This window comes from Schistocerca cancellata, chromosome 6 (assembly GCF_023864275.1).
Source record: "Schistocerca cancellata isolate TAMUIC-IGC-003103 chromosome 6, iqSchCanc2.1, whole genome shotgun sequence".
Classification (NCBI taxonomy): domain Eukaryota; kingdom Metazoa; phylum Arthropoda; class Insecta; order Orthoptera; family Acrididae; genus Schistocerca; species Schistocerca cancellata.
Genome location: NC_064631.1, coordinates 198,997,536 through 199,069,624, shown reverse-complemented (window position 1 = coordinate 199,069,624; position 72,089 = coordinate 198,997,536). Strand labels below are relative to the sequence as shown.

At 42.5% G+C, this 72,089-nt stretch overlaps 1 pseudogene; it reads right to left on the bottom strand.

The window, feature by feature from the left end:
* Window positions 1-47,432: 47,432 nt before the first annotated feature.
* LOC126089674 (5S ribosomal RNA) lies at window positions 47,433-47,550 on the bottom strand (annotated as a pseudogene).
* Between the last annotated feature and the right edge of the window lie 24,539 nt (window positions 47,551-72,089).

Here is a 72,089-nt window from a genome sequence, read left to right as displayed (position 1 = left end):
TAGAGCTTTATTTTTCCCTACGAGACAATGCCAAAGTCGTCGTATAACACACACATGCCATGTTAATCCCTGATAATGGAGGTTAAAGCGTTCGAAACGCATTGTGATAACAAATAGTGACCGGTGACAGTATACCTGTTGTTCCATTCGATATTAACAACAGTCTGGGCAAGGCCTAACCAAAAATGTTGGCTTTTATGGTAGTCTACCTTATGGCACCCATCCATAGCAATCTTTACTTCTACCTGTCCAATAGCATCTGAGAATGTGACACTGGCAATCACTTGATGCTCGAAAAGAACGGCACAAAGGATGATTCCGTGATGATGTTACAAACTTTCAGGGGTGATAGAGGACATAAAATGTATTAGCTTGAGGTAAGGAACCTTCGTCCTGAAACGACCGAATCGAAAGTTAGAGGTGACAATCGTCCTGATACTTCTGACAGTGGACCTCTTCTGCTGCAAGCTCTTTGATTTTCACATTTTGCGAGAATATTTTCAGTAGAAGAGGTGTGTTTCCAGTAGCAGATATGAGCAAGCGCTCATAGATCTTAAGGTATACACTTTAAGGCCCATTTTTACCTGACTTTTTTTCTTGTTTTGCTCCATACTACCTCCTATGAGAGTTGCCTACCTTACAGTCTTAACAACAGCAGTGCTGTCAGAGGTATCAGAACGATTTCGACTCGGTCTTTTCTGGACCAGCGGCGATACATTTACCCTCCTCCATCATCCCCGAAAGTTTTTTCACATCATCACGGAGTCATACTGTATAGAAACGGCGATCAACAGAATACAGCAGTTATTCGCTCTCAAGAGGATGGTTCCAAAGATGGTCGAAACGTCGCTGGTATAATCGTTTTAGTGTTTCATAGCGACCTGGCCTAACCACGAAACTGATTTTAATCAAACTGACAATGCCTGTGGAATTCTTCAAACTTAAAAAAGGAAAGCTCCACTGGAACTTTCAAGATGATACGTTGTGATTCCATTAAGCTCCTCAAAGTATGTCCTGTTATTAAATTGGAGATAAATGACACCATTAAAGTAAGAAAGTACCGGGTGATCAAAAAGTCAGTATAAATTTGAAAACTGAATAAATCACTGAATAATGTAGATAGAGAGGTACAAATTGACGCACATGCTAGGAATGACATGGGGTTTTATTAGCACCAAAAAAATACAAAAGTTCACAAAATGTTCGACAGATGGCGCCTCATCTGATCAGAATAGCAATAATTAGCATAACAAAGTAAGACAAAGCAAAGATGATGTTCTTTACAGGAAATGCTCAATATGTCCACCATCATTCCTCAACAATAGCTGTAGTCGAGGAATAATGTTGTGAACAGCACTGTATAGCACGTCCGGAGTTATGGTGAGGCATTGGCGTCGTATGTTGTCTTTTAGCATCCCTAGTGATGTCGGTCGATCACGATACACTTGCGACTTCAGGTAACTCCAAAGCCAGGTCTGGGGACCTGGGAGGCCAAGCATGACGAAAGTGGCGGCTGAGCACACGATCATCACCAAACGACGCGCGCAAGAGATCTTTCACGCATCTAGCAATTTTTTTTGTTCTAATAAAACCCCATGTCATTCCAAGCATGTGTGTCAATTTTTACCTCTCTATCTACATTATTCCGTGGCTTATTAAGTTTTCAAATTTATACTAACTTTTTGGTCAACCAGTACAAGAAAAACGGAAGAAATCTTGATAGTTTATGCTTAGAATATGTTCGAAACTAGCTAAAATACCATGGTATTTTATAGGAAAGAGGGAGGCCCACAGATGGCGAAAAGAATCTGAAATATGTCAGTCACCAAAAAAAACAGATAAACAATTTTGCGTTTCGCGGAAGGCAGGACTACAAAACAAGATTTATTTCTCAAACATGGATTAACAGAAAATGATTCGTCACTCTGTTTAATAAGCTTCATTACGCTGCTATTTGGGGAGCAAAATAACTGATGATGGTCGAAGTAAGAGAGGATATAGAATGTAGACTGGCAATGGCAAGGAAAGCGTTTCTGAAGAAGAGAAATTTACATCGAGTATAGATTTAAGCGGCAGGAAGTCGTTTCTGAAAGTATTTGTATGGAGTGTAGCCATGTATGGAAGTGAAACATGGACGATAAATACTTTAGACAAGAAGAGAACAGAAGTTTTCGAAATGTGGTGCTACAGAAGAATGCTGAAGATTAGATGGGTGGATCACGTAACTAATGAGGAGGTACTGAATAGAATAGAGGAGGAGTTTGTGGCTCAACTTGACAAGAAGAAGGGACCGGTTTGTAGGACATGTTCTGAGGCAACAAGGGATCAAAAATTTAGCATTGGAGGGCAGAGTGGGGGTTAAAAATAGTAGAGGGAGACCAAGAGATGAATAGGTTAAGCTGATTCAGAAGGATGTAGGTTGCAGTAAGTACTGGGAGATGAAGAAGCTTGCACAGGATAGAGTAGCATGGAGAGCTGCATCAAACCAGTCTCAGGACTGAAGACCACAACAATAACAACAACGCTGTCTGAAATTCTCGCAGTGTTCGTTTGAAAGCTGCCACGGTAGAATAAACGCCAGCGATCCGGGAAAGCGTCCGTTAGCTCTAGCTGGTACACAGTTTATTGTGCTGCTCGGCCCCTCGCAGCTGCGAGAAACAGTGTCCCGTGAACGTTCGTTTCTCCAGCGACCGCGGTCTACCAGGGCACCCAGCTGCAGGCACCACAATGCTGCGGGAGGGGACTGTGCCTTTTGAAGACGGTTTGCCACGTACAGCACAGGCCAAATTTTGCGAGCCACAGAGGTGACACAGTGAGACGTCATTGACAAAAGCCAGTAGTTTAACCGTACACCGGGTGTCCCAGGAGGCATGATCAGTTCTCAGGGATGTGGCAGGAACGATTCGGAGTAAAAGTGTCTGGTAAAAGTGGGCTCTAGAATGCCTACCTTAAGAGCTACAATCACTTTTTCAGCTTCGATACTGCGAAACAAATCTCTTCTCCTGCAAGCTCTTTGCTTTCCATATTTCTGGACGAGGTAATATGGACCAAAACAAGAAAAAAGACCAGTACACGTGAGATTCATGTTGCATACATTAAGAACTACGAACACCTGTTCATCTTCGCTACCGTCAGACTCATCTCTTCAACTGAACAAGTGCTCATATTTCTTAAATGATGCGTTTTAGAGACCATGTCTGACAGACAAGTTTTTCTTGTTCTGGTCCATACTGCTTACTCCCAAAATACGGAAAGCAAAGATCTTGCAACAGAAGAGATTTGTTTCATGGTAAGGAAAATGGAGAAGTGTTCATAGGTCTTAAGGTACGCGTTTTGGAGCCCTTCTTTACTAGAATTTTCGCTTCGAACGATGGTTCCTGTCATATTCCTGAATACTGACCCTTCCTTTTGAGACACTCTGTATACAACAATTTAACAACATCCGGTAGTAAGAGCCTACGGAATATCACAGCAGCTGTGTGGCTGGATTGGAGAGTTTTTAGCAAACAGAACACAGCACGTTGTTCTCAATGGAGACGCGTCTACAGACGTTAAAGTAACCTCTGGCGTGCCACAGAGGAGTGTTATGGGACCATTGCTTTTCACAATATATATAAATGACCTAGTAGATAGTGTCGGAAGTTCCATGCGGCTTTTCGCAGATGATGCTGTAGTATACAGAGAAGCTGCAGCATTAGAAAATTGCAGCGAAATACAGGAAGATCTGGAGCGGGTAGGCGCTTGGTGCAGGGAGTGGCAACTGATTCTTAACTTAGTCAAATGTAATGTATTACGAATACATAGAAAGAAGGATCCTTTATTGTATCATTATATGATAGCGGAACAAACACTGGTAGCAGTTACTTCTGTAAAATATCTGGGAGTATGCGTCCGGAACGATTTGAAGTGGAATGATCATATAATATTAATTATTGGTAAGTTGGGTGCCAGGTTGAGGTTCATTGGAAGAGTCCTTAGAAAATGTAGTCCATCGACAAAGGAGGTGGCTTACAAAACACTCGTTCGACCTATACTTGAGTATTGCTCATCAGTGTGGGATCCGTACCAGATCGGGTTGACGGAGGACATAGAGAAGATCCAAAGAAGAGCGGCGCGTTTCGTCACAGGGTTATTTGGTAAGCGTGATAGCGTTACGGAGATGCTTAGCAAACTCAAGTGGCAGACTGCAAGAGTGGCGCTCTGAATCGCGGTGTAGCTTGCTCGCCAGGTTTCGAGAGGGTGCGTTTCTGGATGAGGTATCGAATATATTGCTTCCCCCTACTTATACCTCCCGAGGAGATCACGAATGTAAAATTAGAGATATTCGAGCGCGCACGGAGGCTTTCCGGCAGTCGTTCTTCCCGCGAATCATACGCGACTGGAACAGGAAAGGGAGGTAATGACAATGGCACGTAAAGTGCCCACCGCCACACACCGTTGGGCGGATTGCGGAGTATAAATGTACATACTGCGTACATACTGCGTACAGAAACACAACATATCGAAATCAGTAGCGATAACGTCCTCCGAAAGGTTCTCATGAGTGAGCTGTGTATGAGCATACCATACATTCCCGAAAAATCAATCTACATCTAGGTTTTATTCTGCAGTACACGCATAAGTGCCTAGAAGACATTTCATTGACACACTTTCACCCTGTTTCTCTACCGTTCCAATCTCGAACAGCGCGAGGGAGAAACGAACACTTAAATCTTTCCCTGGAAGCTCTGATTTCTCTTGTGTTATTACGCTGATCGTCTCTCCTATGTAGAATGGCGTCAACAAAATATTTCTTCATTCGGAGGAGAAACCTGGTGATTGAAATTTTGTGAAAAGCTCTCGCCGCATCGAAAAACGCCTTTGTTTTAATAATTACCACCCCGACTCGCTTGTCCTATCCGTACTCTCGCCCCTGTTTCGCAATAACACAAAACGGTCTGCCCTTCTTTGAACTTTCTAGTGTACTCCGTCAGACCTATCTGGTACGGATCTCATACAGCCCACCAGTTCTCCAAAAAGAGCGGAGAAACGTAGTGTAGACAGTCTCTTTAGTAGGCCTGCTGCATCTTCTAAGTGTTGTGCCAATAAAGCGCAGTCTTCCGTTCGCCTTCACCACAAAATTATCTATGTTATAGATCCAATTTAAGTTGTTCGTAACCGCAATCCGTAAGTATTTATTTGAACTGAAATGCTTTAGATTTGTGTGATTTACCGTGTAACCGAAATTCCTTTTAGCGCTCATGTGGATTACTTCGCACTTTTCATTGTTTATAGCCAATTGGCAATTGTTGCACCACATAGGTGTCTTCTCTAAATCATTTGACAATTGGTCTTTATCTACTGATCAGCTTATCAGAGGGTAAATGACAGATAATCTGCAAAAAACCTACGAGAACAGCTGAGATTGTCCCCTAAATCGTTTATGTGGATCAGGTACAGCAGAGGGCCTACTACACTTCCTTGGGGAACGCCAGATATCACTTCTGTTTTACTCGAGGACTCTTCGTCAGTAACTACGAACTGTGATCTTTGTGACAGATCACAAATCAAGTCGCACAACTGAGATGACACTCCATAGGCACGCAATTTGATTAGAAGCTACGAAAGTAACTTGTAACATATATCGTACGAAATATCACGAAGCTCATTTATGCCTCTTGTTGTACAGAGTTTACATAACGACATAAAGTAATGATAAACGCGAAATATGAATCCTTGCCAGTAATGGCACGACGCTTTGGTCACTAAAGAATATTATAAAAACAATTTCGGCCATTATAAAACCTTACTCATTTCTAGTTTTTCAAGGACAGTCGACTTGGAAAGAGATTTAGTTCGCAATAATAAAATTGATAATGTGTTACAATATAAAGCAACGTGCAGCGCGTTCTTATTAGGTTCCCTTCAGTTCAGAGAATATAAATTGCTAAAAGAAATCCACGTTCATTAAGAAAAATTACAACAATAATATTATACAGGGTGGTCCATTGATCGTGACCGGCCCAAATATCTCACGAAATAAGCGTCAAACGAAAAAGCAACAAAGAACGAAACTTGTCTAACTTGAAGGGGGAAACCAGATGGCGCTATGGTTGGCCCGCTAGATGGCGCTGCCATAGGTCAAACGGATATCAACTGCGTTTTTTTAAAATAGGAACCCCCGTTTTTTATAGCTTATTCGTGTAGTACGTAAAGAAATTTGAATGTTTTAGTTAGACCACTTTTTTCACTTTATGGTAGATGGCGCTGTAATAGTCACAAACATATGGCTCACAATTTTAGACGAACAGTTGGTGACAGGTAGGTTTTTTAAATTAAAATACAGAACGTAGGTAGGTTTGAATACTAAAGTGTTTCGGTTGTTCCAAGGAGATACATGTACCTTTGTGAACTTATCATTTCTGAGAACGCATGCTGTTACAGCGTGATTACTGTAAATACCACATTAATGCAATAAATGCTCAAAATTACGTCCGTCAACCTCAATGCATTTGGCAATACGTGTAATGACATTCCTCTCAACAGCGAGTAATTCGCCTTCCGTAATGTTCGCACATGCAACGACAATGCACTGACGCATGTTGTCAGGCGTTGTGGATGGATCACGATAGAAAATATCCTTCAACTTTCCCCACAGAAAGAAATCCGGGGACGTCAGATCCGGTGAACGTGCGGGCCATGGTATGGTGCATCGACGACCAATCCACCTGTCATAAAATACCGCTTCAACCGCACGCGAGCTATGTGCCGGACATCCATCATGTGGGAAGTACATCGCCATTCTGTCATGCTGTGAAACATCTTGTAGTAACATCGGTAGAACATTACGTACGAAATCAGCATATATTGAACCATTTAGATTGCTATCGAAAAAATGGGGGCCAATTATCCTTCCTCCCATAATCCCGCACCATACATTAAACTCCCAAGGTCGCTGATGTTCCACTTGTCGCAGCCATCGTGGATTTTCGGTTGCCCAATAGTGCATATTATGCCGATTTACGTTACCGCTGTTGGTGAATGACGCTTCGTCGCTAAATAGAACGCGTGCAAAAAATCTGTCATCGTCCCGTAATTTCTCTTGTGCCCAGTGGCAAAACTGTACACGACGTTCAAAGTCGTTGGCATGCAATTCCTGGTGCACAGAAATATGGCAGGGTACAATCGATGTTGATGTAGCATTCTCAACACCGACGTTTTTGAGATTCCCGATTCTCGCGCAATTTGTCTGCTACTGATGTGCGGATTAGCTGCGACAGCAGCTAAAACACCTACTTGGACATCATCATTTGTTGCAGGTCGTGGTTGACGTTTCACATGTGGCTGAACACTTCCTGTTTCCTTAAATAACGTAACTATCCAGCGAACGATCCGGACACTTGGATGATGTCCAGGATACCGAGCTGCATGCATAGCACACGCCCGTTGGGCATTTTGATCACAATAGCCATACATCAACACGATATCGACCTTTTCCGCAATTGGTAAACGATCTATTTTAACTCGGGTAATGTATCACGTAGCAGATACCGACCGGACTGGCGGAATGTTACATGATACCACGTACTTATAAGTTTGTGTGTGACTATTACAGCACCATCTATGAGAAAGTGAAAAAAGTGGTCCAACTAAAACATTCATATTTATTTACGTACTACACGAATATGTAATAAAAATGGGGGTTTCTATTTAAAAAAACGCAGTTGATATCCGTTTCACCTATGGCAGCGCCATCTAGCAGGCCAGCCATAACGCCATCTGGTTTCCCCCTTCAAGCTAGACGAGTTTTGCTCTTCGTAGTTTTTTCGTTTGACGCTTATTTCGCGAGATATTTGGCCCGGACACTATCAGTGGACCACCCTGTATAATCAAATAGGATCTTTTTTGGGACCGCAGTTATATAAACTTCGCATTAAATGTTCATATTAATCAAGACTAACTACGAACCTGTGGCCTTATCCATTTTCTTTTCAAAGGTTTAACTTCATTGTCATAATACCGTAATTTTTGTTTTGTTCTGTATTTTGCGTTAAAGCTGGTTTTCTTTCGCGGTTTTATATGTGCAGCCGTAGAGAACTTAATGTAGAAAGTTATTTACGTTGCACCCTGTCACTGTGTAGAACATCTGAAAACAAACATTCAACTGTCCGTCATTTTGTTTTGTATCTTAGAAACAGTGACACAGTCCAAGTTAAAAAGTACAACTTTCACGGTGAAGCTAATGGGGAAATTAGAAACAGTAAGTGGAAACATACTGCATACGCGCGCGCACACACACACACACACACACACACACACACACACACACACACACAGAATCTTCTACATTGAATAAAATAATGTTAACCACATCGAGGGACATGAAAGGGAAGCAGTGGTTGGGAAGGGAGTAAGACAGGGTTGTAGCCTCTCCCCGATGTTATTCAATCTGTATATCGAGCAAGCAGTAAAGGAAACAAAAGAAAAATTCGGAGTAGGTATTAAAATCCATGGAGAAGAAATAAAAACCTTGAGGTTTGCCGATGACATTGTAATTCTGTCAGAGACAGCAAAGGACCTGGAAGTGCAGTTGAACGGAATGGACAGTGTCTTGAAAGGAGGATATAAGATGAACATCAACAAAAGCAAAACGAGGATAACGGAATGTAGTCGAATTAAGTCGGGTGATGCTGAGGGAATTAGATTAGGAAATGAGACACTTAAAGTAGTAAAGGAGTTTTGCTATTTGGGGAGCAAAATAACTGATGATGGTCGAAGTAGAGAGGATATAAAATGTAGACTGGCAATGACAAGGAAAGCGTTTCTGAAGAAGAGAAATTTGTTAACATCGAGTATAGATTTAAGTGTCAGGAAGTCATTTCTGAAAGTATTTGTATGGATTGTAGCCATGTATGGAAATGAAACATGGACGGTAAATAGTTTGGACAAGAAGAGAATAGAAGCTTTCGAAATGTGATGCTACAGAAGAATGCTGAAGATTAGATGGGTAGATCACATAACTAATGAGGAGGTATTGAATAGGATTGGGGAGAAGAGAAGTTTGTGGCACAACTTGACCAGAAGAAGGGATCGGTTAGTAGGACATGTTCTGAGGCATCAAGGGATCACCAATTTAGTATTGGAGGGCAGCGTGGAGGGTAAAAATCGTAGGGGGAGACCAAGAGGTGAATACACTAAGCAGATTCAGAAGGATGTAGGTTGCAGTAGGTACTGGGAGATGAAGAAGCTTGCACAGGATAGAGTAGCATGGAGAGCTGCATCAAACCAGTCTCAGGACTGAAGACCACAACAACAACAACCACACTATCCCCAGTCGTAAATTTTAGATGTAAATAACTTTCTACATTAAATTCTCTAAGGTTGTAGATAGCAATCTCTGAAAGAAACTCAGCTATAACGAAAAATATAAGAAAATCAGGCAACTCATAGCTTGTGTTGATTAAGTTTTGTTTCCCAGTTTGCGAATAGTTTCTTAGAAACTGAAATTTCTGTACGTACAGATAGGAAATTCTTCCTTTTCCTAATGCTGCCATTACTGTTGATAACGTCACAATTATTGTCATTATTATTATTATTATTGTTATTATTATTATTATTATTATTAATTTATTAATACTGTTAGTGGCGGCAGCTGCATTAGTACATGTAATGGCAGCATTAACTTTGTTAGTTCATAGTCAGTATTATTTACCCACACCGCCATTGCAAGACACTCGAATCTTGTTAGTACTAGTTGTGATACTAAATTCGTTATTTTCTTAGGTAACTGTGATGCAATATGTAGTGTATGTGTGAAACCCTGGTCTGCTTTATGAGAGGGCCTGGTGGTACTAATCAGATCAGAGTAGTAAATAAATAAAAATTGACTAAAGAACAATTTTCGTGTTATTGACGTAAAAAATAAAAACAAAACCACTGATCCAGAATGAGATTTTCCCTCTGCAGCGGAGTGTGCGCTGATATGAAACTTCCTGGCAGGTTAAAACTGTGTGCCGGACAGAGACTCGAATTCGGGAACTTTGCCTTTCGCGGGCAAGTACTCTACCCTCCGAGCTACCGAAGCACGACTCACGTCCCATCCTCACAGCTTTACTTCTGCCAGTACCTCGTCTCCTACTTTCCAAACTTCACAGAAGCTCTTCTGCGAAACTTGCAGAACTAGCATTCCTGAAAGAAAGGATTTTGCGGAAACATGGCTCAGCCACAGCCTGGGGGATGTTTCCAGAATGAGATTTTCACTCTGCAGCGGAGTGTGCGCTGATATGAAACTTCCTGGCAGATTAAAACTGTGTGCTGGACCGAGACTCGAACTCGGGACCTTTGCCTTTCGCGGACAAGTGCTCTACCAACGGAGCTACCCAAGCACGACTCACGTTCCGTCCTCACAGCTTTACTTCTGCCAGTATCTCGTCTCCTACTGTCCAGACTTTACAGAAGCTCTCCTGCGAACCTTGCAGAACTAGCACTCCTGAAAGAAAGGATATTGCCGAGACATGGCTCAGCCACAGCCTGGGGGATGTTTCCAGAATGAGATTTTCACTCTGCAGCGGAGTGTGCGCTGATATGAAACTTCCTGGCAGATTAAAACTGTGTTCCGGACAGAGACACGAACTCGGGACCTTTGCAAGGTTCGCAGGAGATCTTCTGTAAAGTTTGGAAAGTAGGAGACGGGGTACTGGCAGAAGTAAAGCTGTGAGGACGGGACGTGAGTCGTGCTTGGGTAGCTCCGTTGGTAGAGTACTTGCCCGCGAAAGGCAACGGTCCCGAGTTCGAGTCTCGGTCCGGCACACAGTTTTAATCTGCCAGGAAGTTTCAAAACCACTGATGATACTGTATCTTCAGCGAAACATGTCTGGATAAAAAGAAGAAAAAACTGCTCGAAAAGTCCACTGGTGCACTTTTTTCTTCTTTGATTCTTCAGTTTCTCCGGGCGGATTTCTTGCTCGAACAGTCCACGGGTGTACTGCCGGTCCATAGTGTTCAACGGGCACTATGGGCCGGCAATACACCCGTGGATGGTTCGAGCAAGAAATACGCCGGAAGAAACTGAAGAATCACAGAAGAAAAAACTGTTTGCTCAAGACGCAATGTATCGAAAAACGTATATTTGGGGGCGGGGAAGAGAGGCTAGAATAGAATCAATAACAAAACATTAGCCCCTCCCGGAGTCAAAACTTGAATCCGCGCCTGTGTCTGTAGCGCCACGTCCTTGGAACATGCGACAGACGCCTACCGCAGCGAGAGGAACGCTCTACAAGTGAGTCACACACGGGAGCCGACCGACCTTGTATCCCAACGGCTCTCGAACAGCTGACGGCGAGATACACGGTACAGCTGCCAAGTGGGCAGCACGACGCCCACGGGATCTGAGCGCGTGTTATCCGAACGTACGTCTTCTCCTTTCGTGCCAGATAACACAGCTTCTCACACAAATTAGCGCGATTCCTGGCTGCCAGTAATAAATTCTGAACCTTTTTCTCGGCAAGAAAATAATTATACCCATATTTCTCAAGTGCTTTTAATATCGTCAATCGCCTTTCGGCCCCACCGGAACACGCGATCTGCAACGGAGGACATTTTCAGGGTTTTGTTTTAGCTTTTTTTTGTGACCATATTACTTTCATCCTCTCAGAATAGGCTCTTTTCCGATGGCCAGAACAACTTGTTCCTGTCTTCTTGTGTTTCCCTGCCAGGCGAACTGTTCAGCCGTGGATTTTCTGCCTAAAATCTGTTCTACCTGCTACATCAAGAAGAGCTATTCCTGCTGCCATCGGGGCTCCTTTTGATGCATCGATCCACTTTGTCGTTTCAGTTTTCGCTTTACTGCGAGTTTCGTAGAATTCCGAAACCCGCCTAGTTAACCTGATTAGTTCCATTCTTAGAAAGGGTAACTGCCCATCGCACTCCGGTGGATAGCCCATCAAAAACTGAACAAGAGATTAACATGAAAACGGGAAAAAGATGTACTGAACTGCGAAACAACATGCAAAATAGTAACTGTGAATGCACCAAGCTCAAGAAATGCAACATCGAGCGACATACAAGTATCACGGCGTAGTGGTTGTATGTCACAGCAAATCGGAGGTTCCGTGTTCAAACCTTCCCGCCGCCGCCCTCCCCCCCCCCCCCCCTTTTTTTCCCCCACGACATTATGAAGTTCCGGTCAGGTCACTGACGCATCTGTTCTCCTCCCCTGTCATACTATACATTGGTAACAGAATGTGTGACTCATGTGGTGAGAACATATTACCGTCGCTAGTAAATGTGCTGAATAGTGAGAGCAGGCGAGGTGCCACATAGACCTCTCACAGAAATGAAAACAACAAATAAACGACCGTGAACTATGTTACAATAAAGGACTTCAGGAGTCAAAACTTTCAAAACAGAACGCACGAGTCTTAGCAGGTGGTGCTTACGCGGAACATATAGACTGTATGTACGTTTGGAGGCCCCTTCCTTACACCTTGTAAGAGGTCCGAGCAGATGTAATTTCGATGTATTGCTCACGCGCTGCCTGCGATATGCAAGGTATAAGAGAATCACTGACCAGAGAGCAGTGTTGACTGAGTAGGAACTGTGTAGCTATAGCAGTTAAGTTGTTGCTAGTGGCTAGTCTGCAGTCTGCTCTGGTCTGGTATAGTGTATCGTGTTGGCTGGGCCGGTCGCGGTGCAGCGATGCCGGAGCCTGAGTATTATTGTATAAGGTAAAAAGCAGCCTCGCGCATATCTAGTAATGTTATCTGGACTCCCATGTAAATGTTTTAAAAATGTCCTAATAATAATCTTTCTCATATAAAGTAATTTTTAACAAGCATTCATTTCAATTTAAAGAACTTACTAATTTCTCCAATCCATGATCATTCCGATTGTTGCAAAAAGAAAAATCAGTTGCTTCCTTTCATAAATGACAAATCTATCGGCCAGCATTGCACAGGTCTGTGCTAAATAAATAAATAAATAAATAAATAAATATAAATATATATATATATATATATATATATATATATAGTAAGAGCAGATATATATATGCGTTATCCGGCGACTTCATTGAGGTAAGAATTTTTCTCTTTTTATTCAGAATGATCTTTCAGGGCCATAACGCAGCACTGCTGACGTCCAAAATTTACCAGGTTAAATTCACAGTCAATTATTGAAAAGTTATAAGTGAGCGACAATTTAATTGAGAGGTTTAGAAATTTTTCTGTTTTGAGTTTACACTAAAATGGTAACGAAATTTTGTGGGGAGCTAAAAATGGGAAAGAATTTTGTAGGGAGGTTACAAACGTAAAAAAATAAAAAAATAAAAACAAAAACAAAAAAAAGAATTTTGTGGGGAGGTTACACTTGGCGACAACCGCCCAGGATCGTATTTTCTTTGTGAATTTCTGTCAAGTAGTCATATATCTGCTCTTATTTACTTAAATGTAGTTTGCATCTGGCGCAACGCATTTACCAATTTGTCACTCTTTCTTTCACATATCATCGGCAATTTACTGCTCTTTGTTGTAATTGTTTGTTCTATTTTTGCTTCGTCTTTGTTTCATTTTTGTGCTTAATTTTGTTTTTTTGAAAAATGCCGCGAAAAACTGTTAACAGTACATCGCGATGTGCAATGAATGAAATAGCCGACTCAAATACTTTGACCGATAATACTTGCGACACTCAGTGTAATAGCGATAATCCTCTAATTACAGATAATCAGTGCGTGCCGATCACTAGTAATGATTTTAATGCTAATGATGAGCAAACAAATTCAATAGTGTCCTCTGTTAATTCAACGACAATTGATGACGCGGCACGTTCCGTTACAATGAACGCTGTCCAGTTTGACACGCCTAATTTGCAAAATTTACGTAGCGAACAGATAATTGTTTCTAACGAAGGTGAACATTGTACTCAAAGTACGTCAGATTTTGATTCCGAGCTAGTGACTAACAGTGCACATCCAACTGGCGAACCTTTTCAAGAATCAGAAAATGACCAAATGGTTACCGGTACACAAAACGTGACATATGCAGATACACCATCGCACAGCACAGGAATACAGCAGCTAATTTTTGCATGGATCGATTTATGGCATTATTGCTACAACTGAATGACAATCTCAAACAACAAATTAATGAAAAATACGACAACCTTAACGAATCGACCAAACAACTTAATGAAAAACTAGACAACAATTATAAACAGTTGAATGAAAAACAAGACAACAATTTCAAACAGCTTAGCGAACAGATTACAGCCGTTGCCGTGCAATGTCATGATACTAAAGAACAATTACGTGAGGAAATTAAAGCTTGTGCTAGGAACAGTAGTGAAGAAATTACATCTGTGGCACAAGAATTAAGTAATACATATGCAGCCACAACGAAATTACTTCGAGATGAAATTAGTGCAGTCGCCAAACAATGTTCTGAAAACGAAACACAGTTACGCGACGAGTTTAAATGATTGTCAGCAGAACTTTCACGCACACTGGATGCGAAAGTAGACGCGAAATTTGACCAACAGAACAGCCAAATTGACGAACATTTTAATCACCACCTACAAAATAGTGAAACGCGTTACAGCAAATTTATACAGGAACAGAATAAAGTAAAGCAACAAGTCATGGCAACAATTACTGCACAGAGACAGGAAGATAGGCGTAAATTGTTTACGAAAGCAAAAACATACGTAGGCAACAATATTGCTACAGTATCAGACGAAATCAAACAGTTGAACACCGAATTGCATGATGAGCTCTCCGATCTTAAAACCAAAACAGACACACACACACATTAGACTTTCAGACAATGACCAACAGACTTGAAAAGTTGGAACTAATACAGGATCCCGATGCCATCAAAGCAGACGTTAAAAAATTGAGCAAAACCACACGTAAAATACAAAAACAAAGTAATGCTTGTGATACTAAAAACGATGATCAGGTAAAAGCACTGACTGAAAAATATGATGAATTCACCAGTCGTATTGACGTTATCGAAAATAATAATGACACCAAATCAGACGATACGTCACCAGTTTCGCTTAATCAAACACCCGAATTCCAAAATTTACAGCAGACGATCAGTGAGATAGGTTCGTCCAATAATACTTTACGTAGAAAATTGTCAACTTTACAGCAAGAAGTGACGGAGATGAAAAATATTTCAGCCTCTAACACGGCACAGCATACGCCACATTCCGAACATTTTTCACACTCACACAGCCAGTATAATTTAGGTAATTTACAGAGACTACGTGACTTAGAATCGGAACACACAGAGATAAATAGATTCTCATGCAGTCCTGAAACTGTTCACACATTCAGAGACGACAACGTTGATTATAAGCAATTTTTATCTGTGAAAAAATTTAAGGTATTTAAAAGTGACAGAACACACATACATCATTTGGACTGGATACGACAATTTGCTTTTGTATTTTTATCAGTTTGGCCTGTAATGCAGAAACTAGAATTGGACTGGATACAACAATTTGCTTTTGAATTTTCACCGGCGTTGCCTGTAACGCAGAAACTAAAATTTATTTGCAGCGCGTAAGTGACCTCAGGGGATTCATTACACTTCGATGAATATGTGCCGTAGCGTGCACAGGGCCTTGAGCCGTAGTAGTGCTATTTCATCTTTAGTTTTCTGCACTGCTGCCTTCTCTTTTACTATCCTTTATATCTATCAAAACAACTCTTCAACTATCGATCTATCTAGGATTAGAAACGTGTAAAGAAAATCCGATATGACAAGTTTTGCCGAAAGTGACAATTTTCATTAGACACTCCAGAACTAACAGCGTAATTTTAATGAAAGAAGTGTAATCATCAGTATGTACAAAATTTTCAGCTATCGCAGACGCATTTTGGCAACAATAGAGGGTTTTTCCCCACAACAACAACAAAGCCAGCCGGTTAGCATACCTAACCAACAATGTAATGAGCAAGGTCAACCAAGCTTTAATGTTTCGCCGCCTACACATGTAGCGTCGGCTCCGCCAAATAGTAACGCACAGCAACAAGGAAATCACTACGTACAGAAAATACATCATTTCAACTCGTATCGCAACGCGCCGTATAGGAATGACTATCATGACAGATGTAAAAGTAATGAGCACAATTTTCAGCGCAACAGTCGGTCTTACCAGCAACAGAATCATTCGCAACAACAGATTATCATGAATGAACCAGACAGTCGGCATCATTCCGAACTTAATACGTCAGGACGAAATAACAGAACAATACAAGTAGTCGAGATGCCACAGCATCCTTCTGCAAATAATAGCACGTCAGAAAGAATTTGACTAGATACAGTACAGGTTGCATCTTCCAGCAACTCAAGCAATACTTTTGACACAGAGAATCTTGTTCACGAAAATGTTATTAGTTTTGACGACATCCTATACACACTTTTGCATTAAAGACAGAATCACAACGTATGTAGACGACATTCTTATTGCAGAAGCTAACTGGTCTGAACACAATCTGATTCTTGAACAACTGTTGCAAACTTTTCGTGCACAAGGACTCACAGTTAATCTTAGCAAATCGCACTTTGGCAAAACTTCTATAAAATTTCTTGAACATGTAATTTCAGCAGAAGGCATTGCGCCTGACCCGGAAAAACTCCAAGCTTTACGTGACATTACTGTACCTACGACGAAGAAACAATTACGCAGCTTTCTGGGATGAATTAACTTTTTTCGTAAATTTATTCGTTACTCTGCTTTAGACACCCCTAGATTATGTCAGTTGACGGGCAAAAACACTATTTGGTCGTGGGATAGCCAAGCACAGTCTGAGTTTGTTAATTTGAAACATGCCTTGTTGAATGCACCTCTTTTATCACACCCAGATCTTACTAGAAATTTTTCCATTGCCACCGACAGTTCTAACACCGCTTTAGGCGTACACATTTTTCAGGAAATTGAAGAAGATGGTACTACAGTAATTAAAAACATCGCCTTTGCGAGTCGCATTCTGTTACCTGCTGAACGCAATTATTCTGTCACAGAACTTGAAACATTATGTGTTGTATGGGCATTTACGAGATTTCGGCATTTTCTTTATGGAAGACATACGACCGTTTACACAGATCATAGAGCTATCCAGTTTTTACTTTCCGCTAAATTTACACACGACAGATTAAGCAGATGGAAACTTTATTTACAGGAATTTAATTTTACAGTTGTTCATATTCCCGGTACGCAGACGCACTGTCCCGTTCTCTCAGCAACAATCAGCAAGACATCGCAACCAACTTCTGCCAAGTAAATTTTAGCGTCATGTTTATTCAACAAGTTGCATTTGAAAATTTCATTTCGGCGTCATTACGAGACATAGCACAAGAGCAGAGTAAAGACAACGTATGGAAAGAAATTAAACACCTTTGGCAAGATAGGAATAATGTTACCATTAGAAACCATTACACTGTACGCAATAACATTCTGTTTCGCCGCTCTCACCCTGACAGCAACAACTGGTTACTATGCGTTCCTGACGAACTTGTTAACAAATTAATTTGGTATACTCATTTAAGTTACGCACATTACGGAGCCAGAAAATGTTTTCTTATACTGAGACAGAACTGTTATTTTGCCAACATGGAGAAACGTATTCGACGAGTTTTAGCGCCATGCAAAATCTGCCAGAAAGCTAAGTCAGACACGACTTCACATATTCCTCCGTTACATCCCATTGTACTCGTCAAATTGAGACACATGGCCGCTGTAGACATTTTTGGTCCGATTCCCAGAACTAATAGAGGTTTTTGCTACATCTTTGTCGCTGTTGAACTCACTTCGAAATTTGTTACCTTCACTCCGTTACGCAAAGCTACTGCTAAATCTGTTTCGAAAGCATTTGTAAAACATTTTCTATTTCATGTAGGACATGTATTGAAAGTAATTTCCGACAATGGACCACAGTTTCGATCTGCTATATGCACACGTATGTTACGAGCAAGAAACATTTCTCCGATCTATATATCCAAGTATCACGCTTCTTCGAACGCTTGTGAACGTCTAATGAAAGAAAATGATAAATGGTGTCGAATATACTGCCATAAAAGACATATTGATTGGGACACACACATACTCTCATTCCAGGATGTAATTAATTCCATACCAAATGAATCTACTATGCTATCTCCGACTGTTATATTGAAAAATGTTGAACCACCTAACAAAATTAAAGAATTAGTATCCTTTCCTACATCGCGTCGACTACGCCACCATGAAATAATTGACATTGCACTCAACAACATCAAACGTGCCGCAGAGAGCCGAAGAAGACAGCAAAAACAGGTTTGTACACGCCGTGACTTTCACATTGGCAGAAGATACAGGGTGTTTAAAAAATGACCGGTATATTTGAAACGGCAATAAAAACTAAACGAGCAGCGATAGAAATACACCGTTTGTTGCAATATGCTTGGGACAACAGTACATTTTCAGGCAGACAAACTTTCGAAATTACAGTAGTTACAATTTTCAACAACAGATGGCGCTGCGGTCTGGGAAACTCTATAGTACGATATTTTCCACATATCCACCATGCGTAGCAATAATATGGCGTAGTCTCTGAATGAAATTACCCGAAACCTTTGACAACGTGTCTGGCGGAATGGCTTCACATGCAGATGAGATGTACTGCTTCAGCTGTTCAATTGTTTCTGGATTCTGGCGGTACACCTGGTCTTTCAAGTGTCCCCACAGAAAGAAGTCACAGGGGTTCATGTCTGGCGAATAGGGAGGCCAATCCACGCCGCCTCCTGTATGTTTCGGATAGCCCAAAGCAATCACACGATCATCGAAATATTCATTCAGGAAATTAAAGACGTCGGCCGTGCGATGTGGCCAGACACCATCTTGCATAAACCACGAGGTGTTCGCAGTGTCGTCTAAGGCAGTTTGTACCGCCACAAATTCACGAAGAATGTCCAGATAGCGTGATGCAGTAATCGTTTCGGACCTGAAAAATGGGCCAATGATTCCTTTGACAGAAATGGCGGCCCAGACCAGTACTTTTTGAGGATGCAGGGACGATGGGACTGCAATATGGGGCTTTTCGGTTCCCCATATGCACCAGTTCTGTTTATTGACGAAGCCGTCCAGGTAAAAATAAGCTTCGTCAGTAAACCAAATGCTGCCCATATGCATATCGCCGTCATCAATCCTGTGCACTATATCGTTAGCGAATGTCTCTCGTGCAGCAATAGTAGCGGCGCTGAGGGGTTGCCGCGTTTGAATTTAGTATGGATAGAGGTGTAAACTCTGGCGCATGAGACGATACGTGGACGTTGGCGTCATTTGGACCGCAGCTGCAACACGGCGAACGGAAACCCGAGGCCGCTGTTGGATCAACTGCTGCACTAGCTGCGCGTTGCCCTCTGTGGTTGCCGTACGCGGTCGCCCTACCTTTCCACCACGTTCATCCGTCACGTTCCCAGTCCATTGAAATTTTTCAAACAGATCCTTTATTGTATCGCTTTTCGGTCCTTTGGTTACATTAAACCTCCGTTGAAAACTTCGCCTTGTTGCAACAACACTGTGTTCTAGGCGGTGGAATTCCAACACCAGAAAAATTCTCTGTTCTAAGGAATAAACCATGTTGTCTACAGCACGCTTGCACGTTGTGAACAGCACACGCTTACAGCAGAAAGACGACGTACAGAATGGCGCACCCACAGACTGCGTTGTCTTCTATATCGTTCACATCACTTGCAGCGCCATCTGTTGTTGAAAATTGTAACTACTGTAATTTCGAAAGTTTGTCCGCCTGAAAATGTACTGATGTCCCAAGCATATTGCAACAAACGGTGTATGTCTATCGCTGCTCGTTTAGTTTTTATTGTCGTTTCAAATATACCAGTCATTTTTGAAACACCCTGTATTAGTACGTACACACTATTTATCCAACAGAGGAAAGAGTAGATGCAGTAAATTTGAGCTTCTATACGCAGGTCCATATCGAATTCGCAGCATTCCTCACCCCAATGTAGTACAAGTCGAAACTTTGAGAACCAGAAAAAGCAAGGGCAATCACCATGTCTCCAATATTTAACCCTTTATTGAATGAACGTACTTTATGATTTTTCACACTGTAATGCCATTTCCTGATTTTTTATGTGACCACTTACGCAATTATATTTATATGAACACTTACTGATGATTATCATATTTTTTCCTGGCAAGTGCACGGCAAGGTAAGGTTAGCAGGTCGCTTTTCTTGTCGTTACACATCAGACCATGCACATTTTTCCAGATAAACTTACATAATTTATGACCAATTATGCAATTCTATCTATGTGATTACTTACTGATGATTATAACATTTTTTCTTGGCAAGTGTCCGGCAAGGTAAGGTTAGCAGGTCGCTTTTCTTGTCGTTATATGTCAGATCGTGCACATTTTCCATTTTTCGTGTATGTATGATTGTTTTCCTGTTTTGTTTGTATGCACTACGAAATCTTTAAGATATAACAAACACCAGTTGACTTTGACATTTTTCCTTATGATATCTCAACATCGTGACTCTTTTACATTTTTTTGCTACTACATTATGATACTCTGTGTACTTTTTTTTTTGCACTTGAAAACTGTCTGTTTTTGACATAATACATTTTATATCACTAGAAACAAGTTTCTATTTAATGAGTATACGATTTAAATGCAAGATATTAATCCTTATTCATCATTTTCAGAAAGCAATAACTTGTAAAAGAAATAACTTAAACAAACCACAGTGGATTACTATGAAATGGGAATTTCACCTTCGGAATGAACGAAAGAAAATGCAATATCTTGTCACGAAGAGTAAATGGATCAGAATTAACAAACATTAACAAGAATATACTATACACATCGTATGACAGCAGTCTTAATTAATTATTTTTCTTTCAGAATACGAGGCGATTGATGCACGCTGTCAGACGGAACTACACATCTTAGTTTTAGTGATGAAATATGCTAGAAATAAGAAACTCTATACTATGAATAGTTGTATGAAGTAAATGGTAATATGAATAATAAATAATGAAGTGTCTTTTTTGCAGATGATAATGAATGGTGATGAATAGTTATATGAAGAATATGCTAATATGAATAATGAAGTTTTTCTTTGCAGGTGATGATAGTAATGAAGTTATGGTAATATGAATAATGAAGTTTTTCCTTGCAAATGAGAATAATGGTGTAGTTTATATATTTGCTATTAGTTAAGAGATGCTGTGTAGTTATTTAAGTATTTGTTGCAGTTCATTTTGACAGTATGTCTTATGTCGCATGGTATAATGACTGAGTGTTTTGGAAAGGACAGCTAGAGTACATACATATTGAGTACACGTTTCATTAGCTGTTAATTCGAAGTTCACTACTTTTCAGCATAATATTCGTTTCTTCGTTCAGCTGAATAATCCATTTTGTATTTTTTTCAGGAGAAGCTATTCATGAAATTAATGTGCTATAAGCAGTTAGCCATTAAACTTGTTCTAGTACTTGCATTTTATTTTACCCATTTGTGTTTATCATTCATGAATGTGATCACATATACTCTACTTCTTTCATAACCTTGCTACAGCTGACTCATGACGAATGACGTTATTAATCCTCATTTCCAGCAATAAGTCAAAAGCTAATATTTTCATGCCCCAACAATTAATTATCGATCTCAACGCAATGTATTGCTAGCAAAAAAAATGTATTACCAGTCCCAAATACTGCTACCAGTTTAAGAGATATTTCTAGTTCTAAATATAATGCAAATTTCTAAGATGTATTAATCCATTATATATATGTATTATTGGACCACAGACCTGGAGTAATAGTTACAGTGTGTTACATTTTAAATATGTCCTATGTCACTTGAATGATAAGTTCTGAGTAATACTGAATAATGTTTTGTAACAATGCATATATGCTGTGCCAATAATGTCTGTAAATAATACTTTTGTTGTTCTCTATAAATGCTGTGCCAATAATTAACTCTCATTTTGAATGATGACTTCTGAATAATACTGAATAATGTTTTATAAAACTATATGAATACTTTGTAACTGGCCAGTGAGTGCCAATAATTACCGCAGTTAGATGAGTTATGAAAAGTGTTTTGTAATATTCAATACTTGCTATATGTTTAGTAACTGGCCAATGAATGCCACTGTTTCTTATATTTTAAATTTGTCTTATGTCACTTACATGATACCACATATGAATACCAGTAGCTTAATGCTACACTCATTAGCTCCTGTTTTGAATGATGACTTCTGAATAATGCGTAAGAAATGGCCAATGAGTGCCAATAATTACCACAATCAGATGAGTTATGAAAAGTGTTTTGTAATATTCAATACTTGCTACATGTTTAGTAACTGGCCAATGAATGCCAATGATTACTATAATAGATGAATTATGTAAATGCTATGCCATTAATTAACTCTTGCTTTGAATGATCACTTATGAATAATGCATAAAAATGGTTTGTAACTGGCCAATGAGTGCCAATATTTACTGTAATCAGATGACTTATGAATAATGTTATGTAATACTCCATACATAGTACAGAAATGTTTAGTAACTAAGCAATGAGTACCACAAATAACTCAAATCGGTTGATAGACTAGTGTAATTCTCAATGATGACTAGCATAAGGCTTAATGTCCTTCACCTTCTGACCTAATTGCCAGAAATTACTGCAATATCCGTTTGTCCTGTCCATCCTCGTGATCATGGAGCACTACTGGATTTTGCACTAATTCTACGTTGGTGAAAGAGTATGGATTCTACAAGAGTGTGGTGTTGACACATCATGCTGTCCACCATCTTGAACGATGGAGATGTTATTATGGTCCCACTGTTTGGTGTACCTAATGTGCTACCAAATTAATACATTGAATATTAATATAACATTTCAGTGTCTTGGCTACACTGGTTAATACTTCAGGGAAGAGAACTTCAGATTGTCTCACTTGATGTTGTGCTTCTGTAGAAAGTTATAGACTTTCAGTGCAGCTACATGCAACCTACTGTGATACAACCATGATGCAATCCTTCCCTTTCCTTTCCTAGTTCTTGTAAAATGGTAAAAATATATACAGTGTGTGTGCACTTTATGTCATTTGTTAATATGTTTTGTACTCATTGCGTATCCTAGTTCTTGTAAAATAATAAAAATATATACAGTGCGTGTGCACTTTATGTCATTTGTTAATATGTTTTGTACTCATTGCGCATACATTTTGTAATTTCTTGATATGTTCTGTACTCAGTGCATGTGCACTCTATTTTATTTCATGTTCTGCACTTATATATATGTATATACTCTGTGACTGTAAACTTAGTTAATTAAGTAGATTATAGAAAAATTTGTTGCTCATGGCCAGTCCAATTGACTCACCATCGCTGCCAAATTTTTGCCCCCCCCCCCCCTCCCAGTGGAGGGTTCTGTAAGAGGTCCGAGCAGATGTAATTTTGATGTATTGCTCATGCGCTGCCTGCGATATGCAAGGTATAAGAGAATCGCTGACTAGAGAGCAGTGTTGACTGAGTAGGAACTGTGTAGCTGTAGCAGTAAGTTGTTGCTAGTGGCTAGTCTGCAGTCTGCTCTGGTTTGGTATAGTGTATCGTGTTGGCTGGGCCGGTCGCGGTGCAGCGATGCCGGAGCCTGAGTATAATTGTATAAGGTAAATGCAGCCTCGTGCATATCTACTAATGTTGTCTGAACTCCCATGTAAATGTTTTAAAAATGTCCTAATAATAATCTTTCTCATATAAAGTAATTTTTAACAAGCATTCATTTCAATTTAAAGAACTTACTAATTTCTCCAATCCATGATCATTCCGATTGTTGCAAAAAGAAAAATCAGTTGCTTCCTTTCATAAATGACAAATCTATCGGCCAGCATTGCACAGGTCTGTGCTAAAAAAAATATATATATATATAGTAAGAGCAGATATATATATATATGCGTTATCCGGCGACTTCATTGAGGTAAGAATTTTTCTCTTTTTATTCAGAATGACCTTTCAGGGCCATAACGCAGCACTGCTGACATCCAAAATTTACCAGGTTAAATTCACAGTCAATTGTTGAAAAGTTATAAGTGAGCGACAATTTAATTGAGAGGTTTAGGAATTTTTCTGTTTTGAGGTTACACTAAAATGGTAACGAAATTTTGTGGGGAGCTAAAATGGGAAAGAATTTTGTAGGGAGGTTACAAATGTAAAGAAAAAAAAAAAGAATTTTGTGGGGAGGTTCCAACCTCGCTGTTGCAAACGGACGTTACACCACGGCACACACACAAATCGGAACACAGCGAACAAACAAGTCGGTCACCGGACGTACAATTCGTAATTTGGTATATGACACGAGAGACATTTGAACATGGATCTCACCTTTTACAGCCCAACACTGTGGCCACATAACCACAACGCCGTGGCTATTCAAACTCCCTCAATATTGCACATCTTAAGCTTAAACCGTTCACTGTCTCTATTTTGCTTCGTTTTTCAGAGTTCAGCACAACTTCTTCTTGCTTTCATGCTAGATCTGTCTTCAGTTTCTGACGGACTATCCACTGGGACAACTTATCGTTAAATCTGAGGGGGTGCAATTGTTAGTTTCGCTTGTTAGGGTGTTAGCTCGCATTTTTCATTTCTTAACAAATGGCATACTTTATAATATCTATATTTGCTCTTGGTCTGCTTGTTCCTAGTTCAGTAGAATTTTGATCTAAAATTTTCCTGATTACTTTTCTTTCCGTCTTTTGGATTAACGTCTCTGTTCTGTTAAAAATGAATGTTTCGGCCCCATAAAGACACTCCAGTTTGAAGACTGTACTGTAGTATCTCAGTTTTGTGTATTTTCACGTGTATTTTTGGTATGGATGCTTTCTGCAAGCCTGAAAGCTGTTTCATTGTGTGACAACGAATTCCGTAATCAAACTTTCAAAGGCCATTTTCCTGAATGGTTTCGCCCAAACGTTCGAATTGAGAAGTTCTCTCCACCTTCCCATATTTACTTTCTAGAATTTTAGGTGCCAGGTTGTTGCTAAGCATGTATTTCCTTTTTTCATACGATATTTGGACACATAGTCTTTCTACTGTTTCTATAAGGATTTCTATTTGCGTGTTTTGTAACCGTCTTCTCTTGCTGCAGCTTAATTTATTTTCCCCTGGCATGTTTCTGCTTTTTCTTGCTCAAAGGGATCTTCAGTGGGATCTATGACGATACAGTTTTGTTATTTTTAGATTATCAAACGGTTCACTTTGCGATTTTTTTATGTGTATAAGAAATTACTTAGTTTGCTGTGGGCACCATCGGCACGAGCTGCAGAACGCGATTTTGCGCCCTCAGCGCTCTCTAGCGGTAGTTGACGGTTTGATTTGGCTCACAAACCATTGTGTTTGTTCACGAAAATGGACGCGCATAGAATTTCTACTTAAGCTCTGTTGCAGCAGACTTTCCTACCTTGTCAATGTGCAAGTCTTCTCGTTCTGTTTGTGGTATACGTACATCAAAAACCGAGTGAGGTGGCGCAGTGATCAGCACGCTTGACTCGCATTTGGGGGGAAGGCGGCTCAAACTAGCGTCCGGCCATACTGATTTAGGTTTTCCATGATTTTCCTAAATCACTCCTGGCAAATGCCCGGATGGTTCCGTTAAAAGGGCACGGCCGATGAGACGGATGACCTTGTTGTTTGGTACCCTCAACCAACCAATCCATAACGATTTCAATATCTGTGAACGTGTAATAAGAAAAAAATGGAAGATACAGGGGATAGGCAAAATAATATGAAGACCTGTACTTACTTGGGAATGGTTTATTAGTAAGGGGTTGGATCCCCATTTGCCCCTAATACAGCTGCGATTATTTTTGGAATACTGGCATATAATGATTGTATAGTCTCCAGTGGAATGATGTGCCACTCTTCGATCAGAAACTCCTCTAACTCTTGTAGGAGGCGTAAATCTGCTCCGGAGTCTGCGCTCCAACACCGCACACAAGGGCTCGATAATGTTAAAGTCCGGGGACTGTGCTGGCCAGGGAAGACGCTGCAGTTCAGTTGCATGCTCCTAATACCACGATTGTACTGTCCTGGATGTGTGGATGGTTGCATTATAATCCTGAAATATGGCATCATTGTTGGGGAACAATACCTGAATCATGGGGTGCACCTGACCTAAAATATTCACATATTCGTTGGTTGTAACACGACCTTTGAAAGTAGTGATGTGAGAAGCAGAATACCATGATATGGCTACCCACACCATCACAATTCCATCTCCATGCTTAACCGTTGGAATCAAGCAGTCAGGATTGTACGCTTCTTTTGGCGTACTCCAGACATAAACCCGGCCCGATGTTGGAAATAACAGCAAACGTTGACTCGTCGGATGAAATAACGTGTTTCCACTGACCAGCCGTCCAGGATTTATCCGCCCGACATCATGTTTTACGTTTCTTTGAGTTGGTTATCGCCACTAATGGTTTCGGTACAGCAGCTCGTCCACGAATATTCCCTTTATGGCGTTCTCGGCGGACAGTGTCGATAGATACGGGGTCTCGAAGATTACTGTTGAGCTCTGCAGTCACTTTAGCGGCCGTAATTTTGTGTTGTTTTGACACAATTCGTGTTAACGCACGACGATCTCTGTCATTTAGTTTTGATTTGTACCCACTGTTACGTTTACACGATGATGTCTTTCCATGTTTTGTGTAGGCTGTCATGACTGTTGAAACAGTTGCTCTTGAAACATTCAATAAATTGGCTGTCTTGGTTACTGATGCTGCAGCTAATCGGCCCTCCACACCTATCCTCTTTGGAGCTCTGTTAGGTCTTTCGCTGCACGTCGGCCTCCGCCTCTGAATGCAAATACGAAGTGTGCACTACTCGTAAACAACCTGTACTGATGCCTAGTCCGTACTGAACACGCACTCTCCAGCGCGACACGTGGCTCACCTGCGTTGTTGACCGTCAAACACAACCATCCCATTACTGCCGCTGTTCACATTATTTTGCCTTTCTCCTGTACATCGACACTCAGTAACGAGATCAGCCTTGTAAAAAACAAGCCAAATCGAACAAACTCACTCCTGACAGAGAGTATGCTTGTATTTACATAACATCAAATATTTCAGTTATTATGTCTACTAACGCAGCCTTTTAGCAAACGCGAAGATGAAAAAAGTGTACAGCGGGACGCGAATTCTCTACCTATCTAACCCCACTTCCATGCTGTGGCGGGCCAACCATAGCGCCATCTGGTTTCCCCCTTCAAGGTAGACAAGTTTCGTTCTTTGTAGTTTTTTCGTTTGACGCTTATTTCGTGAGATATTCGGCCCGGTCACTATCAGTGGACCACCCTGTAGAATATAAGTCATGTAGTAAGAATATGCACCGTAAACCGGGAAAGTCGTTGGCACGCGCCACGAGTTAGGTAACTCTGGCGCCGCACTGTACGAGTTCTGTGACGCCACTTCCTCCTATTTCACTTTGACGGTCCACTGAATGCTTTTACTTTAATTTATGTCTTACAAACAAGACTCCTTTCGTCGAGGTTGTTTCATGTGTTTGCAGGGTGTTCCACGTACGACGCAAATACTGCGTCCGGAGTAGAAACATAAAAAAAAGGCCCCGATCTTTGGTATCGATTTTGTCCAAACTAAACAAGTTAGGAGCGGATAGAAAAAGAAATCTAGCAAAATCATTATCCCACTTCAGACCGGTGAGTCAGCAGCATTTCGCCACACAAAATCATCTTGTATGAGAAGTATCAGTCCGGCTTTCGTGAACATCATAACGTAAATACTACACTGATTGAGGTAACTGATGGACTGAACACGAGCTTACCGATAAGGAAAACTCCCCATCGCACCCCTCTCATATTTAGTGGTTAGATGTCCAAAAGATAGCGCGTCAAAAACTGAACACATAGCGAGCATGAAAACAGGAAGAAGGTGTACTGAACTGTGAAAAAAAGAAGAAAATAGAAACAGTGAACGTCCAAGACCAAGCTGTTCAACATAGAGCGAATTTTAAGAACTGCGGCTTTGTGGTTATGTGACCACGGCGTTGGACTGCAAAGGGGGAGATCTGTGTTCAAATTTCCCACGTGGCTCTCTTTTTTCCCACAAAATTATGAACTGTCCGTCCAGTCACTGACGTGTCTGTTCGTCGTATTCAAATTTGTGTCCGTCGAGGTGTAACGTCCGTTTGCAACAGCGAGGTGTAAAGAAGGGACTTCCAGACGTACGTACCTGCTATTTGTTCTCAACACGTACCACTTATTATGACTTGCGTTCTGTTTTGGAAGTTCTGACTCTTGAATACCTTCAGGTAACGTGTATCACATCCGTTTATTTGTTATTTTCATTTCTGTGAGAGGTATGTGCGCCATCTCGCCTGTTCTCACTATTCATCACATTTCCTTCCGTCTGTAACATATTCTTACCACATGACTTACATTCTATAACCAACGTATAATATGATAATTGCCAAAACTACAGAAGGAGAACTGACACGTCAATCACCGGACGGAAAGTTCATAAATTTGTGAAAAAAGTGTGACGCAAGGGATATTTGAACTAGAGATGGGGGATCTGCTCTTGAACTAATTCATAGAGTTCAATCTTTCAAAGGAGTGAACAATCAGTGATTCAGAAAAAAAGAACGGTAGCTCCAAACGTTTCCCACGGCAGAGAGAGAGAGAGAGAGAGAGAGAGAGAGATGGAGCATATCAGCAGGGCCTCTGCTGGTCAGAGCACACTGCACGCCACACAACACAGCCAGCGCCAGCCTCTGCCCTGCTTCTACCTTGGCTGCCTGCATTGTGCAGTGCCCCATTGGATTTTGTATTTCACATATGCCGTGGCGTCTCTGTGCGTCGTCTGCCGCGCAGTGTCTGGCGCAGCGTAACTTCGCATCGCACTCTGTCGGCGATCGTTTCAGTCGCACGTCCTGCCCTCTGGGCAGTTGATGCGAGCAACAGGACAAAGAGCCACCTAGCGGATAACATAGGAACTACTTGCAAAAACCCGCTCGCAAGGGAACGAACTATTTGTCTCGGAGCGGATGAGTTCACCGCTACCCCCTCCCTCGGAACTCGCCCGCTCAACGCTCGCCCCACCGTCTCGACTCTAGCCAGAGCGTCGAGCAAAGCGACTCAGGTGTCACTGCGGTCTCTGCGGTCTCAGCTCACGCAGTAATACAGCTCGCGGCTCGACCTGCTCGACTCAGCGCCTCTGCATCGGAGTTCGTCCCCACTGGATATTGTTCTTCGTAGTAATGCCGCTATGTATATTACATTATTATGTTATGTATACATCAATTGTTTTTATTTTATTTTTATTTGTTTAAACTGATTAGATTAGGTTCCTGATGACTCCTCTTACTATAGGATTTTTATTATAGACACTCGAATTTACGCTTTAATTACGAGCGAACCGATAAACGTATCGCAAAATGTGATACACCAATATTTTCCTTGTTTTATTCTGCGTTAGGCTATATGCAGCACTTTCGTTTTACAGTCAAATTTATATTTTTTTTTCTTATTCTGGTACGGATTTTGCAATTTTGGGCGTCTTCGAAAGGAAACGTTCACTTTAAAAATATATGGCTTGCGATGTATTTGCATGAGGTTAATGCAATTTTAATACGTTATAGCCAAATATATTGTTAATGTAAATCTCAAGTTACAACATTTTCCGATCACCCAAAAGACCACGATAGTGCAAAATAAATCAATAATCAAAAACTTTGTCATATCGTGGAAATTTCAATAAACAATACAAAATTCTTACTCATTATCTGTGTTACTTCAAAATAGGATCAAATAAGATCAAAATACAGGTATAGTACTGGAGTAAACCAAGTTTAAAGGGCAATGTGCCTTCCATTTATTTTATATTGTAAATGAGTGGTGAGTCATGAAAAAGAGCTAATTCATTTCAGGGAGTGAACAGTTCTGATCCAATCTCTGAAAAGAACAGTTTTGCCCATCTTTAATTTGAACACGGATCGCGTGGTCTGTAGCCCAACACCGAGACCACACAACCACGACTCCATCGATCTTATAATTCGCTCGAGGTTGAACATTGTGAGCTTAGACTGTTCACTGTTTCTATTCTGCTTCTTTTTCACAGTTCAGCACACCTTCTTCCGGTTTTCATGCTTGATCTGTGTTCAGTTTTCGACGGCCTATCCACTGAGCCATTTTACGAATAAAATCTGAGGGGGGCGAGATGAGGAGTTTCCCTTGTGACTGGATTCAGGGTCTCCTAGAACGTAGAACTCAACACGTCGTTCTTAAAGGGACTAAATCGACTGGGGTAAAATTAACGTAGGGAGTACACAGAGAGAGTATTACAAGGCATTTACTGTGGACAATGCATACAGGGTGTTTCGCAATCCCTATTACAGGATTCTAAGGGCCGCACAGAGGGCTTGGTAGATAAAGTTTTGACAAGGAAGCCGTGTCCAACAACGTTTAGTTTGGACCTGGGGAAGTTTGAGGATGGGACCACTTCCAAATCTCCCGCTTCAAGGTTCACAGACCAGAGAAGATGAGCTCTGACCTGTTTGCCTCTACAGGATGCCATGGCATGGTCAGCGTGTCGAGTACTCTTCGTCGTCGTCTCTTCTACGTGACGAAGGTCGTCTACTTCAATGTCAGAATTACAACATGGACTGACTAGGACAGCCTCTCCTCAGTTTGTGTGAATACCGTAAGGCAGTAAATTTGGAAGTGATTCGATATTCAGACTTATTTTACATACTAATTGTACATTCTCGGAGATTGGTTCGCTATCAAAATTTTATGTACTAAGCCCCTTTTGCAACATTTAGAAGCCTGTAATAGAATTTGCGAAACATCCTGTATAAATGAGCTAGCAGATTACGTCGGAATTTCCGAGAGGGTCTTTGCGTACTATTCTTTTGTCTATAGGCTGTTTCAGGAGAAATGCTCAATACAGAGAGATACGACAGTATCGATCACCCGAAACAAAAAAGGTCCAGTAAAAATACGCTCTAAAATACATACCCTGAGAGCTGTGAGCCCTTGTTCAGTCGAAGAGATGTGTTCCACAGTAATGAGCTGAGCGAGGCGTCGCAGTGGTTATCACACTGACTCGAATTTGGGAGGACAACAGTTCAAACCCGTCTCTGGCCATCCTGATTTATGTTTTACGTGACTTCCCTAAATCTTTTCAGGCAAATGCTGGGATAGTTCCTTTGAAAGTACTCTGCCGACTTCTTTCCTCATCCTTCCGTAATCCGCTGGGACCGATGACCCCGCTGTTTGCTCCCGTCGCCCAAATCAACCGACCAACCGACGCCGTTAATGAATATGAAGGAGTGCTCATAGCTCTCAAGGTAGGCCCTTTAGAGACCACGTTTACTTGGCTTTTTTTCTTGTTTTGGTGCATAGTAGCACCTCCGAAAATATGGGAAGCAAACAGCTTTGAGTAGAAAACATTTATTTCACACTACCAAAGACGAAGGATTGTTGATGGATCTTGAAGCATGCATTTTAGAAGCCATGTTTACTATACCTATTTGCTTCCAATGATCGTTACGGTCATATTCTTGAATATTGACTGTTGCTCTGTAACGCCGGAAATGCATATCATCCTATTTTCGTCTATTGCTCTATAAATTTTTTTCCTTGTTTTGTTACCTGAAGATATGACATTTCTGTGTCTTTATATATTGTAATTGTTTTACAATTTGTGTATATATATATGCATTTATGTTGATGTATAATTAGTTTGTTTTGTAAATATTATTTGTATTTTTACGCTGGGTCTTGCCTAGGGAAAACTACGTTATCGAACGATTACATCGATAGATCGTGTGGAGAACCAAAGTGTTTAGGATCTTGAGTAGTTTTAACTCTGCCGCGTGGAGTGCGGGCAGAGCAGAGTCTGGCTGTAGTAGGGCGGTGGAGCAGGTGTGTTGTGTGACGCTCCCGCGAGTTGCCGCGTTTTCGGGCTTTGGCAGCATGTAATTGCGATCGACTTGCTATGATAGTTTCTGGCACGGTGTCGCGGACGGGAAACATTATCTGGCACACATCAAGAGCCCGTTTCGCCTGGTGACCGTGTCGAGTGGAAGGCGCGCCAACATCCAGCTTCTGCAACAGCGACGGCCGACAATAAGTGATTGTCGCCACCTCCTCGATCGACGACTTCAAACCTTCAATCAACCGACAAGGAAGACTGAAAGTACGTAAAGTTTTAGAACTGTATGGCAGACCTCAGCTTTTCAAACTGTTCCATTGCATCAATAAAATACAGCAACTTAGCATGAACCTTTGTTGCTCATTGACTCAATTGCATTACCAAGCAAGGTCCCTTTCTTTTCCGAAATGAACCTGAGTGTCGTTCAAATTCAGACGCCAGCATTAAAGTAATATCATTCCATTTCACTGCTTTAATTTCAAAGTTCAGTTAGAGTATTCATAGCTGGCTACAATAAACAAACAGAACTATATTTAGATTACACAAGCACAAATTAAGAGTGGGAGTGTTGTTACCACATTTTAGCTTACCTGTGACCGCAGCTCAGCTTGGTACGTGCTAAATTTTACTATTGTTAATTGTTCAAAATCATTTAATTCAAGTTCAAAGCTAAATCTCTTATTTCTAAATTGCGTAGATTCAAGTTGCTTTTGAGATGATTGTTGAGGTAGCCCAAGACTAACCTTATTTAATTTAATTTCGTAGTGCTTCAGAAACAAAGTTCACTATTAATTTCAGTCACTAAATTAACTTTCAATTTTCCTGTTTTATTAATTCTTTTGCTAAATTAAGTCAGAGTGTAGCGAAATTTATTACTTCTAACAAACATTCAGTTTTCACACAACACCTATCAACCTTCAGTTGCCACGCTTTTAGTGCTAATTATATGTGCATTAACCTTTCTTTTTCAGTTATTATAGTAGTTGTCCATAGTACTGGCGATCGTAATTTTCCATAAATCTCAAATGTCTAATTAACGCCCGTTAATTGTTAACGTAACGACCACACATTTACTTTCTTTATTAACTTTACCCTTTTTCAAATTTAATTTCCATCAATTTCATTTGCATTTTTCCTTTCATTTAGATGTAACCCTTCCTCCCTCTTTACCGACAACTTAACTTCGGTGACGATTGCTTTTTCCAAATTTCCATTAGGTACACGCGGTTTAATTTGTCACTGTCATTAAGGTCGATAAGTGAGGGGAAGGTTACAGCTCCTGGGACAGCCTGTATACGAAGATCGCAACGCCTGAAGATTTGTTGCGAAACGCTGCAAGACCTGCAACGATTCGACGACTAATCCAGTAACTGCTAGTAGTCCCTGACTGTAAGTAAACGTATCGTGTCGCGCACAAGTAGCAGATGAGATCCATTGTGTTCGATTTCGCAATTCGTGATAAAATACTAGAAACAGAAACAACACGCCAGCGATAAATCAACCATCCGGAGCGATTTGAGCTGGATGGCCACATAAGGTTAATTGCAGGAGAAGCAGACGCGAGGATGAGGTACGCTGGAAGGAACTTACGGAAATGTATTTCATCCACGAAAAAAGTCGATTACAGAATACTTATTCGAACGATTAATAAGTCTTCTGACTGCTTTGATGCGACCCGTGCCTGAGCCAACCTCTTCATCTCTGAGTAGCACTTGCAACCTACGTCCTCAGTTACACTGGTGTCCAAAATTAAAGCAACAAACCGCTATTTCCCCACCCTGTGTCTAATTCACGATATAATCAAATAAACTGTCAACAGATATCTGTACGATCGTCTTCTGCACGGGAGATGGCATTCCGGTCAATGGACAACTGCGCCAGCGATAATGCCAGGGCATCTATAAAACGGTGTAGTGTTTGATGGATAGTCCCACATCCACAATCTCAGTGTACACAGTCACACAAGGTGCAATGTGACACAAAGAAGACACCTACCAGACTCTCTGCAGTGCAGGGCCATAGGAAGACTGGAAGCAGGACAGTCGCAAAATAATGTGGCCCAATGCCTTAACGTGAATCGTTCTGTTGTTTCTTGGATGTGGCGACAGTTTGTAGAGACAGAATCTGTGTCCCGAATACCAGGGCAGTGTCGACCACATCTGACATCAGAAAGAGAGGACCGTTATTTAGCTGTAAGGACACGAGGATAGCGGCTGAGTACTGCACGGCAACTGGCATCTGTCCTGGCAGCATCTACTGGACGTGTTGTATTGTGGAAGACTGTGTACAGAAGGCTTCGACAGAGTGGCCTTTATTGTCGGAGACCTGGACTGGAAAGGGAATCTCGACGGATTCGCATCTGGAGGTAATGTGGAACGGAAATTGGGGACCAAACATAGTGGAAAGAGACCGATACGCAGAAGGATCCGTAATGGTGTGGGCAGGGATTACGTTGATCACGCGAACTCCTCTTCATGAAATTGTACTGGCGAATCGGCAAAGTTTAGCTGCTGTCAGGTATCGTGACGAGATCTTGGGACCTCATGTGCGGTTGTTGCGAGTTGCTGTGGGTCCAGACTTCGTGTTGATCGACAATAATGCACGACGTCATAGAGCAGAGGTGGTTGATGTTTTCTTGGAAACAGATGCTATTGCACGCATGGCGTGGCCTGGTCACTCTCCCACGTATGGGATGCACTAGGGAGAGGCGATGCATCACGTCAGCATCCACCAATCGTTTTCCAAGACTTGCGAGCAGCTCTGCAGGAATAACGGGCGTCATTGCCTCAACATGGGATTGATGACCTCATTCACAGCATGCCCCGTCGTTGTCATGCCTGTATTGGTATCTACACTAACCAGTTGTCGGAATGTGTGTGCAAATACTTTAAGTTGGAAAAAACGAAGAACATTTTTGTCTATCATTGAAGTTGTTTACGTTCTGTATTCTTTTCATTGTTTCTACTTTACTATCACCTGTTTAAACTGTTTTGTGGTAAAAAAAAGCGCAACCCCGCAAAATTTTCGTTTCTTGCTTTAATTTTGGACATAAGTGTATTTGCTGGATGCATTCTAACCTTTGTCTTCGATGTCTTAGCAGATGACCTATCGTGCTGTCCCTTCTTCTTGTCCATGTTTTCCATATATTCCTCTCGTCGCCGATTCTGCGAACTTCCTCATTGCATACCTTATCAGTACGCCTAATTTTCAACATTCTCTTCTAGCACTACATCTCAAATGCTTCGATTCTCCTCTGTTCCGGTTTTCCCACAGTCCATGTTTCACTACCATACGATGCTGTGCTCCAAACGTATACTCTCAAAAATTTCATCCTCAGATTCAGACCTTTGTTTGAGGTTAGTACATTTCTCTTGGCCAGGAATGCCCTTTTTGGGAGTGCTAGTCTGCTTTTTATGTACTCCTTGCTCCGTCCGTCGTGAAATATTTTGCTGCCTAGGTAGCAGAATTTCTTAACTTCGTCTACTTCGTGATAATGAATTATGATGTTAAGTCTCTCGCTGTTCTCATTTCTTCTACTTTTCATTATTTTTGTCTTTCTTGTATTTGTTCTCAATCCATATACTGTACTCATTAGACTGTTCATTCCATTCAGCAGATCAACGTCTAATTGTTCTTCACTTTCACTCAGGACAGCAATGTCATCAGCGAATCTTAAGGCTGATATCCTTTCACATTGAATTTTAGTTCCACTCTTTAACCTTTCTTTTACTTTCGTCATTGCTTCTTCAATGTACAGATTGAACAGTAGGGACGAAAGACTTGCACTCTTTTTAATCCGAGCACATCGTTTTTTGTCTCCGACTTATTCTTGCCTCTTGGCTCTAGTGCATATTGTGTATTGCCTGTTTTTCTCTATGGGTTACCTCCATTTTTTTCATAATTTCGAACATCTTGCACCATATTACATTGTCGAACGCTTTTTCCAGGTCGACAAATCTTATGTACGTGTCTTGATTTTTCTTCAGTCTTGCTTCCGTTATCAACCGCAACGTCAGAACCGTCTCTCCTAAAGCCAAACTGATCGTCATCTAACACATGCTCAATTTTTATTTTCCATTCTTCTGCGTATGGAAGCCTTAACAGGTTGTACTAATAAATGAGACAGTGAAGAAACAACAGTTGTACATCAGAATAGTAACTACGAGCAGTAATAGCATTTTGAGGAGCAGCATGGGAAGGTGCTGAGTGGATCATGTCCGTCACAAATCGAACAGTGGTGTAACCAATATCAACACTCGGAAGAACTGAAGCGCAATGAACTCATTGCCTCAGAGTGTGCGAAAGAGAACGACAGGTACAAATTATTCACTACTTAGACATCAGTGAAGAGCAGACACGACGGCTTTCTGTAACACGTTTACGTGTAATAACTTCACCCAGGGATGACAGAAAATCTTTGCACAAGGGAACGCTCTGAAGGCCTGATGTTAAACATCAGGTTAGCTAAGAGCGTTGACAGGTTCAGAAAACGGGAGGTCATATTGTCACCAGTATGGGTGGTTAGGGGGAATCACATAATCGAAGGCTATGAAATAGGGCTATGAAATATCGATATATCGTTATATCACAACTTTTTCCAGAAAAAATCGATATGTATCGGCAGTACTATTTCCCCCGATATAACGGTATCAAAATGGCAATAACGAATGCTGGTGTTTTTATTTTATATTATATTTTTTCACAATTTTCGGTACGTATTTCAAAATGTTCTTTTGAAATTGTAGTAGAACATAATTCTACTTTCACTGTGTGAAGGAGTCTTTCCGCTTTTTGAGCGTTCAACACGTCCAATATTTGTTGTGAAGTAAGTATACGTGGCACAAAAGAAGAACACCGATTGCACTGGAGGGTGCCGGTGTGAATGGAATAACAAGATTCCCGATAAGCAGAAACACTATACCAGCTGCGTTAAAAAAGTTTTTTACGCGACGAGTATGCTACTTCTTTACATCGACATTCTTCAAATACAGCGTCTGAAAATGATTGAAAATGATGAACAAAAATGTAAATTACACGACTGATAGTTGCTTTAGCGGAGACTTGTGAGGGGAAATGCTGACGTAATCGGCGCTCGGCGCTACCAACATCAACTGCAACGTTTAGCTTCACGAGGCAATTTTCACACTGCAGTTGCTAGGTTGCTGGCGTTTGCACAAATGTAAAGAGCATGGAAGTCGACATGAAGTGTTCTGGACAAATCCTGTATTTGACGAAACCGAAAGATGGACCCATCGGCCACCTTATATTGTGCCACTTACGTGGCAGTTATACCACTGTCGGCAGATTGGTTGTCGCCGAGCGTGAACGTGCATCGTTTTCCTTCCAGTTCTTGCTCAAAGGAGAATAGGCAGGCTGCTAGTTTGTTGATTTACAGAATATGTAATAATAAATCAATACTTAAATGTACAGCTCTAAAATCGGCATACATTTAGAATGTGTAGCCGATTTTTTTATAGGTAGGTCGAAATTTTTCCTCTGAAATACGCTACGTTACTTCGATATATCGGGAGACGATAGTGATATCTTTTAATACCGATATATCGGAGTACCGATGTTTTAAAAAAGTCAACAGTCCTGTTGCTACCCTGCCTGAGCCTCAGTGCACCGTTGGCACAGGATGACCGCCGGCAGCCCGCACTGGGAAGAAGAAAGACTCTCGGAAATAAATGACCGTTAATTCAATGATGTCTCATTAACGCCCCGGTGTTCCACAGCATTTGACAACCTTACTGCTCTGAGGCTTTGTGCCTCACATCACACGCGACCACTGGAGTGTTAATAAGAGTAGGTAGCGGGCAGACGGCCTCACGGTTATCAAATGACAGATGCGCTCTGCTCCAGAAGCTAGCTCCAGGTAGTTACGACTGTGGCCGAAATGTGTCAGCTTTTTACGGACTATGAAATTATCAAATAGTTAAAGCATATATCGGAAACAAAACTGTAGTTGTTGTGATTATAATAACTGTCATTAATTGTTACTAATTTGGTTATTAATGTGAATGATGATGTAAATGGAAACTTAAGCCGTTAGGTGACTAGTGTTATGGCTATTAACGGAGAACAAGTTAACGTGCGAATGGCGAGTCTACAGAGAAAGTGAATTATATTCTCAGAGGAATTTCGTAATGTACAACTCTATCCCGTTTATGGTATTGGGGAAACAAGGAACATTTTACGATGATTCTGTTATTTAAAGAGGAAGTTATTTTGATATTTGTGGATTTTCTAAATCTGTTCATTTACTAAGTTGTGATTGGTCAAAGGTAAAAGACGTGGAGTTGCGCGGTTTGACACCAATATCGGAATGTCAATAATGTGGATCAAGCAATTAGAGGACAGTACGTTCACGTGTATTTTGTGGGCTAAAGAACTGCTTTGTAAAGAGGCAGTTAGGAACTCAGTCATCATCACGTTCGGGTGCGGACATAAGGAACTCTGAATAGAAGCGATAATTTCGCAGAATAACGATTAAAACTTGACCGTAGAGTGCCGCAGAGTGGACACGAACGTGTGAGAAAAACGAACACGTGAAATTCCGATTTTAGTATATAAACCGTGACTTCTGAATAACCAAAATCCGCTTGGCAGGTTATACAAGGCGTGACCGCAAACTGAATATTCGTAGTGGTCAACTTGTGTAATATTTGAACGAGCATTCTGCCATAGTTAATCTGTTCGCTAATCGTTTTGGTAGTGGGTTCAGTTATCTGCCATAAGCTCGCTATGACGAGCGACTGTGATTGCGTATAAGTGCCGAAACTAGAACCGAAGAGTAGCCTTGGTAGTGTTTTTGTACCAAACAAGCGTCAATGTATAGAAGTCTTCACTCACAATTTACCTTTCAATCAATCGCTCAGTTATCCTGATACTCAAAAAATTTCTCCCACCCATTGGATTCGCAAATGCTAGTAGTTCTACTACAGCTTTTCCAGTAGAGGAACGTCATTTGTTTTTATCAGGGAAGGTGTGTGGACCAGACTCCTGAACAAGAAAACACCGCAAGCTGAGTGAATATTATTTCTGTAGGAACTGCTATACATACAGCAATAAAGAATAGCTCAGTAGGCAGTACAGTTGAAGAGGAATGGATATCTCTAAACACGGCAATCACAGAAGTTGCAAAGAAAAACATAGGTACAAAGAAGGTAACTGCGAAGAAACCATGGGTAATACAAAAAATACCTCAGTTGATCGATGAAAGAAGGAAGTACTAAAATGTTCAGGGAAATTCAGGGATACAGAAATATAAGTAACTGAGGAATGAAATAAATAAGAAGTGAAGGGAAACTGCGACGAAATGACTGCATGAAAAATAGAGAAAAGCCAAAATAACCTTTGGTGAAGTTAAAAGTAAGGATGGTAACATTAAGAGCGCAATGGGAATTCCAATGTTAAATGTAGTGGAGGGAGCGGATATGTGGAAAGAGTACTGTGAAGGTCTCTATGAGGGAGATTTGACTGATGTGATAGAAGAAACAGGAGTCGATTTAGAAGAGATAGGGGATTTAGTATTAGAATCAGAATTTAAGAGAGCTTTGGAGACTTAAGATTAAATAAGGCATAAGGGGTAGATAACATTCCATCAGAATCTCTAAAGTCATTGTGGAAAGTGGCAACAAAACAACTATTCACGTTGGTGTGTAGAATGTACGCTACGGTCGTAGGTTCGAATCCTGCCTCGGCCATAGATGTGTGTGATGTCCTTAGGTTAGTTAGGTTTCAGTAGTTCTGAGTTCTAGGGGACTGATGACCTCAGCTGTTAAGTCCCATAGTGCTCAGAGCCTTTTTTTGTAGAATGTACGAGGCTGGCAACATGTCGTCTGACTTTCGGAAAAATATCATCCACACAATTTTGAAGACTATAAGAGCTGACGAGTGCGAGCATTATCGCACAGTTACCTTACCAGCTCACGCATCCAAGACGTTCACAAGAATAATATACACAAGAATGGAAAAGAAAATCGAGGACGTGTTAGATGACGATCAATTTGGCTTTAGGAAAGGTAAAGGCGCCAGAGGGGTAATTCTGACATTGCGGTTGATAATGAAAGCAAAACTAAATAAAAAAAAATTCGAGACATGTTCAAAGGATTTGTCGACCTGGGAAAAGCGTTGGACAATGTAAAATGGTGCAAGATATTCGAAATTCTGAGAAAGATTGAGGTAAGCTGTAGGGAGAGACGGATAATACACAATATGTACGAGAGCCAAGAGGGAATAATAAGAGTGGATGTCCAAGAACGAAGTGCTCGGATTAAAAAGGGTGTAAGACAGCATGTAGTCTTTCATTCCTACTGTTCAATCTGTATATCGAAGAAGCAATGATTGAAATAAAAGGAAGTTTCAGGAGTAGGATTAAAATTCAAGGGAAAGGATATCAATGATACGATTCGTTGATGACATTGTTATTCTGAGTGAAAGTGAAGAAGAATTATAGGTTCTGCTGAATGGAATGAACAGTCTAATGAGTTCAGAATAAGGTTTGAGAGTAAATCTAAGAAAGACGAAAGTAATTAGAAGTAGAATGACGAAAGTAATTAGAAGTAGCAGAAATGAGAAAAGCGAGAAACCTAACATCGTAATTGGTGGTCACGAAGTAGATGAAGTTAAGGAGTTCAACTAGGCAGCAAAATAACCAGTGATGAACGGAGCAAGGAGGATATCAGAAGCAGATTAGCACTGGAAAATAGGGCATTCTCATCCGAGAAAAGTCTGCTAGTATCAAAAATAGGCCTTAGTTTGAGGAAGAAATTTCTGAAAATGTACGTTTGGAGCACAGCATTGTATAGTAGTGAACTATGGACTGTGGGAAAACTGGAAATGGAGAGAATCGAAGCATTTGAGATGCGGTGCTATAGGCGGATGTTGAAAATTAGGTGGACTGATATGGTAAGGAATGAAGAGGTTCTGAGCAGAATCGGAAAGGAATGTGTGGAAAACACTGGCAAGAAGAAGGGACAGGATGAGAGGACGTCTGTTAAGACATCAGGGAATGACTTACATAGTGCTAGAGGGAGCTGTAGAGGGCAAAAACTGTAGAGGAAGACAGAGATTGGAATATGTCCAGCAAATAATTGAGGACGTACGTTGCAAGTTGGCACAGGAAACGGATTCGCGGCGGGCCGCATGATACCGGTCACAAGACAAAAAAAAAAAAAAAAGGATGAGAACATAACAAACGCAGCGGTGCAGCACCTCGGCTCGACCATCCAATACCCGCGTAGGAGGCTGCCTGCATATGGCAGGCTCGTGGACATCGAAAAGCGGCGTGTTTCGTCACGTGACCGTACAGTCGGCGGGACGGCGTAGCGGAGGTGCTTGTCCAGCTCCAGTGGCAGACGACTACCAACAAGTGTTGTGCATCAGCGGGGAGGTATAATGTTGAAATTCCGGGAGTGTAACGCTCCTCGAAGAGACTGTAATATTTCGGGCTTTACAGCCATATTCAGCTGCAAGAAGCTCTTCTGAGGAGTTGAGGAGGCAGCAAGATGACGTAATGTGGTGTCAGGCACCGGTGAGAGGTGGTTTGTTCCTTACGGGTATCGTGCAGAAGACCGTCTAAACTGTTGTGCGTCTTCGCGATCGCCTGCTGTGTTCCGAAGTAGCGCACCAAAGTGATAAACTTCTATTATTTTAAAGGGAAATAAACAATTGCTAAACGAACATCCAGGCGAAGCACTTCGGAGATATTCGGATCGCGCCTAACTTCGATGGCTGGCGAAGTGGTTCGGCTGTGAGATGACAACTGATTCGGCAGTCTCGGAGGACAAACATATTATCTGCCTTGGTCGGCGTCGCTTAAGAACTTACTAGCAATCTATGATTGTTTGAACATGTAATTGAGAACTAGTGTGATGATAATTAAGCAAACATACAAGTCATTATTTTGTTTATTTCCTGCGGAAGTGTGAAAAACGGAAATTATTTGTGATCCATAAAGTGGACTATAATTGTGCAGTTTCTCGTATTCTGCTAATAGGAGTGGGAGTGGCATCCCGTTCAAACAAACTAATTCAAAAATTGATCATTTATACACTACTGGCCATTTAAATTGCTACACCAAGAAGAAATGCAGATGATAAACGAGTATTCATTGGATAAATATATTGTACTAGAACTGACATGTGATTACATTTTCACGCAATTTGGGCGCATAGATCCTGAGAAATCAATACCCAGAACAACCAACTCCGGCCGTAATAACGGCCTTGATACGCCTGGGCATTGAGTCAAACAGAGCTTGGATGGCGTGTACAGGTACAGTTGCCCATGCAGCTTCAACACGATACCACAGTTCATCAAGAGTAGTGATTGGCGTATTGTGACGGGCCAGTTGCTCGGTCACTATTGACCAGACATTTTCAGTTGGTGAGAGATGTGCCGGCCAGGGCAGCAGTCTAACATTTTCTGTATCTAGAAAGGCCCGTACAGAACCTGCAACATCCGGTCGTGCATTATACTGCTGAAATGTAGGGTTTCGCAGGGATCGAATGAAGGGTAGAGCCACGGGTCGTAACACATCTGAAATGTAACGTCCACTGTTCAACGTGCCGTCAATGCGAACAAGAGGTGACCAAGACGTGTAACCAATGGCACCCCATACCATTACGCCGGGTGATACGCCAATGTGGCGATGACGAATACACGCTTCCAATGTGCGTTCACCGCGATGTCGCCAAACACGTATGCGACCATCACTATGCTGTAAACAGAACCTTGATTCATCCGAAAAAATGACGTTTTGCCATTCGTGCACCCAGGTTCGTCGTTGAGTACACCATCGCAGGCGCTCCTGTCTGTGATGCAGCGTCGAGGGTAACCGCAGCCGTGGTCTCCGATCTGATAGTCTATGCTGCTGCAAACATCGTCGAACTGTTCGTGCAGATGGTTGTTGTCTTGCAAACGTCCCCATCTGTTGACTCAGGGATCGAGACGTGGCTGCACGATCCGTTACAGCCATGCGGATAAGATGCCTGTCATCTCGACTGCTCGTGATATGAGGCCGTTGGGATCCAGCACGGCGTTCCGTATTACCCTCCTGAACCCACCGATTCCATATTCTGCTAACAGTCATTGGATCTCGATCAACGCGAGCAGCAGTGTCGCGATACGATAAACCGCGATCGCGATAGGCTACAATCCGACCTTTATCAAAGTCGGAAGCTTGATAGTACGCATTTCTCCTCCTTACACGAGGCATCACAACAAAGTTTCACCAGGCAACGCTGGTAACTGCTGTTTGTGTATGAGAAATCGGTTGGAAACTTTCCTCATGTCAGCACGTTGTAGGTGTCGCCACCGACGCCGACCTTGTGTGAATGCTCTGAAAAACTAATCATTTGCATATCACAGCATCTTCTTCCTGTCGGTTAAATTTCGCGTCTGTAGCACGTCATCTTCGTGGTGTAGCAATTTTAATGGCCAGTAGTGTACAATACAAGTTTCTCGCAAATGAGTTTATTGCATCCTCATGACTAAGGACTCACGACCTACATGCTGTTTCGCTGCTCAGGGGAAAACAACTATAGAAGGGTGTAGGTTGGTGAATATTATTCAGAACTGCATTCCACTCATGGCGGCGGAAGCAACTAGGCACCTCACATGTACTGCAATCTCGGTAGAAATGAGATCAGTGACATGTCATCTGTAGTAACACAGAGGGGTATGAAGCAGGGAAATTTTCGAGGGAAGGGGTTTCTCATACACACGTAAGTCCATCTCGCTACATCTCTCTCTCTCTCTCTCTCTTTCTCTCTCTCTCTCTCTCTCTCTCTGTCGCTTTTCACTTCCCGTAAGACGAGCAACGTATATACTCGTTCCGCGTACATCACGTAAGATGTTCACAACGAGGAACTCAGAGAAATTAGAACTCATACAGACGTTTACCGACTGTCGTTATTTCCACGCGCCATTTGCGAATAGAATCGTAAAGTGTCTTGCGGAGTATAAATGTACATCTAGAAGTTAGAAAGACGGTCCGGCAACGAAGCGGCTATGGGTCACCCCAACCTCACCGTGACCGAAATAAGCGAACAGCACATTTGTCACAAACTCATCTACGCACCTCAACCAAAGTTTGGAATATAATACAGTGTACTACAGTGACATCTTGTAGTACACCCATTGAGGCTGGTACAGTACCTTACTAACAAAGTAAACATAAATCCTTCTGAAAACAAGAACGATTTTGGTTAATCACAAAATATAATTACAAAACGAAGCAGGCTCTCTCCTAAGTGTATATCTTGAAAACAAAAACAGTGAAAATCTTTATCTCATGATGAAGATTATCAGCTTGTAGTAGTGAGTATGTCCTCACCGCACACAGATGAGTTCTTCCACTTTGCCAGGCATGTTCTGCATGAGATTATGAAGTTGATCTTGAGGTATGAGGTCCCACTCCTGAATGGCAAATTCAGTGAGATCCTGAAGATTGTCAGGTGGATTAGGACGCTGTGCAATGGCCAGCTTCAACAGATCCCATTCATGGTCAGTTGCCTTCATGTTTGGGGACTGTGCTGGCCTACATATTCGGTTGATGTTGCATCTTTGAAGGTACCGAGACACTGCTAGAATACGGTGGGGTCTTGCTCTGTCTTCGATGGAGCTATCACTGAAGCCTGTAGGGCCTTACAATCGGTTGTAGGACCTCTTGGAGGTATCGGGGACCAGTCAAATTGCCGTAGAATTGTTGCCGCCCAGAACATTACACTTTCACCTGCAAACGCATGGACATCCTGAACTTATCGGCGTTCTAGGTGTCGTCTAGCGCTTCTCCAAACCCTATCACATCTAGTGTTCGGTCGCATACCAATCCTGGTCTCGTCAGCAAAAATGACATTACTCCATTTTGTAACTGCCCAGGTCCTCCGATTGCGTCTGTCCCATTGATTCAGTGCAAAATTTCTCATTGGTGTTCTGGAATTAAGACCTCCAATTAAGACCACCCTTATGAAATCTTCTACACACTCTTGGGTCTGAGATACAAATCCCTGTTGCCAGGGAGAATTCGTTTCCAATATTTCTGGCAGATGTTTAGCGCCTGCGAGCTGACGGTTCACATTTCCCGTCTCTCTGTACTTTCTCCCCACCTTGGACACACCACTCCGAGTGACATGTAACCGATCGGCAACATCTTGCGGTGTGTGACCTGCTGAAAGTAAAGCCACTATCTTAACTCTATCGTAGTGTTGTGTGCCTCTACGTGGCATGTTACAGCAGTGCTGAACACAGACTGAATGAAGCTGTTATCTATACTGAACTGCTCGCGGTGTGCTGCTGCGGCAGCGGTATGTTTACATTAGTGGGAAACGGCCGCAAACCATGCGAGCAGTAAACACCGTCCAGTATACGAGGGGCGTTTGAAAAGTCCGTGCAAAGTCTGAGAGGTGGCACCACCGGCGCGTTTCGAGGTCGTGTTTAGTTAGCAGTATCTTTGGAAAGAACGCACACCAAGTTTCAGCCATATTGGTCTATTTCTTTGTGTTTGGTATTCGTGTGAATCAAGGAAGTCGAGTGATTGTCAAAAAATGGACGAAAAAGAATTTCATGTGGTGATGAAACATTATTTTATGAAAGGCAAAACGCCTGAGGAGACTAAAGAGAAGCTTGATAAACATTACGGTGACTCTGCACCTTCGATTAGAACAGCTTATAAGTGGTTTCAAAACTTTCGGAGTGGCCATATGGGCACAAGTGATGCTGAACTTTCTGGACGCCCTGTGGAGGTAATCACTCCAAAAATCATTGATAAAATCCATGATATGGATGACGTTAAGGTGCGTGAGATTGCTAGTGCTGTGGGCATCTCGAATGAACGGGTAAATAATATTTTGCATAAACATTTGGACCTGAGAAAGCTGTCCGCAAGATGGGTTCCGCGACTGCCCGCGCTTGACCAAAAACGGATTCGTGTGAAGTGTTGCAAGGATAGTTTCCAGCTGTTCAGGAAGAATCTGCAGGACTTTAAGCGTCGTTTCGTCACTGTGGATGAAACATGGATACATTACTATACTCCTGAGACCAAACATCAATCTAGACATTGGGTTACCAAGGGAGAATCTGCACCAAAAAAGGCGAAGACCTTTCCTTCGGCCGGAAAGGTTATGGCGACTGTCTTTTGGGATTCGCAAGAGATAATTCAAAAAATGGTTCAAATGGCTCTCAGCACTATGGGCCTTAACATCTATGGTCATCTTAAACCGAACTAACCTAAGGACATCACACACACCCATGCCCGAGGCAGGATTCGAACCTGCGACCGTAGCAGTCGTGCGGCTCCGGACTGAGCGCCTTGAACCACTAGACCACCGCGGCCGGCGCAAGAGATAATTCTCATCGACTATCTGGAAAAGGGCAAAACTATTACAGGTGCATATTATTCATCGTTATTGGACCGTTTGAAAACCGCCGGCGATTGGAGCGCAAAAAAGTCCTTTACCATCATGACAATGCACCAGCACACACCTCAGCAGTTGTGGTTGCAAAATTAATGGAAATAGGATTCCAACTTGTTTCAAATTCGCCCAATTCTCCGGACTTGGCTCCTACGGACTACTATTTGTTCCCCAATTTGAAGAAATGGCTGCCGGGACAAAGATTTTATTCAAACGAGGAGGTGATTGCAGCAACTAATAGCTATTTTGCAGACTTGGATAACTCCTATTATTCGGAAGGGATCAACAAATTAGAACAGCGTTGGACGAAGTGTATAAGTCTAATAGGAGACTACGTCGAGAAACAAAAAAGGTTTATCCCAAACACGTAATTAGTTTTTATTTTTGCACGGACTTTTCAAACGCCCCTCATATGAGCTACATTTTTTTGACAGTACTACAAACTTTTGTTGAGCAGTGTATATTACTAAATCACTATCCCGGAACGCGGTACCAATCGCAGATTGTTTATCGAACGGTTTCCAGGTCCAACAAAAATTCGATTTTCAATATCTCCTGTAACTGATGACTAACTGAAACCCTCAGCTGCCGACAGGTGTTGTTGACATACCTCGATGTGGACAACTGAATTATTGACCGAATTTAAAAATCTCAAACGCTGTCATCATCTGCTCATTAAGAGGTATAATCTTATTCAAAAATTTTAACACAATAAGGTAAGTACGAAGGGGTGATCAAAAGTAACGCCTCGAAATTTTTTATGTGACTATTCTTAGAGATTTTACAATGAAACAAACGTTATTAACATTCTACATCTTTATTCTTTATGTCTGCATATTTGCAGCCGTCTGCTGCCAAAGCACTCTGTCTTCAGGCCACGAGTGGCCTACCGGGACCATCCGACCGCCGTGTCATCCGCAGTGGAGGATGCGGATAGGAGGGGCGTGGGGTCAGCACATCGCTCTCCCGCTCGTTACGATGGTATTCTCGACCGAAGCCGCTACTAATCGGTCGAGTAGCCCCTCAACTGGCATCACGAGGCTGAGTGCACCCTGAAAAATGGCAACAGCGCATGGCGGCCTGGATGGTCACCCATCCAAGTGCTGACCACGCCCGACAGCGCTTAACTTCGGTGATCTCTGGGGAACCGGTGTATCCACTGCGGCAAGGCCGTTGCCCCCTCTGCTGCCAGAGGCTTCCGCAATGTAGCGTGTAACATGGCGGTGTGTAAAGTAAGTACGTAGGTGTGTGAGGAACTGTGTACTGCAATCGAGTTTGGAATTCAAAGAATTCGTCCACACATGGAGCACCCTCTCCTTCAGCACGACAGTGCCAGAACACACATGAGTGTTGCTCTACATCTGTAACAATCCGACACCTTGGGTTCACTGGGATCTACATCCTCCATACAGTTCCGGATTGGCGCCGTTCGATTTTCAGCTGTTTCCTAAACTTAAAAACACCTTCGAGGATTTCACGTTGACAGTGATGAAGCGCTGCAAGCAGAGGTGAGGCTGTGGCGCCATCAACAAAGCGAAATATTCTACAGTGACGGCATCAACAAACTCGTCTCTCGTTGGGAGAAGCACTTAGTAACTTGAAATAGACTGTACACACGGTTTCTAACGTTTAAGAAACTTTTTGTCGCTGGCACCCCTCACAAAACGATGAAAGGAAAAAAAGCTTATCGCTTACGACATTTTCGCCGTCCACGCAGTCAGATTTCAACAACACGCATGACGTTTCAATTTGTAAGTAACAGATTTCAGCTATCAGTCGTACTTTTGAAATTTTATTGGCAGACCTAGATTTCAGCTAGAAACTAGCCATTCTCAATGCACTATCATTTTTGATCAATGTATGTAATGCCTGTTGGTCGGGCTTCATCCACAGTTCATTGAATTATCCAATGAAGCATTACAAGCATTGATCGAAAATGATAGGGCATTGAGAACGGCTAGTTTCTAGCTGAAATCTAGATCTTCCAATAAAATTTCTAAAGGACGACTGATAACTGATATCTGTTACTTACAAGTCAATATAACAGTCGCTGCGTGCGACAGTCTTCTGAATGGAAGGTAACCTGATGGTTTCAGTTTATTATTTCTTCAGTACTAAATCTATTCGCAACACACTTTGCAGATAGTTTCTACTTACAAATATAACACTGAATGTACCCGCAAAATTATATGATTGTACGACACATTGTTTACGACATGCAACGTCACAAACACGAAATGTGTGAAAAAAGTAGCTTTTCTTTAAAACAGGGCGCAGTTTACCCAGACTATAATCATCTATTATTTCATAATGCGAGCACTTAGTGGCTTTAAACTAACCGAAATTTAAAATCTTTCCTAAACTTTTTCTCGCTTACATGCCCAAAGTCAAATATTTAACACATTAACCCATTTGTAAAGTAATCAGACTTTGAAGATATTTTACACACAAGAGTTTGATTCTTTACTCTGGGGTTTACTGGTACACTCACGAGAGAGGTGGCTCGCGTGATATCAGACATCACAATCAAGTGGTCGCTGCGTCACTACAATGTCCCCAGTCGCAGAACACTCCCGGTTAATGAAATTTTGGCAAGTGGAATCGTTCTCTTCTTTCGTGAGGTTTCTTATTCCCCAGACAGTAAACCTCGTTCTTTTTTTTGTCCTAGAGACTGAAAAGTCTCGTGAAATGACACAACTTTTGAATAATGGAGAACATTAAAGCATACGTAACCGATCAGCTGATATGAAGAGTCGTATCAGTTTTTACAGCAGATGTGCGACTTTTCAGGGAGGCTGTTTTAAAAGCTTAAGTATATTTGATGATGGGAACTGTCCTTGTCATATTGTCGTAGAAGTAACAGCAATGTGCGTACTTACCACTATTAACATATACAGTCGCGACACTCACTGCTGCGAAAATTTTTATCGTCTGACAGTTGGTGCAACACTAGCGCCCCAACTGGCTAGAAAGCAGCCGTAAAATTGAAGTTTCTTTTTAATTATGTTTCTGGTTACTTAGTGAAATAGTTATTACATCCTTGCGTTCAAAGCATTAAGAAATTATCGACAGACATGAATGATCACGCAATACATGTGAAAACAGCCGAATATCCCTGGCTCAGTGACATAAGCTACAGTTTGACGAAGAAACACAATCAAATGGTTCAAATGGCTCTGAGCACTATGGGACATAACTTCTGAGGTCATCAGTTCCATAGAACTTAGAACTACTTAAAACTAACTAACCTAAGGACATCACACACATCCATGCCCGAGGCAGGATTCGAACCTGCGACCGTAGCGGTCGCTCGGTTCCAGACTGTAGCGCCTGGAACCGCTCGGTCGCTCCGGCCGGCGAAACACTATCGAATATGTGTATAATTGCAGCTTACTCCTATGAAATCAAGAAAATACAAACATATATTTCATGCGTAAGAAGAGTATATTTCTTTCCTTGTCTGTTCTTATTATGACAGGCATTTTTCTTGACACGTAAGTACTTTGTAGGGAGCCTAATGTTTCGCACAGTCTTACACTTCACTCAGCTTTCTAATACGTGAATATTTTTGTAAATGTAATTATTTTTGCTTCAAAAGTGAATGTGTTGAAGATTCTTGCACTTTTTTGGCTCATATGCAGCAACAATTGTTGAACGGGTTTCTTCTGTGTAGGGGAAACAGTAATATTGCTTTTGTTATTTTATTATCATGTCTGTGTGGTTTTTCTTCAGCTACAATTGTGGTATCTTATCCGCTACCTTAAAGAATGTATATATTGCATTCCATTCACGTTCCCTATGTTCCACTTCACGTTTTTGAGTAGATATGCGACGTTTAGCTGCAAAAGGTCAGGTCTTCTGCTGTTTACTAGTATTTTTTGTTCTTAAAGAACACGATATTCTCCAGCAAATATCTGTAGGCTACAAGTAAACAGTAAATAAACTGTTCTGTACTGTAGCGGTTCACACCTCCTATGGTAGTCAGGAAACCTAAAAAAAGACAAATGTTGCGTCTTCTTCTTGTTGCTGCTGCAATTTATTGCGCTACAGACGCTCCCGTTCGTAAGAAGCATAAACAATTACGATTCCCTTCTGGCTTTCGCAATATCTCGCCGAACTCAACAGTGTAACTTCCTGGCCGCTTGGCACGCTGCAGTCGCAGTGGGTAACAAAACAGAGACGGAGGGTCGCAACTGTTATGTTAGACTGTGGTTCTTGCATTGTCATGCTTACAATAATCGTAGGTCTTTCCATTAGTTATTGGTCTCTGATAGAAAGTTGTGCCTGTACTACAATGTTCGTATGCCTGTCACAACTTCATCGTTTGCGGGAAAAATGCCCATACAATAATCCGTGTTATGCAAAATGCGCACCACGCTCCTGTTCCCACATCATGCAGATGCTCCTCATGTAGCTGATTAGGAGTTTTAGAACAGCATCATCGACTCGGATGCAGGTTCACGTATCCTGAAAACTGCAACCCAGCTCAATAAGAATGAAAGAGCAAATCAGGATCGAGCTCTCTATCACGCACCTACTGCTGCATCCAACTGCGGAGTTGACGTAGAGCAACAGAGTCCTAATCGGGGTGTTGATACTATCTGCAGATCTGAGTACAATGTATGAATACTTCAAAAAGTGGACATAAACACCAAATCCAACGAAAACACAAGATAGGTACTTAAGTCTTAGAATGGCTAATGCATAGCTAATGTCATCTTTAATGGTCTACTCCCCCATCAGTAAGACATCCCAAACTATTTAGGAGTATTTCTGGACGGAACCATGTCGTACAAGAGACACACAGAAGCTGGAATCGCGCTGTTGCATCACACACAAGTTGAGTGGTAACTTTTAGGGTACAGGAGCTACAACACTACGAAGTTCTTCCTTAGGGCTCGACTAATCTGATGCCTTATGCTGTGCTTCATAGCTCGCATGTGAGAAAAGTCGATGTTTAGCTAAATGGAGCTATGAGGATAACAATAGGACGCGTCAGGTCCACTCCGCTGCCTACAGCCTGTAAGACACAACGTGCGACCAGATCTGAGAAGAGAGAATGTCCTTCTCAACGAGTACGAAAAATCCCCAGCTCGCAAGCTATTCTGATGTGCCTGCACCTAGAATGAACCGATTAAAAACAAGGCAGTAATGCATTATATTGGCAGAATCGCTGCAAGCAATGAATTCCAACATGAAAGGAAGCGGTCACATATGTGGTATAGAATTGCCTATTAGGAAAAATCAAACTCTCATAAGACCTGCTACAAGACCACCCGACACGGAATTACCGTAACTTGCTTGGAATACAGTTAACAGAGTTCGTACAGGCACTAGCATCTGCGCAGAACGCCGCCACCGATGCTCACTGTTACTGTGGCAATGAACAATCAGACCACCGAACACATTGTAACAACATTTTAGCACACGAGGTTACCCTAGAGCTCTACGAGGTTCCTTTAAAGTGAAAGAGACAGCACTTGAATGGCTTGAAAATTTAGATATTACTTTGCAGATTTAGTGTTCTAGCTCTATTTATTTTGTAAAGCTGTGCACGTCATATATGTTAGTTGCACATCAGTTTATATTGCCGTACAATAAATAAATATTTAATAATTTTTTATTTAACCCGACAAGATTAGAGGCATCAGCCACTATCTGGGGTAATCAGGTATCCTGCATATATACAGTACATTCATTGCACAAGTATGTTTTAAGTAACACCTGGTATAGAGCCCAACATTTAGAAATTGATACAACGCACACCACAAAACGCCGTTTATGCTCGCTCACGCGAGAACAACAATAGACGAATTGAATGCGGCTACGTTTAAACTATGAGCGCTAGCAGCAATGGACATTAGAGGCGAGATAGAAGAGGGAAAAAAAGAGAAAAATGATACAAAAAAACTAATGAAAAGGGGAAAGAATGTGGCGTGAATGAGAACAGGGGAAAAAAGAGTCAGTTAAAGTCTGACGATGGTCTCGTATGCAAAAAACTGATTAACTGAATAAATGGATCCTTTAGAATAAAAGCAGTATAGTGCTTTTGATTTATTACAAAAATTTAGATATAATCTATGGTGAGCATGTTTTATTTAAGAAGCAGTGTGTAGTTCCTTTATAGGATGATACTTCACCCGGCCACGCTTTGCTGTGTCTCAGTCTGTTTAAATGGAAAAGAAAGAAAAGAGAAATCACTCATTTCTAATATGTATGGGAATTGGACAAGTGTCCTAATCTCCTCTCCCCTCTCTCTATCCATCTCCCCCTCTCCCTTTCTTTGTCCATCTCCTCCTTCTTATCCCTCTCTCTGTCCATCACATCCTCCTCCTCTCTCTCCGTATCCTCCTGCCCCCTCTCTCTCCCCCCCATCTCAGCCCATCACCTTCTCCCCCTTTCTCTGTCCACCTTCTCCTCCCCCCTCTCTCTCCACCTCCTCATGGCCCCTCCCCCTCTCTCTATCTTCTCCTTCCCATTTGCTGTACTCATTTCCTCCAACTTCTCTGTGCATCTCCTCTTCCCCACCCCTCACTCCTCTCTGATCTTGAGCCTCATTTATTGTTACTGTAAATTCAGATTGTGTAGTATTATTCTAATGATAAATCAATAAGCCGTGAATACAACTTTCCTGTTTGCTAACAACGTTTCACTATTGTATGTAGTCTACATGCGTCTAAATGTTTACCACAGTAACGCGTAAAAAATTGAAGTATCCTAAATGTACAGTTTCAGGATTTTGATAACAATGGTTTCCCTACATATATTTATTTATACATTTCATGTATTAAAGCATACATATATTAAAGAATTAGATCCCTAAAAACAAGCCCGTATTATAATACAACATTGTGTCAAAATTTCAAAGCAACCGGCCATAACTCTTGTAGATTAACGATTTTGAACAAACCAACACTTACGCTTTTATAGCGTTTCTTCTTTTATTATATGTACATATATACCAGATGGCGTTCCCGTTGGTATAAAAAAACGCTTGAATATTCGAATGTAACTTTGTGTCAGACTTTCAAAGCAATCCATGAAGAACTTTCGGTGATTTGAGTTATTAGAGAAACGAACATCTACGTTTGTGCTTAGACAGAAAATGAAGATGTTCCTAACCGCGAATTTCCGAAAGTTCTCGATCGATTGCTTTGAAATTTTGACACAACATTCCATTGGTATACGCGCCTGTTCTTATTTACCTATTTTTTAAATAAATTCAACAAAAAAATTATAAAAATTTAATAACAGGAAAACGGTGTTACAAAAATCTCAGATGCATGTAGGTATATTATACATCATATGTTAAAAACACGCCCGTATTACAGTTCAACGTTGGATCAAAATTTCAAAAAAGCCGATCAGGAACTTTCGGAGATTCGTTAATTTTGAACAAAGGAGCATTTACATTTTGATTTATATAGATTTACAGTCTTTGCATATTACATCAAGTATTTCTGTGTATATAGTGTGAAGATATCAGTGAACCGTTCAACTTGTACAGAGTTTACATGTGTCAGGTGTAGATTAGAGCAATAAGTTGAAAAGAATGTGCTTTCAAAAACGTTACAAGATACAGGGCACTTATTGGAATTCATCATACACAGAACACTATTCCTCGTCGCACATCCCAGGCGTATCGTGGAAAAAGCCCCATTAAGAGGGAACTGCGCCCACTCCTCACAGCCGATTTCGTCCAAATTCACGGTATACGCGTTTGGGCCAGAGATGATAGCGACAGAACTGCCAGCTCCAGATGGCCAAGTGTTTAGAAAAAACAGCATTTTCAGACAGGGGCAGATCATCGCATGTACTACATTATGTGATCAAAAGTATCCGTACACCCCCGCCCTCCAAAAAACATACATTTTTCATATTAAGTGCATTTTGCTGCCACCTACTGACAGGTACTCCATATCAGCGACATCAATAGCCATTAGACATCGCAGGAGAGTAGATTGGGACACTCCGCGGAACTCACGGACTTCGAAGAGGATCGGTGATTGGGTGTCACTTGCGCCATACGTCTGTACGCGAGATTTCCACAGTCCTAAACATCCCTAGGTCTACTGTTTCCGATGTGATAGTGAAGTGTCAACGTGAACGGACACGTACAGCACAAAAGCGTACAGGCCGACCTCGTCTGTTGGCTGACAGAGACCGCCGACAGTTGAAGAGGGTCGCAATATGTAATAGGCACACATCTATCCAGACCATTACAAAGGAATTCCAGACTGCATCAGGAGCCACTGCAAGTACTACGGCAGTTAGGCGGGAGGTGAGAAAATGGATATCATGGTCGAGCGACTGCTCATAAGCCACACATCACGCCGATAAATGCCAAACGACGCCTCGCTTGGTGTAAGGACCGTAAACATTGGACGATTGAGCAGTGGAAAAACGTTGTGTGGAGTGACGAATGACGGTACACTATGTGGCGATCCGATGGCAGGGTGTGTGTATGGCGAATGCCCGGTTAATGTCATCTGTCGATGTGTGTAGTGTCGACAGTAAAATTCGGACGCGGTAGTGTTATGGTGTGGTCGTGTTTTGCATGGAGGGGGCTTGCACCCCTCGTTGTTTTGCGAGACACTGTCACAGCCCAGGCCTACATTGATGTTTTAAGCACCTTCTTCCTTCCCACTGTTGAAGAGGATTTCGGGGATGGTGATTGCATCTTTCAACACGATCGAGCACCTGTTCATAATGCACGGCCTGTGGTGGAGTGGTTACACGACCATAACATCCCTGTAATGGACTGGCCTACACAGAGTCCTGACCTGAATCTTTTAGAACACCTCTGGGGTGTTTTGGAACGCCGACTTCGTGTCAGGCCTCACCGACCCATTTCGATACCTTCCCTCAGTGCGCAATACTCCGTGAAGAATGGGCTGCCAGTTCCCAAGAAACCTTCCAGCACCTGACTGAACGTATGCCTGCAAGAATGGAAGCTGTCATTAAGGCTAAGGGTGGGCCAACACCATGTTGAAATCCAGCATTACCGATGGAGGGCGCCACGAATTAGTAAGTCATTGTCAGCCAGGTGTCCAGATACTTTTGATCACATAGTGTATTTATGTTAACGTAGTTTCCAGGACGGTAATCCGAATGTCTTGGTGTCGAGTAGCTATGCAGAAACTCATCCTATCTTCAAGTTACACTGCAAATAAACAGATATAATGCTAATGTATTGTGTTTATCAATATTAAAAAAAAATACCATGAAAAAGGAAGGTCAAAGAAATTTTCAGAGAAAGCGGCTGCGAAACGATAAATACAACATTTAGCATCACTTTGCTTCATTTGCAATATAAGTGATGTAAAAATTGAAAATAAGAAAGAATGGTTTCCATCTAGGGATCAGCGTTGTTCATTTGGTCAACTCTGGTTCCGAGCCACGAAATAACTTCCCAAGGGCTTCGTCTTCTTTCCAAGTTGACCATTTCATTTGATCTGGATCTGACTTTCAGTTGAGCACCTTTCTGTTGCGGAATAACGTCCCTGACGATTTTCTTGACCTAATCTTCAGCGACAACATTCTTTCGCATCTCATTCGTACTAATGAGAGTAAAACATATCTAGTCGTACCAGATATAGCCACAGTAGTAACGCCGATAATGCTCTATCAAAGGCTGCTCGACTCACCACTCAAATCAGCGAAGTCAGGTGAAGACGGCAGACCGACCTGGTAATCAGCAGCAGAACGTTTTCGAGCTCCCAAAGGTTTAACATCGCTCATCATCTCCAACTCTTTCTGGAACTTTCCTTCTTTCCATGTTTTTTTCCTAATACATAGATGACTTATACAAGATCCCTCGTACTTATATCTTTTTACAGAACCATGAATGTTTCTCGGATTCACGTAGTTGAAAGTTTTACAAAGTTCTACTGGTTTCTACTTTGTGGAAATTCCTGTTCCGCATATTTTGAAAGAACTGGTTACAACGCAAATTCGTAACTCTTATTTACAATATGGCACTAATTATCGATGTGAACTTTCTCGCGTGTTCTGCGGCACGGACATCACCTTCATGCCTTCACTTTTTATTCGTTTGGGATTTCTGCTGAGCGTAAAAAAGAATTAAGCTGCACAACCAACGTAGACGCTGTTTGTGGCGTAAACCGCACTTCTGTTTCAGTACCTCTAATGCATCCAAATGAATTAAACGTTGCTACATTACCACCTCGACCTACATGTTAACTGAGTAGTGTCAATATTACAGTAAAAATGATGTCGTTTGATGGAACTGAATGGAAAGTCAATGCAGAGGCCACTCTTCACCGTTTCAGTTGATGCCACACTGTCAAGAGATGACTATAAAATTTTATTCCTACTTAGATTAAAGAATATGAGGCACTTAAGGCTAAGAATTAATTCACAAATTTTGGTATTTATTGACTATGCAAATTTGAATATTAATTTTCTGTGGTATGAGGGCAGCCGAGAGATAATAAGCAGATAATGATGACTTTAGCCACTACAGTAGTGGAAATCGGTATAAAGGCAAGGTTCAACGAAGATAATAGTACAATGTCTGAACCTTACACGTACATTTATCTAATTAACTGTGAAATTATTAGATACTTATAAGACATAAATAGTCATGACGAAATTACATAGTTTCTTTCATAACACGAGTAACAAAATAAGACGTTTTGGAAGTAGGGTGTTTAGGTTTTTATGTTGGTAACGCCACCTAGCGCTCTGTATGAAAATCGCTGCCTGCGCGGTGTGCAGTCTGTGGCTGGTTGGACTCATTGTTGGAATATTCGCTAGTGTAGCGTTGGGCAGTTGGATGTGAACAGCGCGTAGCGCTGGGCAGTTGGAGGTGAGCCGCCAGCAGTGGTGGATGAGGGGAGAGAGATGCCAGAGTTTTGAGCGGACGATCAGGACGTGCGTCAGAAAAAGGAAATTTGTTTAATTGGATGTCACAAAATTATATATAACGACTTTTGAACGCTATTAAGGTAAGTACATTGTTTGTTCTCTATCAAAATCTTCCATTTGCTAACTATGCCTATCAGTAGTTAGTGCCTTCAGTAGTTAGAATCTTTTATTTAGCTGGCAGTATTGGCGCTCGCTGTATTGCAGTAGTTCGAGTAACGAAGATTTTTGTGAGGTAAGTGATTCATGAAAGGTATAGGTTATTGTTGGTCAGGGCCATTCTTTTGTAGGGATTGTTGAAAGTCAGATTGCGTTGCGCAAAAAATGTTGTGTGTCAGTTTAGTGATGATCAGAATAAGTAAAGAGAAAAGTGTCTGAGTACGTTGCGTTTTACTCAGTTGTTTATGTAACAAACAAGGTAGAAGTTTACCAGCACAGTCATTCATAATTTTTCAAAGGGGACGTTTCAGTTTGCATTTCCTAGATGGAAATTGTTATAGAGACACTCACTGTTTTGTTGTGTTTCTGCATTAGTAGTGCTTTGCCCAACCTTCAATCTTTCTAATTATCTTAAAAATTCTCTTCGGCATTGATTTTGTTGGGGTTTGTCGTTCGTGAAGTGAAATTGTCACCCGCTCTTCTCTTGCCTTCTTCAGCTCACAGCCTCAAATTCCCTTCCTTTGCGAGAAACACGTCTTGCAAGTATTCTCCATAGGTTTTCTGCGGTGTTCAAATCCGGTCTACTTGCAGGCTAGGGTAAGACACCGATATCTTTAACTTTTGGTTGTAGCAGAAACGTACACAGATGCGTTACCTTGTTGAAATGTTAGACTTTCGTCCCTTACACATACAGGCTGACAGTTATTGAACTATATGAAACAAAATCGTAATAACTTCTGAACTGTTTGCGTTAGGATGCTCAAACTGCACTATTGGCCACGGGCAATGATGGGAATTAGTAAGCGCATACCAGCGCGCCTTGTCGTTGTCGGCCACTTACACGTGAAAATGTCAAGTTACAGCATGCCTGAGCGTATAGCGCTTGTGAAGGCTTACCATGCGAGCAGTAACAGCCCAGCCGCGGCTCAAAGGAAGTTTGCGATCGCTTTAAAGCTGAAACAATCGGTCAAAGTGTGCTAACAATCAAAAACTTGATTCGCAAGTTTGAGAGAACGGGTAGTGTTCGTGATGTCAGTATTGGCAATGTAGATCGTCCCAAAACGATGAAAACGCCTGAAAACATCGAGAAGACGTGTGCTGTGTTTCAAGCGAGCCGCAGGAAATCAATCAGACGAGCTGCACGACAGGTGGGAATGAACCGGGAGACACTGTAACAAATAGTTGTTGCAGACCTGCATCTCTTCCCATACAAAATTCAAATCCATCTGCCATTAAGCCCCAGGGCCATGGAACAGCGGTCGTGTTTCGCCAGTACTATTGTCCACAGAACTGACGAACAGGACTTTGGTGTGAATAGCGGACGAAGCCCACTTTCATTTGGATGCGTTCGTCAATAGGCGAAATGGGGGCATTTGGGAGACTGAGAACCCGCATTTGCGACCGCGACCGCGAAGTCTCTGCATCCTCAAAAGGTGACTGTGTGGTGTGCCATGTCCAGTCACAGCATAATCTGTGCGATATTCCTTGATGACACGGTCACTACCAAACGGTACTTGAAGGTTTTAGAATTTCACCTCCATTACCAAAGTGACCCACATTTCGACAAGATGTGGTTCGTGCAAGACGGAGTTCGACCTCATCGAAGCAAGAAAGTGTTTGATGACCTAGAGGAGCACTTCGCGGACCGCATTCTGGCTCTGGAGTATCTAGAGGCCACTGGCATGAGCCTCGATTGGCCGCCATATTCTCCGCATCTGAACACAAGCGACTCCTTTTTGTGGAGCTATGTTAAAGGCAAGGGTACAGCAATAACCGCAAAATGATTGCTGAGCTGAAAACAGCCTTTCACGAGCTCTTCGATGTTCCGACACTTCAGCGGGTAATGCAGAATTTCGCTATTCGTCTGCGCCACATCATCGCCAATGACGGCAGGTATATCGAACATGTCATAACCTAAATCCAAATATTTGCAGAAACGTTTACACGTTTAATAAAGTGTGTGCACGCCGTAGTTTGTAACTAATTTACGGTTTTTTTCGTATAGTTTAGTAACTGTCACCCTATACATTCTAACCAACTCTGTTTTTAGCATCTCAGTGTACATATTAGACCATTCTAGTGTTCAGCCAAGCAATGCGTGTCTTACCTCTACCGCAGAAGGCTGCCTAAAGCATAACATTTCTGCCATCAAAATTCCTACTCTTTCTTTCCTGCTGTTATGTTCTCACATAACACCAATCATATCGAAATCCATCCTTAAATTAAGCTTCTCATCACTGAAGATCACTTTATCCCATTCTGAAGTCCATGACATATGTCTTCCAGCAAAATCCAGTCTAGCCTGTTCACGTTTGGGTTTAGAGTGGGTTTTGTGTAGTCGTTTCTTGAATGCAAGATGTCTCTTACGTGACAAAATTAGTCGTACACGTCTGCCAGTTACTAGCAATAATAAATTAGCAACAAGTTAATAAAAAAAATTTTGTGGCCCATGTTTTGGGCAAAACTAACTCTTTCTGTGCCCAGATAATTTTCTTCTTCGCCCAAATTTTCCGTTCTCTACTTATAGTGCGCCAAATGTAACTAATTTATCGATCACTGAACTTGAACTGTTCAATTCTTGGCCGTTTGAGGATTAGGGAGTTCCATTTTGTTGTACGTACCGATTTTTGCTTTTTCATCACATGAAAACTGTTTTCGCGTGCCATTGTCGCAATCATGGTTTATGTATACAACACGCACTGTCACTAATTGTGTCTATTCTCTTTCTAGGCGCTTCAGTCAAGGGCACTGATGACCTCAGATTTGGTTCACATGGCTCTAAGCACTATGGGACTTAACATCTGAGGTCATCAGTCCCATAGATTTAGAACTACTTAAATCTAACTAACCTAAGGACTTCACACACATCTATGCTCGAGGCAGGATTCGAACCTGCGACCGTAGCAGCCGCGTGGTTCCAGACTGAAGCGCCTAGAACCGCTCGGCCACATCGGCCGGCGATGATCTCAGATGCTAAGTCCCGTAGTGCTCAGAGCCATTTGAACCATTTTTTCTCTGTCTGCAGCAAAGGTACGTATGCACACACTAACACCGCACAAAGCGACCACCTTTATACCGAGTTCCACCTTCTACCACCTGAATGGTAGATGTCCTGCTATACAGGGTGTTCGGAAACTCAAGTTACAATCTTCTGGAACTTGTAGAGGAGAGTGAGTACATAATATTTTGAATGGGCACCCATGTCCGGAAACGGGCGGTTTCAGTTCCAATGTGCCATACCTCCTTCCGCTCAAGCTAACTTGTCCTGCATACTTGATCTGCCTATAAAAAGTGTTCGAACCGTCCTTGGAAGCTGTGCCACTGAATGCCCGTCCGAAAATGTGGTTTCAGCACTTCTCAGGTGCGGTTCGGAGACATCTCAACAGACGGTATGGTGGAAGATGGATAGGCCGAGGTGTTCCAACCGTGTGGCCGCCGCGTTTGCCGGATTCAACTCCTATGAACTACTTCTTGTGGCGTCGTGTCAAAGTTTAATTTATGGGACTCCTGAGAGGCAAAGGAAGGTCTGCTGGCACGAATTCTGGCCACTGCAAAAGACTGAAGAAACGCCAGGTGGGATGGAGAGTGTGTGCCAGGTACAATGTCTGTAAATAACGTTGGTGGTCGCTACGTCGAGCCGCTGTTACAATGAAGCGCCAAAGAAACTGGTATAGGCATGCGTATTTAAATACAGGAATATGTAAACCGTCAGAATACGCCGCTGCGGTCGGCAACGCCCATATACGACAACAGGCGTCTGGCGCAGTTGTTAGATCGGTTACTGCTGCCACAACGGCGGGTTATCAAGATTTAAGTGAGTTTGAACGTGGTGTTACAGTCGCCGCACGAGCGATGGGAAACAGCATCTCTGAGGGAGCGATGAAGTGGGGATTTTCCCGTACGACCATTTCTCGAGTGTACCGTGAATATCAGGATTCCGGTAAAACATCAAATCACCGACATCGCTGCAGCCGGAAAGAGATCCTGCAAGAACGGAACCAACGATGACTGGACAGGATCGTTCAACGTGACAGAAGTGCAACCCTTCCGCAAATTGCTGCAAATTTCAATGCTGGACTATCGATGAGTGCTAACATGCGAACCATTTAACGACACATCATCGATATGGGCTTTCGGAGCCGAGGACCAAGCTTTAGCCTCGCCTGAGCCCTTCAACACCGACAGTGAACTGCTGATGACGGGAATTTTGTTACCTGGTCGGACAAGTCTCATTTCAAATGGTATCGAGCGGCTGGGCGTGTACGGATATGGAGACAACTTCATAAACATATGAACCGCGTATGTCAGATGGGGACTGTTCAAGCTGGTGGAGACTTTGTAATAGTGTGGGGCGTGTCCAGTTGGAGTGATATGGGATCCCTGGTACATCTACGTACGACTCTGACAGGTGACACGTACGCGAGCATTCTGTCTGATCACCTGCATCCATTCATGTCCATTGTGCAGACCGGCGGACTTGTGCAATTCCAGCAGGACAACGCGAATCCCCCCCCCCCCCCCCCATGGCCAGAATTGCTACAGAGTGCTTGCAGGAACACTCTTATGAGTTTAAACACTTTCGCTGGCCACCAAATTCCCCAGACATGATCATTATTGAGCATATGTGGGATGCCTTGCAACGTGCTGTTCAGAACAGATCTCCACCCCTCGTACTCTTACGGATTTATGGACACCGCTGCAGGATTCATGGTGTCAGTTCCCTTCAGCACTACTTCAGATGTTAGTCGCGTTCATGCCACGTCCTGTTGCGGCATTCTTCGTTCTCGTGGGGGCCCTACACGATATTAGGCAAGTGTACCAGTTTCATTGGATCTTCAGTGTAAATGCATCAATACTGTTCTGTATGTGCAGTATGCTGAGGTCTTTTTTGTTTTGTAACAATGTAAACACGCAATGTTTAAGTGTTAAAACAAACAAATGTGCTTAAGTTCAAATGGTTCAAATAGCTCTAAGCACTACGGGATATAACATCTCAGGTCATCAGTCCCCTAGACTTACAACTATTTAAACCTAACTAACCTAAGGACGTGACACATATCCATGCCCGAGGCAGCATTCGAACCTGCGACCGTAGCAGCAGGGTGGTTCCAGACTTGCGGTTAAGTGATTAATGGATGTTTCGTTATATTAATTTTCGAATTATTACATAATAACTGTATTACGTCATGCCTAGCTTATTGCCTCAAGCAAAAGTGGATGAGTTAATCATCTGAATTGAAATCTTCGTAGAACGGAAACCCTATGTTTCTGGACATGGGTTCCTGCTGAAAATATTATGTACTCATTCCACTCTACAAGTCCTAGAAGTTTGTACGGTAATTTCCGAACAAACTGTATACTGTACTACTAACGTCAAATGCGTTAACATTTGACTGCATTTGTCGGTAGACTTGATTTCATACTATTGCATACACATTTTGCACAAATATTTCAACCAACAACGTTAATTTTTCTGCAAATATCCATGCCTTTATAGGCATACTGATTTCCTCTGCTGTACTACTTTACCCTGATCTTTGTCAGTCTTTACCTATTTACATTAAAAAGTTACTAACTATCGCCGAAATGGCGATTTCCGTCGAAACCAACTCTTTGAAGGAACTCGAACACTTCCACATGCTAGGTAAAATGGAAATGCAGTGTGACTAGGGCCTCCCGTCGGGTAGACCGTTCGACAGACCGTTCGCCTGGTGCAAGTCTTTCGAGTTGATGGCACTTCGGCGACTTGCGTGTCGATGGGGATGAAATGATGATGATAAGGATAACACAACACCCAGTCGCTGAACGGAGAAAATCTCCGACCCAGCCGGGAATCGAACCTGGGCCGTTAGGTATGACATTCCGTCGCGCTGACTACTTTTTTTTCTTTCTTTTTTCATTTTTTTCGGTATCTTTCGTTGCGTTTGATCTGGGCAGACTTCACAGGACATCCGTTCAAGTTGATCGTTGTTTCCTTTACTCAGTTTTCTTATGACAGAAGGCCAGCGCCTCTGAACGAACGCGCTGAGCTACCGTGCAGGCTGTAAAAAATCGTGGGACTGACCAGGGATCGAACCCGAGACCTTTATATTGCTCTTTACCACTTTGCCACTATGTACCCAACAGACCACTTAGCTACCAGGGGCGGACATCTTCCAAGTTGTGTTGGCCATTAAGAGGCGCCACTGGCTGGAAACTAAATGTCCCAAAGTGGTCATTCCAGACTTGCAAGAAAAGACACATTTAGGTTCACCATTAAAGTAGTGCCACTTTTGTCTGTCAACTGTTTTCTTTGGTAGCCGAGGTTTTAAATAACATCCAAACCGAGCAGTGGCACTCTCTTTTACACTGCCGTACAGAAGTTAAGATGCGTTTTTGCGGTAGGTGTAGTTAACCTTGATAACCTACCGCGTCTTGTAAAACTGTAACTGCCAGCTCTAACAAGTTTTGAACATGTTTCACACTGATTTTCAAATATCGAATCCTGGATGATGCAATCTAAGTTGTAAAATGACACGTTTAGAAGCTTCACAAACGCAACAGGTGTGTTTTTTTTGTAAACATTTGTAACTAGCACAGACTATTACATATACACGCTGCTTAAACAAGAACCAAACGTGTCATGAATCTTGCCTCATCGGTTTGAGTCATGCAGAGCAAATGTGTTTGTCGTGTGTATAGCTATCTCTTGAAAAATCACTAAACTTAGCTATGGTGGACCTGAATTTATCGATCTATGAGGGGCGTTCAATAATTAATGCAGCACAATTTTTTCCGAAGGCAAGTTGGTTTTATTCAGGATTCCAATACACCATTTTATTCCTCACTCTTCTGGCTACAGAACCCTATTTTTTAACATACTCTCCGTTCAATGCGACGGGCTTACGCCACCTTACTGGGAGGGCCTCAATGCTCACATGCTACCACTCTACTCGTCAACGTCGGAGCCAAGATGCTGCTGCATCGATAACCTCCCCATAATTCACGTAGTGCTTCCCGCGGTATGCGTCCTTCTTTGGACCAAATAGGTGGATGTCGAAAGGTTTGAGATCTGGAGTGCTGGGTGGGTGAGGAAGAACCGTTCAATGAATGTCTGTGAGCTCTTCTTGGGGCCTCACACATGTGTGAGGCCTTGCGTTGTCGTGGAGAAGGGCAAGTTCGATTGCATCGTTGTGGCAACTCGAATGAGAGTGTCCGCACGTTCCAGCATTACTGGATCACAGCTGTGTGCGGGTGGCTGGTACGCGGGAGGTCAGACAAGATTGTGCGACCCTGTTGCGATTATTTCAGATGCCTCGCCCAACGTCTCACCGTGCTTTTGTTCACTGCCAGGTCTCCTTAGACATTCTGCAACGGCCTATGACTATTTGTGACGCTTTGGTTTTACGCCAAAAGAAAATCAATGATAGCTCTCTGCTTGGAACGTACTTCCGTTTCCGGCGCCATTTTGAAGGCTGCGTATAACGCAGCGGCCTATTGGAACTTCATGGAACTACAAGAGTTGAAGCGGGAAATTCCATGATGTCCCACAGCGAATTACACATTTCTTTCAATCTAAATTGGCCGAGAAAAAAAATGTCTTGCATAACTTATTGAACGGCCCCCGTATTACTCCAAGTTACGTCTAAGGAACTGCGTTGCGGCGTCGTTATCTGATGGATGAAAACTGTTACGGAAGACTGGTGGCGTGCGTATTGTAAAGTGAATAAGTGCTTTGCTTTCAGAATCCACCACACAGTAAAATGGGCCTAGCTTACACGAGGCCACCTCGTATCAATATGAATGAATAACGCCACGTGGCCTATATTTGTGTACAAAGGAAGTTCTCAGCGATACTGGCGATCTTCATCGACCGCAGCGGACACGCCATGCGCCGCGCGACGCTCAAAGCACTACGCAGGAGGCACGTCTAAACCTCCTGCCAGGACGCGGTAGTGGAGTTCGCTCTTCCATCGCTGACTGTCTACGATGGGGTGCGTCACGCATACACGCCACTAGAGGACGCCAAAGTCACTTGAGCTCATTGCCTGTGACTGTGTTTGGCCAATACCTCTTTTTAAGCAGCTACACACAGATCTTCTCCCCAGATTAAGTGAATTTTCAGACATGTTCACTCCTGGAAATTGAAATAAGAACACCGTGAATTCATTGTCCCAGGAAGGGGAAACTTTATTGACACATTCCTGGGGTCAGATACATCACATGATCACACTGACAGAACCACAGGCACATAGACACAGGCAACAGAGCATGCACAATGTCGGCACTAGTACAGTGTATATCCACCTTTCGCAGCAATGCAGGCTGCTATTCTCCCATGGAGACGATCGTAGAGATGCTGGATGTAGTCCTGTGGAACGGCTTGCCATGCCATTTCCACCTGGCGCCTCAGTTGGACCAGCGTTCGTGCTGGACGTGCAGACCGCGTGAAACGACGCTTCATCCAGTCCCAAACATGCTCAATGGGGGACAGATCCGGAGATCTTGCTGGCCAGGGTAGTTGACTTACACCTTCTAGAGCACGTTGGGTGGCACGGGATACATGCGGACGTGCATTGTCCTGTTGGAACAGCAAGTTCCCTTGCCGGTCTAGGAATGGTAGAACGATGGGTTCGATGACGGTTTGGATGTACCGTGCACTATTCAGTGTCCCCTCGACGATCATCAGTGGTGTACGGCCAGTGTAGGAGATCGCTCCCCACACCATGATGCCGGGTGTTGGCCCTGTGTGCCTCGGTCGTATGCAGTCCTGATTGTGGCGCTCACCTGCACGGCGCCAAACACGCATACGACCATCATTGGCACCAAGGCAGAAGCGACTCTCATCGCTGAAGACGACACGTCTCCATTTGTCCCTCCATTCACGCCTGTCGCGACACCACTGGAGGCGGGCTGCACGATGTTGGGGCGTGAGCGGAAGACAGCCTAACGGTGTGCGGGACCGTAGCCCAGCTTCATGGAGACGGTTGCGAATGGTCCTCGCCGATACCCCAGGAGCAACAGTGTCCCTAATTTGCTGGGAAGTGGCGGTGCGGTCCCCTACGGCACTGCGTAGCATCCTACGGTCTTGGCGTGCATCCGTGCGTCGCTGCGGTCCGGTCCCAGGTCGACGGGCACGTGCACCTTCCGCCGACCACTGGCGACAACATCGATGTACTGTGGAGACCTCACGCCCCACGTGTTGAGCAATTCGGCGGTACGTCCACCCGGCCTCCCGCATGCCCACTATACGCCCTCGCTCAAAGTCCGTCAACTGTACATACGGTTCACGTCCACGCTGTCGCGGCATGCTACCAGTGTTAAAGACTGCGATGGAGCTCCGTATGCCACGGCAAACTGGCTGACACTGACGGCGGCGGTGCACAAATGCTGCGCAGCTAGCGCCATTCGACGGCCAACACCGCGGTTCCTGGTGTGATCGCTGTGCCGTGCGTGTGATCATTGCTTGTATAGCCCTCTCGCAGTGTCCGGAGCAAGTATGGTGGGTCTGACACACCGGTGTCAATGTGTTCTTTTTTCCATTTCCAGGAGTGTATTAAGCGGGAACGACAGGGTGACGGACGGAAATATTGCTCAAATTCAGGATTTTTCTCTCTCCCCAGTGGAATGTAGTAGACAAATGGCGTTACTGCAGTGAATAAAAGCACACATTGCAGTTTGTATTGGTGTGTTTTTATTGAAAAATATTAACATCTTCACTGTTTAAATTGGAATTTTCCCGAGGCAGCTCCCAAAGGAGGTAGATCGACGGTTGTCGCTGTAACTCCGGTTGTGGTTATCTGAAACACGGCCGCCCCGATAGCTGAGTGAGCCGGCACGGTAGCTCAGCGTGTTCGGTCAGAGGGTTAGCTACCCTCTGTAATAAAAGAACTGAGGGAATGGGTCAAGGAAGAACCTGAACGGGTGTCATCGGACGTCCGCCCCGAACAAATTCAACGAACAATATAGAACAAAATAAGATCAGCAAAAAAGAAAAACAAAGTGGTCAGTGAGGCGGTCTGTCACGCCAAGGGGCCCGTGTTCGATTCCAGGTTGGGTCGGAGAGTTTCTCCGCTCAGGGACTGGGTGTTGTGTTGTCCTCATTATCATTTCATCACCATCAGTGGAAGGCAACGAGAAACCACCAATGGAATCACTTCCCTAGACGCTCATGCGGTGGACCTCTCTGACGAGGCTTCCCCCATGACAAGACCTGCCGTAAGGCAGAACACAAAGCCTCTAAAACATGAAATTAACATATCCTTACAAATGTAAGTTTAGTTCATCTTAGGGATCCGCAAAAAAAAAAAAAAAAAAAAAATGGCGAAATTATAGATCTTTGAAGAAGTTGGCCAGTTTTGGATCCCTCTTTCTTAGCCGAAAAAAATACTAAATATCTATACAAAAAAAATCGGCTACGATGAAATGAAGTTGCTTCTGGAGAGACCAAAAATCAAGGAAATCGGAAGAAAATTGGAGCGTGGGCGACGACAACCATGCGGAAAAAAGTTTGACAAGTATTTACCACATATAAAAGGGACAAAGCTTGAAGCTTACGGGATACGATCGATGCCTGATCCATAACAACAATCGCCCCGGCTAGTGGATGGCCGCTTCCTGCTACTTTGACCTGATAAGGCCCCATTTTCGTCGTCAGAGCCCTTTTCGTCTCTGAGCGCATCGCTGCTGGCGTTTCTGTCTTCACAGAATCGGCGCATTTCGTCACTGGTTTTTGATTTGAAGGGCATTTGCCACGTGCATTAATGCAGTATGGCCTACACTGACTAGACATGCTGCCAAATTTGAATCAAAGTTGACAATTTCGCTTTGGCTGTATGTTATTTTTTTAGCGTATCTCCAAATGAGACTATTGAAACTTTCGTTCAGATTTTGAGTAAAACCACCCAAACAATGCCGGCTTCAAACGCTCACTGAATCGTTACTTTTTGGAGTTGTCGCATAATATTTTGGGGAATAATTCTTCAATGCATATACGTTCGAATTCCGTAATAAAAAAATTTTCGAGTTTTTTGGACCGTCACCATATTGTTCCCACTTAACCTTAGTATGGCAGACTGCAGTGAAAAATGACACCAAGGCAGCACGACGCTACTAAGCGTTTCTACTCGACAATAACATACCTGACTGCATAAACATTGAAGACATTTTCCAAAGCTATTTCACAGAGGAAGACTGCACTGTAGTTCCTTCTCTAGATTGTCGCAGAGATGACAAAATGGTATATATTGAAACAGATGACAGAGGGACAGAAAAACAATTAAAATCGCTCAAAAGAGGAAATGCTGCTGGACCTGATGGGATACTGTGGTGTGCGTACTGTAAGACCTTCAGTACACACACCATCAGATTATTTGACTTGTCGCTCTAACGAAGTAGGCGAGTGTCAGCATTGTGTTTCGTGGTCTTATCGTGGCGTGTTTATCTTCTGCCGTTAGGTCAGACGATAGAAATGCACGCTTAGAGTAGCAGATTGACAGTGACCAACTTTAAACAGAACTTGATTAATTTTCACACACATTTATTAAAATAATAACAAGCATAAAAATTACTTAACTTGGTTCTGGATGCTATTTACAATTGACAATCTGAAGTTCCTTTGGTAATGGTACATTAATCTTATTCTCACATATATCTCTGATACTTGACAAAAGCGTCTACACATTTATCTTCATGGCTATGTACAGGAATATGGTAATCTTATTAGGTGCAGACTGAAACTTGACTATAGACTGGTACAGACAAATGTAGAACTCCTACAGACTGGTACAGACTAATGCTGACTCACTAATCGGAGGGCTATTCACTTGTTATAATGCCTTACGCGTTCATGTATCACTGAGCGAGTGTTATCCGCGAGGAGAAAAGGTTCTACGTAAGCAGCAATCTCATTGGCAGCGTTACATATTAATACGCGGATCGGCGGAAGCAGAATTTGGTCCGTCTCTATGGCAGCACCATCTCGTAGTGCGGAGGGGGACGAGCGCTGCGCCTGCACTGTTGTGCTTAGCGGGACGCGCTCTAGTGGGAAAGTTGTGTATGCGCTGACTACGCGGAACTATGTACACAACAGATACCAGTTCGATTTTACACAGAGTACGCGATGGAACTTGCCCCCCTTCTTGCAGCGGTGTGCCGTAGGTCTCTAGAAGAGCATAGCGTTCCAAAAGATTGGGAAAGGGCACAGGTCATCCCCGTTTCCAAGAATGGACGTCGAACAGATGTGCAGAACTATAGACCTATACCTCTAACGTCGATCAGTTGTAGGATTTGGGAACACGTATTATGTTCGAGCATAATGACGTTTCTGGAGACTAGAAATCTACTCTGTAGGAATCAGCATGGGTTTCGAAAAAGACGATCGTGTGAAACCCAGCTCGCGCTATTCGTCCACGACATTCAGAGGGCCATAGACACGGGTTCCCAGGTAGATGTCGTGTTTCTTGACTTCCGAAATGCGTTCGATACAGTTCCCCACAGTCGTTTAATGAGAAAATTAAGAGCATAAGGACTATCATACCAATTGTGTGATTGGATTGAAGAGGTCCTAGATAACAGAACGCAGCATGTCATTCTCAATGAAGAGAAGTCTTCCGAAGTAAAAGTGATTTCAGGTGTGCCGCAAGGGAGTGTCGCAGGACCGTTGCTGTTCACAATACAGGGTGTTACAAAAAGGAACGGCCAAACTTGCAGGAAACATTCCTCACACACAAATAAAGAAAAGATGTTAGGTGGAGATGTGTCCGGAAACGCTTAATATCCATGTTAGAGCTCATTTTAGTTTCGTCAGTATGTACTGTACTTCCTCGATTCACCGCCAGTTGGCCCAATTGAAGGAAGGTAATGTTGACTTCGGTGCTTGTGTTGACATGCGATTCATTGCTCTACAGTACTAGCATCAAGCACATCAGTACGTAGCAACATCAGGTTAGTGTTCATCACGAACGTGGTTTTGCAGTCAGTACAATGTTTACAAATGCGGAGTTGACAGATGCCCATTTGATGTATGGATTAGCACGGGGCAATTAGTCGTGGCGCGGTACGTTTGTATCGAGACAGATTTCCAGAACGAAGGTGTCCCGACAGGAAGTCGTTCGAAGCAATTGATCGGCGTCTTAGGGAGCATGGAACATTCCAGCCTATGACTCGCGACTGGGGAAGACCTAGAACGACGAGGACACCTGAAATGGACGAGGCAATTCTTCGTGCAGTTGACGAGAAGTTGCTGCTGTACAAGGTAACGTTGACCACGTCACTGTATGGAGAGTGCTACGGGAGAACCAGTTGTTTCCGTACCATGTACAGGGTGTGCAGACACTATCAGCAGCTGATTGGCCTCCACAGGTACACTTCTGCGAATGGTTCATCCAAGAATGTGTCAATTCTTATTTCAGTGCAAATGTTCTCTTTACGGGTGAGGCTTCATTCCAACGTGATCAAATTGTAAATTTTCACAATCAACATGTGTGGGCTGACGAGAATACGCACGCAATTGTGCAATCACGTCATCAACACAGATTTTCTGTGAACGTTTGGGCAAGCATTGTTGGTGATGTCTTGATTGGGCCCCATGTTCTTCCACCTACGCCCAATGGAGCACGTTGTCATGATTTCATACGAGATACTCTACCTGTGATGCTAGAACATGTGCCTTTACAAGTTCGACACAACATGTGGTTCATGCACGGTGGAGCTCCTGCACATTTCAGTCGAAGTGTTCATACGCTTCTCAACAACAGATTCAGTGACCGATGGATTGGTAGAGGCGGACCAATTCCATGGCCGCCACGCTCTCCTGACCTCAACCGTCTTGACTTTCATTTATGGGGGCATTTGAAAGCTCCTGTCTACGCAACCACGGTACCAAATGTAGAGACTCTTCGTGCTCGTATTGTGGACGGCTGTGATAAAATACGCCATTCTCCAGGGCTGCATCAACGCATCAGGGATTCCATGCCTCGTAGGGTGGATGCATATATCCTCGCTAACGGAGGACATTTTGAACATTTCCTGTAACAAAGTGTTTGAAGTCACGCTGGTACGTTCTGTTGCTGTGTGTTTCCATTCCATGATTAATGTGATTTGAAGAGAAGTAATAAAATGAGCTCTAACATGGAAAATAAGCGTTTCCGGACACATGTGCATATAACATATTTTCTTACTTTGTGTGTGAGGAATGTTTGCTGAAAGTTTGGCCGTACCTTTTTGTAACACCCTGTATATATAAATGACATGGATAACATCGGAAATTCACTGAGGCTTTTTGCGGATGATGCTGTAGTATATCGAGAGGTTATAACAATGGAAAATTGTTCTGAAATGCAGGAGGATCTGCAACGAAGTGACGCATGGTGCAGGGAATGGCAATTTAATCTCAATGTAGACAAGTGTAATGTGCTGCGAATAGACAGAAAGAGAGATCCTTTATCATTTAGCTACAATATAGCAGGTCAGCAACTGGAAGCAGTTAATCCCATAAATTATCTCGGAGTAGGGATTATGAGTAATTTAAAATGGAATGACCATATAAAATTAATCGTCGGCAAAGCAGATGCGAGACTGAGATTCATTGGAAGAATCCTAAGGAAATGCAGTTAGGAAACAAAGGAAGTAGGTTACAGTACAATTGTTCGCCCACTGCTTGAATACTGCTCACCGGTGCGGGATCCGTACC